Source organism: Aythya fuligula, chromosome Z, assembly GCF_009819795.1.
Source record: "Aythya fuligula isolate bAytFul2 chromosome Z, bAytFul2.pri, whole genome shotgun sequence".
In the NCBI taxonomy this organism is placed as follows: Eukaryota; Metazoa; Chordata; class Aves; order Anseriformes; family Anatidae; genus Aythya; species Aythya fuligula.
The window spans coordinates 63,431,545-63,492,492 of NC_045593.1; the positions used below are offsets into that span (position 1 = coordinate 63,431,545).

A 60,948-nucleotide genomic window follows, 5' to 3' on the forward strand; every position below is an offset into this window, starting at 1 on the left:
ATTTATTCCTTCCTACATGTGAATTTATCATCTTAGTGGGGTTCCATTATATACTTTGTTTTGGCAGCTTCCTGAACAATATAAATAAAACTAGGCTGAAACTCACAGGCTTAAAAGAATTTCTCAGGTCAATATTTTGTCTAAGAAATTTAGGACTTTGTCACATAACGTCTTTTCTACAGGTGTTTATAATTACATATATAGAGATGGATAAGTTTTATAAAACTTAAGATTCCAAGTTCATCTCTGATATTTTATCTAAGAAGCACATTCTTGATGCCTTGTGTGCATGACTATATTTAGATTTGCTTGCAGTTAGGAATAAATTAACTCCTCTTATTTTGGTTTCACAGAATCATAGAATCACGGAATGGTTGAGGCTGGCAGGGACCTCTGAAGGTCATCTTGTCTAAGCCCCCTCCTCAAGCAGGGACACCCAGAGCAGGTTGCCCAGGACCACATCCAGATGGCTTTTGTAGATCTCCAAAGAGAGAAACTTGAGAACTTCTCTAGGCAACCTGTGCCAGTTGCATGGGTTTACCATGCCTTCTTTATCTGCATGATTAAGCAATGTTCAGATGGAGTCCAGTTTGTTCTGATTGCCTCTTGTCCTCTTACAGGACACCACGGAAAAGATCTATCTTCTTTGCACCCTCCCTTCAGGTAGTTACACACACTGATGAGATTTCCCCTGAGTTTCCTTTTCTCCAGGCTGAACAGTCCCGCAGCTCTCAGCCTCTTCTCACAGGAGAGGTGCTCCAGTCCCTTGATCACCTTGGTGGCCCTCCACTGGACTCTTTCTAATATGTCTAGGTCTCCTTTATACTGGGGGGACCCAAAACTAGACCCAGTACTCCAGCTGCAGCCTCACCAATGCTAAGTACAGAAGAAGGGTCACCTCTCTTAACCTGCTGGTGCCTGATGCAGCCAAGAGTGCCATTAGCTTTCTTAACAGCAAGGGCACATTGCCGACTCTTGGTCAACTCAGTGTCCACCAGGTTCTTTTCTGCAGAGCTGTTTTCCAGCTGAGTGGCCCCCAGCGTGTCCTGGCACCTGGGGTTGTTCCTTCCCAGCTGCAGGACTTTGCCTCTCTTGCTAGTGTGGCTCTGTAGTTCGTAATTATGATACATGGTGTATGTTAAACCAGCTGACACTAGAAATTGAACTGGCAACCTTTATAAACTAACATTCAAGATACATCACACACACTGTCCAATAAATTAGGTAAGTGGATTTTCAGGGAATATGAACCAGTAAAAGCATATGTCATACACCTTCCAAATCTGTTCACTCTCTACAGTAAGCATTGCTGTGCAACTACTGGTGCCAATGAGAACTGATCAGAGGCTATCCTATCTGCATGCCGTGCAGTTTAGCCTCCAGCTCCTTTGAACTGCTGTCAAATTGTCTTCCTTTCTAGGTCTCAAAAGAATCCTTTTGCAACATGGTAGGTCTTGAGGAGCAGCCAGAATATGGTGAAATTCTCCTACAGATTCTCCGTGTTTCCGCATCAATAAACCTAAGCAAATTTAGAAAGAGTAATACATCCGCAAACAGAGTGCTGTCATCCAGACAGAAATGCCCAGGCCATGGGAGTCAGGAGCACAGAGCTATAGGGGTTGGAGGGCATCATCCCACATTAACACTGCCTTACTGAGCATGGAGTATGTTGTGGTATGTAGCTATATGACTGAATTCTTGAGATGAGTCTGCCCTGCTACTAGCCTAAAAAGTATGTCTCTGTAGTGCAACAGGGAAAGAATGGGACCTTGGGAATATCTCTCTCAGCAAAATGTTCGTGGCAATATAGAAATAAAATAAAGAACAACTGAACCTAAGGGAGCCTGGATCAACCCTTTCCGTTCCAAAATAATAAAGGCTGAAAATGAGGATGAGAAAGAGAAAAAGTGAAAAGACGTGAAATGCACTGCCACAGAGAACAACAGTTATATAAAACTTGCTTGGAGGTTAAAGAAATTTTCTGGTTGTGCGGTGCTGCTGACAGTATCCAATTACAGGCAGGAAAATGAAAATTTTGGAGCTTGAGGCAATAGTTGATTGCCATTACCCTTGCACCCTCTCCCAGGAATTTTCTTTTTAAGCTTAAGCATCAGATGAAGGGTATAGCAGATGTTCTGCAGCTGAATATAGCTGTACTCACCAGAATAGGCTGAATAACCTCTTTTTCGTAGTCTTTGTCCAACTCAAAAGGTAAGGAGAGCTTCCATCGCAGAACGACCGCTGCTGGACCTCCAAATGCAACTCTGTGCCTGCGGAAACTTACAAAATAAAGTTTCTAAAAATGGACCTGATTTTATACTTCACGTGCTCACGTTTCTAGAAATTTAATGCTCCCAGTTAAATTTTAACCTAAAGGGAAGAAAGTCACCTAATCAACAACATCATTTTTTAAAATCTTTTCTAAGGTTTTTCTTTTTTTTTTTTTTTTTGTGTCATTGGTTGTTGTTTTTGTTCATTTTTTTTTCTTTTTTCTTTTTTTCCCCTAGATGTTGCCCACAAGGACTCTTACTTAATGACAGTGTTTTAGACCACAGCTCAAATAGATGTGATCACCAAACACTTGTTTAACAAGCAGTAACTTCCATTCCCAAGACACAGCAGGCATTTTCTCCTCAGTTCTGTCTGCTGTCATTCCCTTGCCTTGTTGACCACCTCTGGTGGTCTTAAAAATTCTCTGTGGTTTCATTCTGTTAGCCACAAAAAAAAAAAAAAAAAAAAAAAAAAAAAAAAAAAAAAACTACCGATTAACTATTTTAACCATTTAAAAGGTCAGAATAGTGGATTCTCCTAGACATCAGCTTGAATAAATGGACTAAAGTGCCCTCTTGTGTTCCACAATGCTAAGAGAGGCTTAAAAACATTCTGATAGAATATAGAGTGTTGAGACAATTTTCTTAAGAAAATACTAAATAGCATATCAACTCTTAAAATATGAAAGAACACAGAGACATTCAGAAAATATTTTCAGGACCCAGATATTTAAGCTGCTGTCACATTTCACAGTGCAAAAAAATATGCTAAAATATCCCTAGGTTGATCACTTGTCCTGTACTTATCATGTATTGTACTGACTCCACACTGCAATATTTATATCAAAGTTACAGCATAAATCAAGAAAACATCAGTGGAACAGAGTTACAAAAATAAACCTGTATTGAAAAGCCCCTTACATTTTTGCTTTGGTTCATTTTCTGAAGTAGTAACTTCAGATGTGTAAGCTATACAGCAATTTTTTTATGTTTAAAAACAAACAAACAAGCAAACAAAAAACTTTAAGAAGTTGCAAATATTGGTGTTAAACTTGCTTCCTTTTTTTTTTTTTTTGTCAACTACATTTCTCTTGTAAGAAGGGATTGCCCCTGTGAATGAAGTCTGAGGTCTGAGGGGTTGGGTACTGAAAAGTTACTGTAGTTTGCTGTGCTTTCTCAGGATAATACTGTAGCACATTAGATTTTAGTGTTGGTGCTCAGATCCTGCTTCATCTGTTCATTTTATGGAGGAAACAGCATGAATGATAACAGTAATTTTATTGTTTATTTATGAAGGAGGAAAATATTTAAGCACCACATTTACTTTGGAAAAATTAGTCATAATTTGTATAAACACTCAAACCTTCATGTGTCTTTCCCTAGGAATATGCCTGCAACAGCCAGCTTGTCAAGAAGATAAAAATCAGGAGCTGTGCACAAAGCCCATGCATTAAATTCAGAGGATTGCAGCAGGAACGGGCACTCTAACAGCATCCACCAACTGTCCTTGGCTGGCAGAGGCACACGGCAGTGCTCATTGCCCAGGCTGTTCTGCTCGCAGCACAGCATCCCTCTTCAATTACTCCAGCTTTGCTCTGTCCCCACATTTTTGACAGGCAGCTCCCTGCAGATCTCTGTTTTAATATTTCACCGCTGAACTGGAGCAGTTGTTTAGGGAAGGAAATGGAGGTTTTAATATCTGGGAAATTTTTGCCTGGAGGCAAAAGGGACTTTCCCATTAAAGTGGTTGGCTTAGAAATAGTTGCAGAGATCTAAATGTTCATTTTTCAGGTTTCAGTTCTGACATATTGAGATGGATGTAGCACTTGACACCTTTCACTTGAATTGTTTCAGTTCTCGGGAGAGCCAGGAAGTTTGCCTTCAGCTCACGATTTTCCTTCAGATTTTCATATTCTTCACAACTATAAAGGCTCACTTTGAAATGAGAGAGTTCTGCTTCAAGAGACCTACACAATGCCCATCAAATTATAAGCTAGAAGAGTCTCTAACCACAAATGCAAAACTTGTTTACCTATAGCAGGCAATGGGATTGGGGGACTTCTCTATTTTTTTTTTTGGATCTACCAACATTCAGATCTTGGCATGTGTGCAGAACAGGGCTGTTAAAGCCTTTACACTTCAACATCTTTGCTGTTTTGTTTTGTTTGTTACATTTTGCTACCATTTCTTTCAGCTGTTGAAGAATTGTGCATGTCCTCTGGACAAAAACCTGTCTGAAAGTCCAGAAAGCATGAAAGAGCAATTCCTATCAGATAGCTTACCGGCATGATCTAGTAACCTGCTTTCTTTCTCCCAAAGTTGGACATGCATAATATTTTCTTGCTATACCCTCACTAAACACTTGACCCAAAGCCTTCTGACTTCATCAGAGCTGCTCCCAGTGATGTGTTGAATGAAACCTTGACATCCCTCTGAACTAACTGCCCAAGAGACCAGAACTGCCAGTTATGGCAGACTGGCATGTGTACATCCAAGGGAAGAGAACACAAGAGAAGTCATCCACAGTCACTCTTGCAGGTGAACGAGGATGAATCTTAAATATCTCTGCTGTCCCCTTCTCTTTATAAACACCATCACTGAAGTAAATAAATGGATATTATAACTATTCATGAAAAAAGGCTCAGATGTGAAATATGGTTTGAGCTATAAGATTATTATAATGAAGCTGTGCACTGTCCTGAATACCGTGAAAATAAACACATCTTGCAAGATTGAACAGTAAAAACATACGATGAACTTAAAAGCATACCATTTTATCTGCTTTGGATTAAAGTATTAGCAAAGTTTCTGATGATGTAATTATGAAGAATTTTCTAAACCTCAGTTTCTTTTTATTTAAAGAAATTACTAGATATCTTTTATATCTACTCAATATGGATAATAAAGTCAGACTGCAAGACTTGGCTATCTGTTGTCTTTTTGTTTGGTTGGCTTTGCTGCAATACATTAGATGACACGTAATAAAAAGAAATAAGAGATGTCAAACAGGTTTATTTCTTTTTCACTGAATGCATTTTACTATGGAGGCAATACCAGTAGAATTCTCATTGGCCCTAATTTGATTGTATGCTTCTATTGAGATAGGTTTTCACATGCATTTGCAATCAGCAAAACTTTTAGGCATGTGCTTAAATCTCACAGGCTTACAAGACATATTGAAACTTTACTTCAATTCCATATCTCTGCAGGAATCTCACTGGAATGCTTTAATTTTAATGCCCTAGATAAATGTTGCAAGTTACACTTCCAAAGGGATTATCCTTTCAACTGTTTTAATTTTGTGTATGTTTTTACTCCTCTGGCTGTGTCAAATGCTGGTCTTACAGAGCTGACAGAATATCTGACTGTGTTCATATATCTTTGTTTTTATTCTGTACTAAAGCACTAGGTATAGTCAAAGTAGCAGTGAAAAAAAAAGGCCTTGAGGTCTGGGGCCTGAAGAAAGGGTACATAATTTATTTCCCTTTTGTCATGTTGGGATTTGAGCATTGAATTACAGGGCACTATGACAAATGAATCTAGTCAGCCATGTTAAGAAACAGTAAGCAAAGAATTTACTGAAGTCAGAGGGAAGTCAAGAATTCTGTTTGTTCCCAAGAGATGCCATGTCTGCTTTGATAAAAAATTTCCATTTGATGCTCAATATAGTTACCAAAGATAAGTGAATTTCAAGTGCTTGCCTTACTTTGATTGACATTCTCATAAGCAAAATTAAACTGATGTTAATGAGTATAGCTCCAGCTAAGTCGATGGTACTAAATAAATCCTTAACAGCTGAGCATTTAGCATAGCATATATCCTAATATGATCTCAGATATTTTGGTCAAGAATCAGACCTGAGAAGACAAGTGCTTCTGTAATTAACGGTAGGTGCTTCCTGCGGTAGGTTTGATTGGCCCATAAGTGTACTAAATCCAAATCAGCACAAGCTACAGAATGAAACTGAGCACCTTCTGCCAGAAGCTAAGGAGTGGGGCCAATCTATATATATGGAGAAAGGCACCAGTCAATTGACATGAGCATCCCAAATGACTGACCATTTATCTTAGCCCTTGAGAGGACTGCTCAAAGTGTGCGTTTTCTGGTTATGACTTTTATGCTTTCTCACGATGATTTTGCTTACAGTTTATAAGAATAAAAAGAGAGATACAACACCCCAAATAAGCACTTTTGCAATATAAAATAGTGAGAGACCAAGCTGCTAAATCACCTGTAGTAGGACCATCAATCAGACTTGTAGTGTTTTCCCAACACTGCCACTAACATTCTTGTAGTGTTTCCCTAACTCCACACACATTTTCATAATTCATTTCAATTGGAAAGCCTCTAAACCCAGTTTAACCTAACTCACCAGAACAACTTACATGACTGCACCCACAGTCTCTAAGAAAAAAGAAAAAAATATATATGTTGACTACATAAAAAAAACAGCAACAACATCAAACACGTCTATGTTGCAGGCACATGAGCAATCACTGTGCTCCAAAGGGCAGCTCATTCTGTCTAGCTGAGGTTCTCAAAGAAAATGCGTGTGACCTACAGACAAGGCTCTTGGGTCAGCTGCATGTCCAAGGGACAGGCAGCTGCAACTAAAAGCCACAAAACTGAGGACAATGCCTAAAATCTACCCAAAATCCTAAAACAGAAAATGACCAAGGCTGTGGGAGCAATACTGTGGACTGGCATGTGTCCAAAAAAGGGGAGCCCAAGAAAACCATTATACTTTCACCATCCAAACCTGTGATCTCAAGCAATTAAATTAAGTACCTTTGACAAGACCTATTTTCTTTTAGGCCATATTGACTGACATTAATTATACTGCAATCTTTTAACCATTCCATTTTTTTTTTTTGGCCACAAATCAATGAAATATTGACCTAAAATTACTCACTTACCTTTCTAAAAATAATTTCATGACTTTCGCACTGCCTTAGTCTCTTGGAATGCACCCAGTGATAAATTTACAGAAGTTGTAGAGGTGGCCCAGAGATTTCTACTACAAACAATCCTTTTTCAGTCATCTTTGTACCATTGTTAGAGTTTAAAGGATATAAGAGACCAGAGAAAATTGGGCCTCCAAGTTACACATTTCCTTACCTGGGGGTGTTTGACAGCTCCAGATCAATGGCTGCAGGTGGCTGGAGCCATTAATCTCATTAATCCCTAATGCTCTCAGATGGCCCTCTTGGCCATTATCTTCTCAAAATCTTAATGAATATTAGGGTGCAGTCAGTCCTAACCTGAGAAATTTTTCCTCAGGCTTTTTAGTTGTCCCTATGAAGAAGGCCCTGGGTGTTGGGAAATCAGTGTGTCTGTATATCCAGGGGAGGGAAGAAGATCTGCCCTACAAAATGTGCTGCAGATTAGGGGGAATATGAGACCATTAAGTAAAACAGGCATGTCACCCTCCTTTTCGGCCCAACTCTGGATTATAAACTGCTTGAACTGTGCTCCTCTGCTGAACATGAATCTTAGCATTTTACAGCTTTGTCAGACCATTTATTCTTTGATTTACCCCTCTCCATACATCGTTCCTCTGACTGAAGTAGTTCTGCATTTCTGGCTTCTTATAAATTAATTTTTCTTTCAGGACCCTGGGTTTTATCTCCTTTTCATTCTGAACATCATCTCGTTGTTTTCAGAAGAGACTTTTTCGTGATTAATAACATAACAATCATACCCCTCACAACCCTTCTTTCTCCAGAGATGAACATGGTAGTGATGGTGATCATGATGATAACTATAATAATAAAAATCTAGTGTATTATAAAAGAGTAATAGGGAGGAGGGAATAGGCTGTAATAGTAGTTAGTGTCTATAAAATAATTAATCCTTATAGCAAAATGCTTGACAGACTGGTAGAAGAATTGAAAATCCCAATCATAAGAATTAAAGTGACTGAAGGTAAGAGGTATATCTTCAGATGAGTGTAGCTGTAGCTGCTTTATGCAGTGATTCTTCATGTAACAGCCTTATCTCTAACTTTCAGGACAATCCAGCAAACTAAGCATGTTACTAACATCTACAGAGGGAGTGTTCACAAGTCATACTTGCTTTGCTATGCAACATGAAAGCAAAAATGCACAGAGTCATGTAGCATTTCCAGTGAAGATATGCCAAGCAGTATATGAATCCCAACACTGAGATGGTCCTTGGCTAGAGGGAGAACAGTGAGGAGCATCTCAGGCACACTGAAGTCAGAGGTAAAGCTATTTGCAAGGCCAGTAAGAACCAGATTTCATGTTTATTTTGCCAGTATTTGATGACTGCAAATAAAATGCATTTTTTCTTCGTAAATCATCGACCATACAGCAAGGCTTGCTGTCTGTTCAGCACTTTCTCCCTCATGGTCCAGCATCTTAGCCAGTGGAAGCCATTGCAAGAAACATCTGGTTTAATGGGTTTATCATTATTTTGTTATCAATCGTTTTTTTAAAGACAAGAACTGTATTGACAATTCTGCACTAAATATGTACTTAAAAGTCATGTCAGATGTACCCTTTCAGACTGGGAACTGTCTCACTTGAAATACCCTGTAAAGTGCTTTTAGCTTGTTCCTTTAACTTGTCTACTAGACCACAAAATCCTTCATCCAGGCTGGATATCTGAATGCAAAAGAAGTGCAATGGTAGCCAGGTGTGCAGCAGGGCTGGGTATTGGAAGCACGTACGTTTTTATCTGACTTAAAAAAGATCTGTTTTCACTCTCCATCCAGATATAAGAGTAAGTCTAACAATACAAGGAGAACTGAAATCTAACAGTAGTGATGGTTTCTTTCTGTTTGCTGTGATCCTGGCTGGAGGAAGCCTTCTCCTTACTTTATTAATATTAATTCTTATGTTTCCAAACAGCAATAGAATGTATATTTCATTCTGTTTTCACAAAGACAACCAAAAGAATGAATTTCACTTATCCAGGCTGTGCAAGGAAGCAAACTAAGGAGCAAAATGATCCAAGTTGGTCAGGTTGGGTATTCAGATACACATCTTTATAGCAAGTTGTCTTTTCCACTTGAACTGTGGCAAGATGATCCAAGGAAAATGACGTGCTAATAATGGAGTGAGTGCCTGAATTAGGAAATGTGAGACATCAGCATAGTTTCACTTTACTTTAGGCAGAACTGGGAGTAAGAACAGAACTTTTTTTCTTTTTTCTTTTTATTTTTCCTGTACTTAAAAAGGAGTCTGAGAGTACTGCCAAATATAGAGAGAACATCAGCATCTGAACTGGGGATCTGTCATACAACAGGCACACAGTCATTAACGAAAGAGGGTCACGTTCACAGTTGATGTAAGTGGACACAGCATTTTGTATCTCAGTGAATCCTCATTTAATCAGCAGAGTAAAGTGATATTCTCAGTGTCAAGGACAAATACTCAGCTCACAAAATCACCATTACCTCCAGCACCCTTGTGTGTTAATTTTCAGAGTGTAATCAAAGTTAAGAAATCAGACAAGAAAGATGTTGCATGTCAGTGTGCCAAAAGGGGTCTGCCTCTTCTAATAGGAACTTTGACCCTATTGGGTCATTAAAAAAAAAATAAGAGGCAAGTTGGCCGTTCCATTACCAGCTGGGTTTCTGTTGGATGTTATGACTGGAGGAACCAAATCCAAGGCTCAATAAACATATTCCAAACTTCATAGAAATCACCTCCCTACACCTGCTGTCCACCCCTCTGTTGATGCAGCCCAGGATGCAGTTGGCCTTCTAGACTGCAAGCACACACTGCTGGATGATGTTGAGCTTTTCTTCCACCAGATGAAACCTATTTCCAGATAGATTGGAAACAACCAGTGTAAATGTCCTTTAGAAAAGGAACTTCATTAAATCTTCCTCTGAAGTAGTAATATAGGATGGAGTGAAGAGACTGAGCTTGGGATGCTTCATTGCAATTCAAAACAAAGAGCAAAGTGTCCTTACACAAAATTAAAACAAACGAACAAAAATATCTAATTTTGTTCTTCTTAATAGTTACCTTCACAAAGCAGTAACTATGATAACATCAAGTCCTTAAGCACAGAAATAAAGTAATATTTCTAATGTCTCCTTTGCCCAATATCTGAAATTAGAGAGAACTTTCTCATGTCAGCTGAATGATAAGAAAAAATAAATAAACAAATAAATAAATAAATATGTTAAATGAAGTATTTTATAAGCTAAGGGCCATTATTAGGGTATCTTTATAAACATCCAGGAAGAAACAGATCTTAGAGAATGCTTTCCCTAAATGATACTGTAAGTAAATCAGAAGTAATGCACAGGATTTGCTGGATTAAATTCTGCAGCCTAAATTAGTCTGTGTTCCAGGGTTAGATAATCAGAGTGATTTCTTCAGGAAAGGAAACAGTTTCTGTTATGGATTCATTTATTATTTTAAGAGGATGAAAGTACATTTTAATAAATTTTATTAAGTACTGCTGGGAAACACAGATAGAAGTTTAATCTCTTTAATTTTTCATGCAAGTTTTTATTAACAATGGTGTGTAACTGTGATACATATTTTTTCTAAGCTGATCTCTTTTATTAGTGGTATTTGAAACAGCACTGATTGAAATTTGTGTAGCTAACCAGTGAAATTGAGTAGGTCTAGGGTAAGTAAATGAAATATGAGTAATATTAGAACGTTTGCTTTTAAAACTCCTTTCTTTTTCTTCTTTTCTGGAAAACACACTTATACCAGCAAATTCTGAAAGAAAACAAAATTATTTTAAGACAACAAGAAGAGTATAAAGGCATATGAAATTGCTTTTTGATCTTCATTTGCCATATGTGATTAAATTAAACTATAAATTTTGGCATTGCAGTTAAGTAGACTAATTGTCCTGAACAGAACCTTTACTTCAAGTCACTGTCATCTTCTTGACATAATGTCTAATATTATGCACAAAATCAAAAGAAATGGGTTAACTGGAAAACAAAGAATAGTTTGTTAGGATGGTCAGGGAAGGATTATGACAAAATTGAGCAAATATCTCAAATACTCATATGCAATATTAATACACGTAGATAATAATTGTTACCCACATGTGAAAATACAATGGAATTGTATGATATATTGTGTCCTTTCAATAAATATATATATATTTTTTTTTTCTGTTCTTGTAAAAGCTGCAATGCTCTTGAAAAACAATATATCATTAACAAATGAGTGAGTTTTGTCTTTTGACCATCTCTCTGTCTGATAATCTGGTAATTTATCACTGAGGGGACAGTCAAGCACTGGAGTGTGCTCCCCAGAAAGGTGTCACAGCACCAAGCCTGCTGGAGTTGAAAAAGGTTTTGGACAGCACTCAGAGATATGGTTTGATTTTGGGGTGTTCCTGTGTGGAGCCAGGAGTTGGACTCAATGACCATCATGGGTCCCTTCCAACTCGGGATATTCTATGTTTCTATGATTTACATACAATCATCTGTGCAATTGTGTAGGCAAAGATGGGACGTGGCAAAGGTTTTGTTGTTTCCTGCTGTTACCTGGGTATAAGGTCCCACTCATGATTCAGGCTTGTGGGAGCTTGTAGAGTTTGTGTGCTATCTCGCCCTCCAGTCAGGATTACTTTAACTGTAGGGGCCAACATGAAAAAAACTCCTCTGTAGAGAAAATTCTCTGCTGCACCCTGATTCAGAAGCAGGCATAGGCCATAAAAACCTATCCATTATCTGATGAGCAAGCATCAGCAGATCAAAAGAGTAAGCCACCTAGTGATAAAACTCACTGCCAGAAGAGACTTTTAAAACATATCTGTAAAAACAACTCAGGAAGTAAAATCAATTGCCATTCTATTATGCAATATATAAATACATATTTTTTTAATCAAATGCTGGGCATTCATCCTGCTGGAGGAGACTGCTCTGGAGGTCAGGACTGATCACTAGTGCTCAGGCTCCCAATAAGCTGCTTAGTATGGCTATCAGAAAATTGCTTATCTTGTTAAATTACAGCGTAATCATGGGCAGAATCCCACAAACTTGGCAACATTTCTTACAGCTGATGCCAACCAGAAAATACTGAGGCTGAAATAAAACATGCAAGAGAAAATAAATGAGAAATAATATATCACTGTACGCCTCTATTGGTATTTGGATAGCTATAAAGCATCTAGCACATAATCATGCATTGCATTTACTTAATGTAGCTTCATTGCCAAAGAGGTTACCCTTTTCCCACTGCACATTGCTCATTCACATCCATGTAATATCAGCCAGCATCCCCTTAAAGAAATGGTCTGGAGGTGGGATGAAGGGTCAGCTGTTGGTGGCAGCATGGCCAGAAACATCTCACACCAGCTCTGGGGCTGAAACATTGCAATACGGGACTACATTGTTATTCTTTACAGCAAATGTGACTTAGCAGCCTTGACCTGAAACAGATCCCTTTTTCACTTAATCATGTCATAGTGCTGACAGCAGAGTCCTTAAATAAGACACAGATGCTCCAGAGAAATGAGCGTGCATGTGTCAGAAAGGAAGAGATGACTGCAACAATTTCTGAGTTAATTGTAGGGTAGACTTGTGATGCTCCTAATTGGGGCTAAGGAAATAAGCTACAGAAAAAGCAGAAAGACAGGAAAAGCAGGTAAAACACAGAGAGCAGGGGAAATACAGAGTCAGCATGTTGGATCACACGGATATGTGAATCATGCAGGACCAAGGGACACTGCAAAAGGAGGACCTGTCAAAAAAAAAACTCCTCTCCTTTCCTCCAGCTCTTCTCAAGCATGCAGTTTATGCAAGCAGGAGTATCAAACCCCGGATGCTGAGAGTCTGGCTTGGTAGTGCCAGGTGAAATAACAGTTCTCTTGTCAACTGCGTCAAGGACATCATTTTTTTAACTTTCATCTGTTCAACTACAAGGTTTCTGATTTGTCTCCAGAAAAGCAGTTTCCTTCTTAAATTAATATTTTTTCCTGCTTATGAAAAAAATATGTACATTTATTTTCTGAAATTTAGGTACAGGAAGTCATCAGGAGTATGGGCAAAAAGACATCAATAATTCAGAATGGATCATGTACAGTTGAAGCAGTTCTCTGCTCTCCCCAGCCCTGGATTCAGTTTGGGGGCTGTCCTTCCATAATAACAGGAGCTTCTTGAGAGGGTCTAGGGATGGGGGCTGGGGGAGCAACTGACATGATAGAAAACATGACTTTTGGAGACAAATTAAAGAAATTGGAGAGGGGGGCTGTACTTAAAAAAAAAAAAAAAAAAAAAAAAAAAAAAAAAGGAGACAAAGGAGGAAAGGATATAATAAGCATCTTAAAAAATCTCAGGGGACTCCTGAATAGGAAATAAAGTAGTTTTGCTCTTCACATCCACCATACATATGATCTAATCAAGAAAGCTGTGCTGTCCCAGGACAGGGAGATGCTCCAGGACTGCCCAGGAACCCACTGGCAACACCCACTGCTAAGGACATGTTAACTAGCTCTTTGTCAGGGCATAGTTATCAGTGGTGCCTCTTCACAGCATGGTTGTCACCCTTTTGGGTAAATTGTTGGAAAATTTAAGCCACTGTCATGAAGCAATCATTTACTGAGCTGATCATGAACAAAAATAAAAATAAAAATGTATCTTCTATGTGTTGAGAGAAAGAAAATAAAAAAATCACAGATATTCTTGCTGCTGTGCTTGTTGGCTGGCAGAGCCCGGCAGGTCTACTTTCCAAACCTGAGCAGTTGTGCTGCTTGAATAGGAGATTCAGCGAGACTCAGATACCCAAGGAGTTGCTTTAGCAGGCCACGGACGCCATCTAGGCAGCAAATGTAAAAGTTGTTCTCTCAGCTGCAGAGCCTGCAATGCAAATGAGTGCTGTGTCCCCTTTACACCCGTTTTTTTCCTTAGAGGGCTAAAAAAATGTCGGCGGGGCCTTTCCCAGGCCCCTGTGTTGCTGGTGAGCGTGTCCTGGGGGAGCAGCTGGCACCCTGGGCAGGACGCTGCTGCCCTGCCACGAGGGGTGCAGCAAGGAAGGAAGCTGGTACCAGTTCAACTCCCTGCTCTTAAGTGAAAAGAATGGAGTTTCAAAAGCACTGCTTGTAACTCAGCACTCCTACAGCACAGGGGCAACGCATGGGTGCTTTTTGGTCAGCTCATGTACCCACATGGGCACCCACTGACCTGCGGGGGGACAGGAAAAAATCTATTTTATTATCAACAGGCTTACTCCTCAGCAAGACCAAACGAGCACACGATTTTCCTCCATTAGTGTCCTTGCGGTGTATGTCCCATGTGCTTGCGTGCTGGCCAGCCTTTGAAATCTCTGCTAGCCAAATGAGACAAGGTACAGGAGCATTTTTTAACCACTGTAAGGATGTATGGTATATGTATCCTGTCTGGTACTTAATGTACAGCCAGTTTATGCACCCTGCAGGTGGTTCCCGTGCTCAGAACAGAGCATCTCAGCACCACCACAGCAGAACCGGACAGGGTGCAGGATCCGAGACCCCACACCTCCCGTCACACGGGTGAAGAAGCCCACCCAGCCTGGTCAGCAGACCTTCCCACGCCCGCAAGCAAAATTTGGGCAGCTTTTCGGCCATCAAAGGGGCGACTTTGCCCCTGCCGTGGTGTGCTGGCCGCCTGCCACCCCTCTTCCCCCCTCCCGGTCCCCCCGGTGCTGCCGGCGGAGCGGGGCTGCCACCTCCTGGCTGCGGAGCGCGGCGGGGTCGGGCCGGGAAGGCCACATTTCCAGCAGCATCCTCTGGATGTGGTGGGATTTCAGTGGGGGCACTCCCCACCGAAAGCCATTTTCGGCCACATCTATATGTGCTGGCTCCTATATGGGCGCCTTTCAAAGTCGTTGGAGGGTCACGTCCCTTAAAAAATCACCCACGTCGGATGGATGGCCAGGCACACCAAAGTCAAAGCACACCTCACACTCTGAAGAATCATTTTTTTTTAAATGTTTAGCACTGTGGGCGTTTGAGACCAGATACCCTTTGGAACAAACTATTCAGACTATTTCTGGCTTTCAATCTGCTAAGTATATTTGTTCATTTTTTCCTACTGGCATTTAGAAATATGCTGCCGTTATAGCAGCTAATTTATATTCGCTTTCAATTTCAAAAATATATCGGGACTGCTAGGGGGTTCCCTCCATCCATACATCACAAATTTATACACCAGCTTTAACATCTGCAGTAATTCAGCATGTGACTTTGAACAGTGCCGTGTATTGTGCATAGCTACAGACTTTATATTTAAACACATGTGCTTTTTTTAAACACATGTGCTTTTTTTAAACACATGTGCTTTTTTTTTTTTTTTTTTTTTTTGTGGCAGGGGGAGGCTCTAGGGTGACCTCATTGCAGCTTTTCAGTATCTAAAGAAGGCTTATAAAAAAGATGGAGAGCAACTCTACTTTTTCGGATAACGACAGGATAAGGGGGAATGGTTTTAAACTAAAAGAGTGGAGATTTATATTAGATGTTAGGAGGAAATACTTCACTCAGAGGGTGATGAGGCACTGGCACAGGCTGCCCAGAGAAGCTGTGGATGCCCCATCCCTGGAGGTGTTCAAGGTCAGGCTGGATGGGGCTTTGGGCAGCCTGGTGTGGTGGGAGGTGTCCCTGCCCATGGCAGGGGGTTTGGAACTGGGTGGTCTTTAAGGTCCCTTCCAATCCGAGACATTTCTATGAATTATTCTATGATTATTTTCCCAGTTCCCTTGTACCTGGTACTCCAAGTAGAAATTCATGTTCCTTAGTGGTTTACATGATGTAATTGTTTTGTTTTGTTTTCTTTATGGCATTATGCTCTATAATCAGATTTAACAGAAGGAAGACAAATCTAAACCTCTGTTGCTTGTCAGAATAAACTGACAGCCTTCTTGATCTCCAGTTGGCAGAGAAGCAGCACCCACTGCAATGCTGCCCCAGGGCTGGGATGCAGGCAGGTCCCTGATGGCACGCAAGGAGCCCTGCCTTGCCCCTGCCCTTCTTCTGGGAGAGGTCCTGCCATAGCCCCACCTAGTTTTTAATTTTTCCCTAATGATTTGCCCCAGGCTTCTGCCTCATGGACGCCCTTGGAGGGCAGCCAGTCTCATCCCCTCAGACCACGTGTGTCCAGCGTGCCCAGTCAGCTATTCCATGCACCACCACCACCACCATTGTCAGCAAAGCACTTAGCACTGCCCTCTGCTCACCTTCAGACTGGTATCAAAAAACAAACCAGGCCATGGACTGCAAATGTTGTGTGCAACACGTGATGGGCAAAGACACTGCCCAGTGGCCCAGAAAATGGGCTCTGGTGCATCAGGTGGATGTGCTTCATGCAGAATTTGCTTCTTGCTTCTCTTAAAGATAGATAAAAAGAAGGTCACTGACTAATACAGCTTTCCAGTATTTAAAGAAAATGTAATAGCTTTGAGGAATAAGAGACTGAATGCCTTACTTCGCTACAAATTCTGTTTAGGAAGAGTTCTCACTGCTTTGTACACACAGGCATTGCAATGGCCAGCTGCAGTTTAATGATGGCAACTTAAAGGGTCTGAGTTCATGATTTATCTCCAGATCTGACAATTATATTAATTATTTTATTAATTTTATTAATTGAATATATTAAATAACTATATTACTAAGACCTGGAGATAAGCATAGCTGCTTCTTCCTGCTATCCCAGCTGCAAGCCTGCCAATTTTCAAATTAGGGCCTGCACACTGGAAGACTGACAACTGCACAGTGTCACAAAAACCTGGCTTTTCAGCTGAAGAAATACTTATTTCAAACTGAATCTGAGCATTTGGGCAAAAACAGAGGCCACTATGCTAATTGCCCAAAGCAGGAGGTTGAAAGTCCAGCCACAAGCTTGAAACGCACCTGAAGTCCCTGCGTGTCACAAGTGTTATGCAATGAGAAGCAAAACACACCTAAGTGTGAAGAGGGGCACAGCAGAGAGTTGTGGAAAACACAGGAGTCTAAGACTTTATTTGCAAGATTCTAATGTGTTTTTTATTAATATGGGACAGATCGTGGCTGTTGTTAAGTAAAGGTCTTTGTAATTCAGCAATATCCATGTGGTCCAACATTCACATCCCTCCAGCAGAAAGTTAATCTGGAGTTGAAAGGAAAGTATTTTCCTCAGCTTCTTTCAAGGGTCTTTTCCAGAACTGATGAAACTCTGTGATGAGGGCTTGAACTAGTGCAAGCAAGATGCATTTAAATTACATTCTCAAACCTGGTTTTGTTCCATTTGCTCATCTTTGTCAGCCTTGTTGTATGGTACATGTGCTGCAAAAGCAAATGACAACTGGCTGTTCTGTCAGTGGAGTACACTTTCTTAAGCATAGGGAAGCTGAACTTTGCTGGATTAGCTATATTCCAAAATGAGAAAGATGATGTGAAATGTTCTGATTCAGACCCAAAACACATTTTCTTCCTCTTCTTTCTAATCCTACAATGAGTTTTATTAATTTGATGTGCAAAACTTAACAAAAAGCAAAGAGAACCTGAAGTTTGTTAATATTAATTTTGTCAAATGACAGCTATCCAAGGATCAAATCAGATCTTGTAAATGAAGGTGCAGAACAAGGTTTTGCTTCCTCTTGGATATGTAGTTTGATATCTTGTAATGTTTCCTATCTTATCGCTTTGATAAGATAGGAAACCCAGCTACTAAACCAAACAACCTAACATTGATTATCTGCAAATATTTTTTCCCATATTTATGTCAACTACACAGTATTTTGTGTGCATTTAGACCAAACCTACTATAAGAAGGAGAAGGGCAGAGAGATAAATGTTCTGGTCAGTAACTCAATTGTGGAAGAGGGAAGTAAAAATTGGCAGGCTCCTGTATGACAAGAGTATAACCTTCACTGAAATTTCTATAAAATTTATGGTAATATCCTTTTTTATCTTCCAGTTTCTTGAGAGCTGCTCTCCTCTGATTTCAGCACACCTTGGAACAAAGCCCACCTTGTGACTTCAGCCCATTTGGCTTGAACATGATTTGGCTTATTCACACATGATGTAAACCTGCGTGAAGGAAACCTAAGCACAATTTGTAAACTGGATAGATCCAGATCAGAACAATAACTATGCAGGGTTCAAGAGCATGGTTAAAATCCCATCTGCATTGAAAATGGTGAATAATTATACCTGGATGAGACATCTACTTTTTTAGTGATAGTTCAGGAAGGTGCAACCTAAAGGGTATTGAGGTTGCCCCTTAGTCTTTTGTCTTTTTTTTTTTTTTTTAGTGTATTTTAATATTGCTTTGAAAATAGAGAAAGTTGGGGGGTGAGGTAGTTCTTTTGGTTTGATTGATTAATTGATTAATTATTTGTTTGTTTTGCAATAAGACTTGCTTGTATTGTCACCAGGAATGACAGAGGCACAGGGAAAACACATTTTGTGCCTTTTTAAAAAAGAGAGCAGTAAATATAAGAAAATCGGTATCTTGCTTAAAGCATAAAAACAACAAATGTCAACAAATGAGTAAGAAGGGACTTTTTCTTACTGATAAAGAATATTTTTATTAAACCAGAGTTCATCTTAATGACAATTTATGAACTTACAGCAGATTTCTCAATAATCTGTGTAGAAGTTGGCAAAACCAAACCTAAATTTGTCATTGCAAACACATTCCAAATGTGAGCAGTACTGACCTCAGCCGTGAAACACGGTATAATCATTGACTCTGAGTAGCACTGGGGAAGTGCAAGCTTTTGACTTAATTTCCAGCAAGTCGGTCCCCGCAGACCTACTCTCTTTCAACAGGCTAAGTATTCCCTAGCATAAAAGATGTTGAAAGTAAGAATGTGTTTTCTCTGGTCCTTTGCTTCTCAAAGCCTTTTGATTGTCACTCTCCAACATTCATTTGCATTGCATGTGTCATATCAAAAGGAATGGCAGCCGGAGGAGAAGTGGCTTCTCCACCAGGTTTGCATTTCAAAGAAGAACCATTTCCCAGATTAACTTCAAAGCTGCCAGCCCTTGTGCCTTCGCATTCATAAATGCTCCACGGAGGATAACCCGATGCTACCAGCGGTGTCGGAAAACACATTAAAACCCAGGCTGGTCCCATGTCAAAGAGCACCTCACGCGGTCTTAAATCCTGTGCCTCTCCCTTGAGAAGCAAATAGGTGTTTGTGAAACTGCGGACTGTACAAAGCAAAGCACGCATTGACTATACATGAGCTTCACAAAGCAGGCCGGGCCTGTCTCCCAGGAAATGCTGCCAATGGCTGCTGAGGAACCACACAGCCCATCTCCCCTCATTATTTTAATGCCTACTTCTCAGTCAATATTCCTCGATTATGGGCGCTTTAAAACATCTCCTCGCTTCCTCCTGCTGCCCTGGTGCACGGTCCAGCCTCACAAACACGTGCAACCAGCCCTGTTGGGGTGCACCCACAACAAGAACTCCCAGGAGTACAGATCTCCCCAAAAGTGCCCGGGGGTGAGCTGGGAGAAGCACAGCGCTGCAGCAAGGCCACAGGAACCAGGGCTGAGCGCTGGGGTAACGCTGGGTGCCATCAGCCCCTCTTTGGAAAGGAAATTGGCACGGTTAACAGCTGGACTGGAACTAAAGTCAGAGTGAAGAAATCAGGATTTCTTAAGCATACAGACAACAATTTAAAAAGGTAGTGATAGGCCTTTAAATTTGAAAAGAAAAAATAAAAAAAGCTAGGTTTAAGTCTTTTTTATTCTTTCCTTGAGTAGCTGTAAATAATGAAATACTAAAACGGGCAATAAGTAAGCAACTAAATATGTAGGCTTTTCTCCTTACCATATGTATCACTCTACAAATGGTTATGTGATCTCCAAGGGCATGTTCTTTGCACTGCCTCTCTAAAAACATCCTTCTGCTTGCATTAACATTAGAAATCTAGCTACTAACTAGATAAGAAAACCTGGGGAGAAGGAAAAAATAAATAAAGGGGGAGATGCTTGGAAGTCAGTGAAAGCAAAGCCTGCCTGCATGGTCAGGGTCTGCCCTCTCAGCACCAAAACCACTGCCATGGACCCAACACAAATGATGGGATGGCCCCAAGGAAGAGCCCCCTGGGCCCATGCATGCTGGCATACCGGCTGCTCCCACGACAACTTAAAAGAGGGGTGCAGGAAGATAAACTCATGTTTAAATGCCATTTGATGTATTTACACCACAAATCTGCATGCTGTGTGCTACTGCCCTTTGATTGAGCAGCAGCAGCAAGCCAGGCTGAGCACGGCGCTGCCAGGCGCTGGCTGCGCACCGGGAAGTGGAGGGGGCAAGTGTAAGGGCACGATGCTAGGAACATCTCTGAACGGGCAGGCGAATTGGGGTATTTAAAGGAGAATTAGGATCTGCAGAGAGAAGTCTGACCAGTACATCCTGTCCTCGCTAGTGTCTTGACAATGCTCTTTCTGTAAGGTTTTGTGTCTAGAAGAAACAAAGTGCTCTGGAATGAAATTAAAATGGTGCCAATGTGGTATTATAACTTTTTCTCGTAACAAGTCCCTCTTCATCCCTACTTTTATATCTGATTAGCACTCCGAAATGGACTCCATTGTCCCTGAAAAGAAAAAGCAACAAAATTTTGAGCCGGATTCACTTTGTCTAACCATTTGCCTGTTCCCCTGTCAGGCAGGAAAAAGTTTTCCTAACACCTGGAGCAAGACTGAATTCACACCTGCATGAATACCCTGAAACTTCAGAAGGTACCTGACAGTGCAGGTGCCTGACAGGTGGGGAAATCCTGAAGAAAACTATCCTGTTGGCTCTGCCGAGGTGTGCTGTCACACCTCCACATCCCCTCTGGCTTAGAGCTCGTGGGTACCAGAGAAGTTGCACCACCAGCACCGCCCGAGGTCCTCGTGCCTCTAGGGCAAACAGCCCCCTCACCAAACACACCCCCAGGAGCACCCGAAAAGGATGCTTCTCTGCCACCTTGCATATTCCAAATAACCAGGTGCAGGGTGTGTGCTCGGCCCAACAATGTGCGACACCACAAACAAGAGGGCCCTCAGAGCTGCCAGCATCGCTTGAATGTCAGCGTTTCCTAACAATTTATCAATGAGTAGCTTAGTTCCAGAAACAAAGGGACATGTGCAAACATGTAAATGCATATATCCATATGGCTACGTACAGGCAGGTTCAGTGATAAATGAAATGAAGTGCTTCCAGTTTTCCTTAGCCAAATGGCTGGCTCAGAGCCTTGCAATTGTCTCATGAAATGATTTCTCAAATGAATTCTTCATCCTAATTTATCACTTAATTTGGTTTTGAAGGAGTATTTATGAGGCTACATCTTAAAGGAACTTTTTTTTTTTAATTATTCTACTGGTTTAGTTACGATGCCTTGTGGCATAATGTAACTAAAAACAAGGATGACGACCCATTTATATTGTATTAATATAAATAAGCTCATACTGCAGTTCTTGTTTAATACAGGATGGAGAGAGATCTGTGCAGTGATTCAGGTAAGTTTTTCATTGTATGTGGGCATTGTGGGCTGCCCAGAGAAGCTGTAGGTTGCTCAGGGAAGTTCTGGATGCCCCATCCTTGGCAGTGTTCAAGACCAGGTTGGACGGGGCTTTGAGCAACCTGGCCTAACTGGGGGTTGGATCTAGGTGGTCTTGAAGGTCTCTTCTGCCCCATACCATGCTATGATTCTGTGATCTTCAGCTGGCCAAATATAATCGTTTTACATTACGACATTTATGACATTAGCCTACCAGGTCACAGCAGGTTCCCAACCCCAGAAATAACCATTTCTGACCAATGTGCCTGTGGGCTGTATGTTTTCAGCAGCACTGGGCAAGAACCTCACCTGCCTGCTCTGTTCAGCCACCCACACAAAATGGTCAGTCACAACCCCTGGGGAAGAAAATAGCCATTTTCTGTCTCCTCTGAAACCTTCTATTGGATGAAAGCTAAGTGTCTACCTGCACTTTCTCTCCATTTCCCTCAGCAAGGTTTAAGGACAACCGTATTTTCCCTCCTTCCCACATTAGTTACATTGCATGGAGTAGCAGAAGACACGGCTGCTGCTGCTGTTTCCAGGTCTGAGAGCACATAGCAGAAAATGCAGTAACTGCATCACAGCCAAGTTGATGTGGTTGTAATGGAGCAGGAGAAAGAGATGGGCAGAACTTAATTGATGGGCAGGAAAAGAACTGATTTAGAAAAAAAATGCTATTTTCAACTGTTCCAGCCTCCCATTTCTTCTTCACCAATGTCTTACAGGAAGCAAGAGGCAGGAGAAATGCAAGGGTTAAGAACAAGGACTAAGCCTGTCAAACCAGGCAGGCTAGCTAAAACAAACAGATCCTTTCATGCCAAGTTGGATTTCCCAGTGCAATGTTTATAGTTGGGCAATAAATACACAAAAAGCCTTATTATTTCGGCAAGGAGCTAGAAATATCCTCCAGGCCAAGTCAAAGCCATTTCTTTCTAATTTGAGACTCCCGTGCAAACTGAAGCTCTCTCTCATGCCGTTGTGCAGTTTGTTTCTCTGAACCTTAAAATAAGCTTTCAGAAAACTGGCGCTGATTAAGAGCTGAGCCAAAGACCACTCACTCAACACCTTAGCCTGCCCCTCAGGGCAAACATTTCAGGAAGTGTCAGTAAACTCCTTATTCATGTGCTGATGTGCCTCCAAGAATATTCTTCAGCCTGAGTCTTTTTTCAAGCTTCCTTAGCCACCCTTCTAGTCTTTATGGTGTCAGTTTTACTCAAAGAGATAAACAAACCTGTCATTTTTACCTTTGAACAGCGTACTTGAGAATGGCTGTTGTATCAGAAAGTTGGGAATTTTCAGCAGCACATTGCCTTTCTTTTTCAGTGCTCCTGCTTTCCCAGCAGTGTGAGCCCTTTTCTCATAAAAAAGCATGGACACACACACCGTAGCTGTGTTTTAACTACATTAACATTGCTCACAAGACACTCACTGCAAACAGCCTCCAGCTGCACACACAACACACCCAAAGGCAGGAACCAACAGAAGCTGTAACTTACAACACCCTGGAATCAGTAACATCTTACCGTGCAAACACTGAATGAACATTCAGAGATGCAGGTTTGAGCACTGGCACCAGTTTTCAGAATTGCAGACCAAATCAAGCACGGTGCTGGATCCACCCAACCTCACTGAAGTTGCTTGTCTGGGCTGCTCACACTGAACAGCCTTTCTTTCCTGATACTTTTCCCCTCCACTAACTGAAGAGGGAGTCTTGGGCACCCACATTCTTGACATCTAAGGAACCTGATGTGGCAGCTGGTCCTACCTACACTCCTTCCTTCAGCAGCTGAAGAACAGAGGTACCGGGTAGGTGTAGGTGCAGACTTGAAAACCACAAGCACTGCTTTCTTCCCCCAAGTCACTTGTTTTCATCTACTCCCAGAAATGTTACTTCAGCTGAGGTACTTCAGAGATGGATATAATAATATGAACAGCCAAACTACTGTATTTTCAGCTTTTATTTAAAAAAAAAAAAAAAAAAAGGAAAAAGACAACACATTTACATTTCAGAATATTTTTAAATAAGGCCTTTTTGTTAAAGCTTTAGATATTTAAAAAGAGTCTACATTATTCACACCTGCATGGAGCTTTGCAAATCACACAGTAGTCACCAACAGCTATATTGCACAAAGATCCACACAATATCACACCATTCTTAGCTTAGTCTACATCGTAAAGTGCTGTTTTGTATGAAGAAACTTGTTTTGGAAAAATAAGTATCTGTATAGGCAAGTACCACTGAATTGTATTTCTGAAAGGTGACGTTCCCACTGGAGAGGAAAAACATCATTTGCCTCTGACATTAATAATTTGCCTCTGACATTTAATAAGCTGGAGCAAGCACCGTGTAGTACTGCAATGAACACATCCAAAGGATTCAACACCAGAAGTGTTATCAATTTTTAAACTCAGAATGAGATAAATACAAACAGACATATCAAAAGGCAGATAAATGTTAAAAGTAGCATCAGTTTGTGTCCAGTAAAATAAGTAATTGCATAGCAGGGCACACCTTAAATGAATGTAAGGTAAGGCTACAGCAGAAAACAACCCGGAATTCTTCTTCCCTTACTTCTGTATTCTCAAACCAGTACTTTTTTTTTTTTTTTTTTTTTTATGTAAGTGAGCCTTAGGGACAGTCTCTATGTATCTAAGATGATGTGCATAGTTTATGAATATTTTCAAGAAGTAACAAAATGCTAAAGCCTGGTGATATTGGTCCAGATGCTTCCAAAGAATCCAAATGTGGAATTGTGGAGAGCTAACAAACATAAAACCTGTAATGTAGACCAATTTCTGAAACAGAATAATAATAATTAATGACATATTTGTCTGTAGAAAGAGATTTGATCTAGGGGCAAGATTGGGAAATCCAATCCTATAATCTGTAGCCTTAAACTGATACTAGATTCGGCAGATAAATGTAAAAATGACAATTATGCATTGGGACAAGTCACAGCTACTGAAAAGAGAATCTTGTCTCCTGAGTCTCTTTGACTTACTGAGCTCACAAGAACATGGATCTTTGAGTCAGAGCATACTAAAATGTAAGGGTTTTCAATAGCTGAGTAATTAACTACGGTTTAATAAATGGAAGGAATGGTACATGTTTAACAGAGGGGAAGAGAATTGATGTCCCATTACAATATAAATTGTTACAAGATCTGGAAAAGGAAGCAAACAAAATGGACTGCAGTTGTGTGCCCTATAAAATTTCTCCAAACAATCAAGACTAGAAGTGACTGGAGAATCACCCTTGGTACTTGCAGTACTTGCAGTATGAAGTGACTAGGTAAGCTGGCAGATGAAACTCAACCTTAAATGCAAGCTAGTGCATCAGGTGGAGAAGCCCTGCATGTGCACATCTTGTTCACAGCTAACCATAAGGATTGTGTGGAAAACACTGCAGAAGTAAATCCATGCACATCAGCTTAATACTTGGCCAAATATTAATATTGGCCAAAAAAAGGCAAATACAGTTTTAGGACTACAGAAAGAAGCAAATCCCAGGACTTTTGTCATTCTTCACAGAAGGAAGTGTCTGTACAGAGTCAGTCTCAGAAGGCAAGAGAAGGAGAGGGCAGCAGGATGCTCACATGGACAGAATTGCTTCTATTTAGTGAGAAACTACACAGGCTACAAAACACGAAGGGATGGGTACAACAGGAGAGAAAGGCTATGACAGTTATTACAAAAGGAAAAGACTTACAGAGTAACAGCTAAGGGACAATTTGCCATTTCTCCTTCAAGAGAAAGTTCCACGAGACACCTGCTGCTTCAGCACTGCTGCCTGAGGTATCAAAGTGTTTCTCTCATCAGCAGGCAAAAAGCTCTAGAATTTGCTTCTACACGGCATTAATAAGGCAGAAAATGTTTGTGGTGAGACACACACAAGAGGTTGCCCTTGCTGAGCCTTTCTAGCCCCCAAAGAGCTGTCGTGCTCACCTCCCACCAGTTTTCCCTTCTGACATTTTTTTCTGACAGTGGTCACTGGATGGAGGCTTAGGAGAGAGGACACTTAGCGGGGCAGACTCGTCAGCACAGCAGTTCAGACAGCAAAGCAGAGCTAAGGTTTTGCACTACGACTTACATTCATTTAAGTGTACTGTGATTTTCAGGTCCCAGTTCATTGCTCTACAGCTATATACAGGTACTTAGTAAGCATACTTCACACACATTCATCAAGATGCGACGTGATATCCCCAATTCAGAAAGCACCAAGTGTGTATTAGAAACATCCTTCACTTTAGATGTTATTTTTCCACAATGCAAATTAACAGTGCAAGTACTCAACTGTTTGGTTTTTGTTTACATAGATTACTTCCAAACAGATGCAAGCACTACTTCATGATACAGTTTTTAAACATAAGAACAGAAATTTGAACAGAAACATCCTTTAAGGCAGAAATTGAGTCTCAAAACTTAATCAGTGCATTTTTATCGTTATTACTAAAAACAAGCCATTACTAGATTAAAAATTTAACTTAAAAACACGTTAACAGAAGTACCTGAATTTTTAAAAGTTTGCATGTTATTAGTCATGTTCTTTGCTTTTGTCCTAAATACCAGGTTACTATTACTCACACATGCAAATACTTCTGATTTTGGACTCTAAAGTCTGTTTAAGGTCAAATTGCACTTTATATATTTTATGTAGCCTACACTAAAAACCTGGAAGAGTACAGAAACTTACCATTATACCACCAACTATACAACAGGTGTCAGAACTAGAGTTTCAGCTTACAGTCACATTAAACATATACGAAATACAGTTTCTAATGTAATCTCCTCCTTCCAAAAACAGCCTAAATGTTCCACTGCAATTCTCATTTCTCACTGCTTTGTATTGTATTTGTGCAAGAGTTGTAGAGTGCTCACAGAACCACCTCCAGGGTACTCATTGTTTAGTCAGAAACCATTGCACCCCTCAGAGGCTTCACGCAGATTTCTTAAAAGAATAATGGCAATCACACATTGTCAGCTTTGACTTTATTAAATGCAAAGCTGACTGTGTAAGGATTTAAGTTACATAAAAGGCAGATTTTCACCCCGACAAGTGATTTTGGTTGCTAGCTGAGCTTCCTCCCCACCTCCCCCTGGGAGGAAAGTCTGTGGAGATCAGCATTGCACAGGTCATAAGGAAGGCAGGAGAGCTCCTGGAAGAACATTTCCTACTGGTGGAAGTGTCTGGATCATTTGCTTGAAAAAAAAAAAAAAAAGAGCACGAAAAAGAAAAAAAAAAAAAAACACAAAAACATGACCCAAAGGCTTGTGTGCAGCACTTAGGTATAATGTAATTAATCAGGACTGAAAACTAGGGTAGGACACCTCTGCTCTCATTTTCCATCTCAAAACAGCCACAGGAGGAGATCACCACCCTATAGGTCATCCTGGTACTCCAAGTACTTTGTTGCGATGGCTTCCTCGAGGTGAATTGCTGCGCTACCCATTAAGGCAAACGCTGGGTACATTATGCCCGAGCAGTCCACCTCGCACTCATAGAGGCATTTCATGCGGCCAGCGTCGTAGAAACCCACCTTGCCGCTGTCACAGTCAAGGCAGATCCCCAGGCACGAGGGCAGGGGGAGGACTCTGCTCGCTGCGTCCTTGGGGTCAGCAGCGGCCTTGGGGATGAAGAACTTCTTCATGCCCAAAGTGACCAGCGTGAAAGGCTGTGATGAGTCAAAGCAGGCATCCTCACTCCCGCTGTCATGGCCACTGTCTTGTTCGTACCTGGAACGGAAAAAACAACCATTTGCTTGTCAGGTTTGGGCAGCACTTGTTCACATTGCCAGCACTGTGAACCAGAGAAAACATTTCTGTTAGGCAGCTAACAACCCATGATCACTAACAAAACCTCACGGGGCAAAAATACACCTATGCTGGAAGGGAAGATGCATTTCATAGGGGAGCACTCACTTGGGCCACTTGAAACACCTAATAAGAGCTGAACGCTAATTGGAATGAGACCACAGAAGGCTTTACTAAGGAACCATTAAGTTGCAGATTTATCTGACTGTATCTACGCTAGGTAATCATTAAAGAGCCTATAGGTATAGCAAATTAGTTAACTTGGGAAGTAATTTAGCAAATATGACTCACCACTACAGGCAGGATAGGTTTAACTTTATTCACACTATGTTAAACAACATCAATAAATACATTTAACGTCAATGTTGTCTGGTGAGTTTTTCATGCTGCTGCCGTACTTTATTGCCTTCACAACACAACAATTAATATTTTAAGTTTTAAAGAAAATCACACTCTGCCTGGAGGCTTCCCTGAACACCTGTGTCCCAGCAGGTAGCTGGGGGAAATCTGTAGCCAGATCTGCTCAGTCTACACGTTTTCCTCCAGCCTCTGTCACCAGATAAAGATAGACCAGAGAAGCACAAGAGCAAATATTCTTCTATGCAGACAAGTCCTATGTAGATTTGCATTTTTGGTGGTGATTTATTTATCTTTATGGATGACCAATAGCTGAAGGTTTCCAGATATTCTTGTGACTAAGGAAGAAAAAAAAAAAACGGAAATCTAATTTCTCACTTTGCAGAAAGGCTCCATCTGACTAAACAACTCGAGACACTGGCATTTTTTCAGGTTCAGTATGTTGTATAGGAGAAAGCAAATACATCTGTTAGATTAAAAGTTAGAGTCCCCACGCAATACTCTCCCAGCCTTCAGCTCCTACATACATCCAAGCTTACTACAGATGTAACCGAGAGCTGGAAACCTTTGTGTTGGCTTGCCCTCTGTACTTTGGCTTGTGCTCAGTAGCACTTCCAGTGCTATATGTAAGCGTATAGCCTGGGAGAAACCAGTGGCTTGGAATGCATCGTGAGTGACGCAAGCTACAGCGAAGATACACAGATACGCGCGGTGAACATTGCACCTCTGAATGGCTGCCAAATCCAGCATGCTGAGGGAATTAAGCCTAGTGACAATTAAGCACTGCTTCAGCCTTGCAACTGATGGATTTTACCCCCATTTAGCTTTAACTAACACATCTTGACATCTGTACAAACCTGACTTCTTTCCAAAAAAGAAAGACAAAAGGAACCTGGGTAACCAGAACACTTTTCTACTAATGGCAGGGAGCAGGGAGAGGAACAGCACAACCAGCACACACCATATTGCTTCAAGCTATTTTCCACTGTTTTGGTTCATGTTGGTTATTAACTGAGACTAGATTTGCTCTTTAAAATAATTCTTTTAAAAGTCATCTCCTTATATAAAACATATAATGCACAAGCCTGCAATTTACCTTGGGCTGGTCACATCATGGGTATTATGGAACAATTTCTGTATCTTGGCGCTAGAAACGACTCCCACTTTCACCAGGTAGGAATAGGCTTCCACACGAAAGGCCCAGAAGTGCTTCCCTTTGGCAATCCCAGTGTCACCAATGATGTAATCCAGGGTTGTGTAGCATCCAACCTGTATGCGTTCAGCTCCTAGCAGTAGAGGAAATCCAGCTCTACTTTCCACAGCAGTTCTTCTTGGGTTGAGCAGTAGACGTTCACTGTTGTACCCACACTTGTCATCAAAAAGAAAGCTAAAAACTGAAAAAACAATATTCCAAGAATTTCTTGTTAGTTATATATTTCTTTCCTTCTCCCCTTATAAACTACATTTTAACACATTAGCATTAGAAATTCTCATTTCTTAAAGCTACCAGGAATGTCATGCACGCTAATAGTTTCGGTATGCAAATTAACCTGTTTATTAACAGTGCTTATACACATGTATGCAACCAATAATGAAACAGAAGTCTGGGAGCTACTGTAAATCACCTAACAGCTCTTAGTACCTACAGATTCAGCACCTTGTGGATATAAGAAAACGCAATACCTGGAGCGGGAGGTGTATGCAAAATAACTTCTTTGCTCCAAGGGCTACAGATGGACCCTTTATATCCTCGAACTCTAAAAGCATAGCTGCTGTCGTCATCAAGATCAGATATGACTTTGCTCTTGCTGCAAACTTCGATCTCCTGCCACATTACATTCTCTTCTTCTCTATTACACTTACGATACTCAAGAACATAGATATCAGCTGCGTCTGTCTTCCCAGGGGACTCCCAATTAATCACAGCTTTGTTGTATATTCTGCTCTGCTCCTCATTGATTTCTGGTATTTCCAGACCTGGAATGCCAAACATTAAGGAGAAAATTCCTGAAGTTTAAATACTTAGATATACATTATTTTAGAATTTCCACACAAGCCTTTGTTCAGCAGCTTAGCACAGTGGAGAAAAAAATAATCTGGAACACACAGGTAAAGAGTGTAATTTACCATTGGAATAGAAGGACAAGTCGCTAAGGATCTGTTCTTGCTTGGCAGTGTCCACCACAAAGTCTTCAAAAGAAGATTCAGCTGCTGGTCTGAAGCTCTTCAGAGATTCAGTAGCTTTTTGGATTCTGAAAGTACAGGAATGGAAGGGCAGAAGGAGAGAAAAGGGAGTTTGTGTGCGTTTTTAAAAATAGAATTGCTAGGTTTTGCTTAAAAATTGTTCTGTTTTCATGTACTTACTGAAGTCTCCCAGGAATCTGCCTCACTAGACAGAATTTAAATTCAAAATTTAAAAGCCTTTTGTATACACATGTGAAGATAACAAACAGATGGCAGAGTATTTTTGACTGTTTGGGGCATTATGTTCAAAGAACAAAGTAGATGTGAAGTGCTAATGGAGAACAACTACTAAGATCAAAAGTTTAAAGCCAGAAGAGACCTGTTTGATTAACTTGCAAATAACTGATATAATCACTGAACAAAGGAATGTGTCAGTGAGCTGAACGGACCACCTTCCCATTGCAGTTTTACTAAGCAGGGCTGGATGTTGCAGAAGGATAAAACCCATTCAGCGCACACTGTAATGCGGTAATTTCTTCTGAGCTGTACCTGGACCGGTCACAGGGCTCTGCAATACAAGGTGCTGCACTCAGAACCTTGCTAGCAGGTGTCAAGAGAATGTTTGACCAGACATCCTACAACAGAACGTGCATCTAAACCAGGAGATAATTGAGGTACCTGACATGAAGTTGTTTTGCTGTTTGAACAAAACAGGACTGATCTGTTTCTTTAAGTACTTCTTGAGCATATCCAACGAGGCCATTATTTTCCAGAAGACCTTGATATTCTTCTGCCTGGGTTCTCAATTTGTCCAGTCTTAAATTCTTAGATGCTTCAATTGCCCGAAGAGCTGCAGATTTCTTCTCCTCCAGAACATGAATTAACTTCTCAAAACTCTGAGATGCCTCTTCTTTAGCTCTTTCCCCGTTGCACTAGGAGGGAACAAAATACATTTCAGACTGATTCCACAGGACTGTGGCTTTGTATAGAAACATACCTAAGGTTTCTCAAGCTATCACAGCAATCTAGTCATCTGTTTGAGTGACAAGACTTAAGAGCTCTGTTAAGCACTGAAAATGCAAGCAACAGTGCACCCAAACTAGTAAGCATTTATCATCTTAACACAGCCAACGAAGGGGAGAAAAATATTCCTCTGATTACGTCTTGAATTATGCAGGACATTCCTCTGCCTAAACAGCTCATGGAAAAGCACTATAAAAGCAGGTCAGCCTCTGAAGTCTCCTTGCCCAAGAGGCTGGTGCTCTTCCATCTTCCCTTATCATCTTGCATCAGGAGCCTGCACCCATTTCCCTCGCATGCCCTTACAGCAATAGGCCCACCCCACAACTACTAAAAAAGAACTATAAAGCACAGGTATGGTCTGCACTAAGACATGGGCTGGGACATGACCTCCTGCAATTTCTGTCACAGAGTTGTGCAGCTTGTATGCAGAGAATGTCCCCAGCTCTGACTCTCCTGTGGGGATTTTTTGTCCTTAATTCTGACTTTATTGCAACATCCTCAAGAGAAATAGAAAGCAGGAATCGTGCACTGCCATTAATACACAGACCTTGAAGTTTAACCCAGCTTTCCTTGGGTAAGGTATCAAATAAGCTTTATTTCAATTAGATTTTCACTAGCACCTAAAACTTGCTTTCCCTCTGTATGTTGTCTAAATTCTTTACTGTAGAAAAAGTGTGGTTCAGGACTAACACAAACTGTACAGAAATTGTTTGTATTTTCAGTTAGCTAATAAAAAGCTGTGCTAGGAACAGCTCCAATCCCCGCTGCATGCCTTCAAGGACCATCCCCTAACAACCAACAAATCATTCTTACCTCTGTTTCTTTCAGCAGCAGACCCAGCTGTGAGATGTGAGCTTTCACCTGGCTCTCCTTACTGATGAGGTACTCTATATCTTTTGAAAGCTTTTCCTGTCAAAATAAAATGGCAAAATGGCAGAACAAAAAGGATTTCCCACCCAAACTGACCACCAGCACAGGTGGTCACCCTGCAAGCATTCGGTTTATCTTGTTACAGGGCTGACAGCCTGCCAACAGTTACAGAAGGCAACACTGCAGAGAACTGCTAGATAAATAAGGATGAGCAAGGAGGGAGACCAGGTGACTTTTCTGAGCAAAACAGGGAGCACATGCAAGATACAGTGACCTAAGTTGGCTCACTCCTTCCCAAACTTCAGGAGCCTGAAGGACATTACTACAACTTACAAAGAAGCCTTGCTATTGATTAATTCATTTTTCATAACATTTGCTAGAGAAATTAGAGGTATGGAGCACTATCTTATGCACTTCCCCATTTGAAAGAGTTCTAATCAGTATAGGAGCAGCCTTGCAAACAGGCAAGGAGGACAAAGAGCACAAGGCAGGAAGGTTTGGTCGTCCCCCCAACTCCATCCTCTCTCTTCCTTTTCTTTCCCCTCTGTCCTCTCTCATCCTTTCTTCCACTTTCTTTTTTGTTTCTTCCATTTTCTTTTTTGTGAACAAGGGGAAAAAGAAAAGGAAGAAGAGAAGGTAGCTGAAATCATTCGCTAATAACAAGATATTGCTTGCAAGTCTTTCTTGTTGTACTAGGCTTAGGGAATCAACAGCTATACAGCTTCAGAAACACACCATGTCCCAACAGATACTTCAGTTTCATATTTTACCAGGGTGCCTTTAAGGTGTCAGTTCACCCAACACACAAGGAAACCAACCTGAAAACACTGAGTGGCGTGAGCTAGGCTGTAAAGCACTAACATCTTAAACTCTCTGAAAGGGTCAGCGCTGCTGCACAGATGGCTAAATTAAGGTGGAGGCCCTTTGAAGTGGTTTATGCTTCAGCCACCATAGAATATACAATTGCTTTCTCAGGCATGTGCCATGTCATGTTAATAGGCACATTAACAGACGTTGCACAACAGCATGCCTCACGACTAGCTCAGTGTCCCCCAAGCACATGTCCAGGCTCCCTGCCAGAGGCAGTTTGTCCTCACAACAGAAGCTCAGTGCTCTTCCTATTCTTAAGGCTGGGTCAAACAACATTTACTTTTACCTTCAGTGTTTTATAGGCAGTGCTCATCGTTGTTACCCTGTGGTTTGCGTGAGATCCACCCAGTTTACAAAGATGACAGACAGGCCTTCTGCAGATTTCACAGTACATGTTTACTCTTTCCATTTCATGTTCTGGGCACATCAAAATCTGAAAAAAAAAAAAAAAAAAATAGAAAGCAAAGAATGAAGGTGTGTTTCCAAAAGCAAAGCATTAAAACAAACAGCAATCCCACAGCATCTGACTGCCACAATGGATTTTTATTTTTATGTTCACTTTACTTGCTGTCTTTTTATATTTGTTCATCCAGGAGATGAAACACAGTTTCAGAGAGGTCTACAGTAAGTAAATATGTAGCAATGACGATGTACACATCCCATAGCCTCCATACTGCAATTAACCCTCTTGCTAATCCCTGAAGTGGTTTGCATGCCTTAAGCTCCCTGTACTCACATTCAGGGCTTTAAATGCAATATACAACACACCCCACCCTCTCAAATTTAACCATGTCCAGGCCAGCACCTCAGTTCTGTCTTGAAACTGACGTGATCCCTTTCTTAAAGTAAAGAGTTGCTCTAAGACTGTGATGATTTACATCTAAACTAGACTCGGCTCAGCCACAGGGCCACTGGTCTTGGAGCAATGAGTGAAATACAACCTCCGCCACCAGTCCCTGTCTGTTTAAAGACAAAAGGCTCCAGTGTTTCATTTATTTTTTCTGACTCCAATTACAGGTTGTTCGTGCCAAGTTCTACTCCACGTATCAGCTTTAGCAGTAGCCTGAAAAATCTGGTGCTCACGAAATCATCTTTCAAAAACTGAGCATATATGTTGGAATAACTACTCAACGAGGGGAGGGGAAGTGCAACTCAACTCCAAGCTCAAACAACAGATACACACACCTAAAAGGGGGGAAGAGATTAAGAAAATCCTTTTGCCTCATTCCAAAGCACTGCGAGACAACATCTGGGTCACAGGAACAGAAAGGACAAGACATCATGGCCAGCAGCTGAGCCACTAAAAATATCATCTCTTAATTTTAACATTAAAAAAAAAAAAACAAGGGAGGGGAAAAAAATTGCCAGTGGCACAAACCTGGACACACTAAACTAAACCGCAGACCATCCGTGAAACCAACTCTCAAACCCCAAATGTTATCTTAGACTATGGGGAAGAAGCCAGAGACACCAGTCTCACTAGCACCTTGGTTCATCAGGCAATCATTAAGCAGAACACAATAAGCCATCCCACACATGATAAGGCATCTATCTCATTGTTTAGTCAATTTAAAAAAAGAAAAAAAAAATAAAAAAGAAAACTGTTGGGAAAATCAACTGTGCCAGCAGGTTATCTCTAAGGAACTGCATTCATCTCTTAGTCCATGGAAGTCATTTTTCCACAGCAGCGTCCAGCCACGCTCAATAGGAACCACACATTTTTATTCACCTCTTGGGTAAATCTAGCTTACAGCCTGCAAGCTGCAAGAGGTAGAAGAGGTGGATGATCCCCTCACGCCCCCAGTGTTGCAATTTGCTCTGCAATCTAGTTTTAAGTTGTGACTGGGAACATTGCTTAGGAGACTAACAAACACTCCGCATACTGAGTTTGGTCTTGACAATGGACTGTAACGAAAAATGCACTTTACTTAGAATAAAATCAAACACTCCTCAAAAAAAGTGAAGTTAATTTGCTGCTGCTAGGACATTCATTTTTACACAACATAAATGTACTTTTGTATCTACAATTTTATTTTTTTACAAAATACTTCTGTTTCCACCCATAATTTTAAAGAGCTACATCAAGCGTTTCTGTGATTTATCATGGATAAATCCTGATAAATTCTGTGATTTATCATGGCCATGGATATCATAACTATTTCTTCCCCTTTTGCCCTCCTTCAGCAGAATTCAGAATTCAGCTGCTGATTTTTAAACCTAGTTTTAATCTAGATGTAGTTTAACAGCACGTGGTACCTGCAGGAGTACACAGAGACCATCAGATGGCTTTGGCATTTTGAGTAGAAATACTGCTGCAGTGAGGGCTGAGATACCACAGAAGCGAAGTTTAGGTGTGGTACAGCATTTCACATCAACAGGTAGAAGATAGCAGACAAACTCTTAATTTCCAAGTTTCACTTTTACCCAATAAAGTGGCGTTTCACAAAATTAACCACCTTCTAGCCCATTTCAAAGCATTTCAAGCACAGGCTTGCTGTTAACTGGAACGGATATGTTAGAAAGAACTGCACAATTCCAGATATCCACCATCTCCAAGCTCGCTACTTCTTGAGTTGCAAATTCTTCCAGCCTCAGAAGACAGAGCACCAGTAAAGAGCTTCTTACACCACCCACAACATTGAATTTAATGAAGTGAATCAGCACTCCCTGAACACGGTGGGACCTTCAGGGACACAGGGGCACCTGGGCCAATGCACACTGTGCATCAGACCCTACTCTCCTCATCACCTGGGTCAGCCTGCTTGCAGGGCATGCAATCCTTCCCCCCCTCAGGATAGACCCTGGGAGCACCTGGAATGTTTGCCTGGAGTAAAGGTATGTTAGCTTCACCTTAAATGCCTCTCCTTATGCTACATCCCTCCTAAATTAGGGACAGGAGCAATATGCTAGAAACTAGCTCATTACTGGGGCTACTTTTAATTGTTCTTGCCCCTATGCCCTGCCCCAAAATGTACAAGTAGAGCTATGCACCACGACACCACCTGCATGGGACCAAGACCCAGCAAGCTGTGAGCACAGCTGGTCTGCTCCAGCAAGTGCTAGCCCTGAGCACCACTGCCACGAGGAAATCCATGAAAATCAGCCCACCGCACTCTCCTCATCACCAGCCACAGGTATGCAGCAAATGCTGGGACACCAAGGTCTGCTGTGGTCTTTTGCCAGAGGGATGGCAGACGTGACAATTCCTCTTATCACACAACTCAAATGCACCAGGGCACAGCCTTGTTCTGCATCACACTTTGCAGGAGAAACAACACATCAATTTGCAGGCACTCTTTTGTCTGAACGCAGCAGCAGTGTGTGAAGTAGAAATTTTGCCATTACATCAGTCTCTCTTACTATAGCTAGAGAATTGCACGGTGTAATTTCAACTGAGACCTGAACTCCCATCCTCAGCCACTGCTAGATGCAAGAAGAAAGGCCAGAAAAAGATGTTTGTGTTGGATCAAGTTCAGGCTCAAAACATCCAAAGGGACCTCAGACACTCCTCACATGCCTGGCATACCCTTCACAATCTTTGCTGCCCTCCTTAGGACATTCTCTGATAGTTTTACACCCCTATACTGTGATGCCCAAAACTGCACTGAAGGTGAGGCCACACCAGCACAGAGCAGAGCAGGACTATCCCTTCCCTTGACCAGCTGGCAGTGCTGTGCCTGATGCACCAAATCCCACACAAGCTCAGAGCCAGCTGGGAGTCTGTCATTCTCACAGTCACGCTCCTCTGAATTAAGGCTCCTGAGATCCCAGGGTCCATCTTCGGTGTTAAAAACAATGGGAAGAAGGCATTAAACATCCCTGTTTTACTGGCATCCCCATCTGTGAGGTGCCCAACCTGCTCCTGCACTCTGAAGAGGTGGTACTTAAAAAGTGACCAGCACTGATGGACCCCAGTGCCTTCAAAAGCAGCTCCCAAGGGACCTTACCAACTCGTCCCCTGAGCAGTCGCAAGTCTGCTCTCCCCACACCCAGGACTGAAGTTTTAGTGGCAGTTTTTCTCCTGTCACCAAAGCCTTCAAGCTCAGCTACTTCACGGTGGCTGTGGCCAAGATGTGACCAATCACTACTTCACCCACGAGATCTCTCTGTTCACAAGCAACAAATCCAGGGGGCACCTCTCCTGGTCGGCTCCCTTATTGCAATTCTAGATATTCAACATCATTAAGTCTTGAAAAAAAAAAAAAAAAGGCAGAAAAAGCATCTCAAATGACAATTAACACAATCCATTACCAAAGTAAAATAAAATAAAATAAAATTCCAAACGCTTATTTTTAGGGTTGCCTTTAAGTGTGTTCTCAATGTATGTTTCAACAGCAACTACTTTAAAAAAACAAAAGCTTACGATTCACTCCAGAAATGACCGCAGGACTCAATAAAGCAACGCTGGTCCTTGAAAGGCCCTGCCGCAGCACAAACTCGTCAGAAGCAATACCTGAATACAGCAATCTGAATTCCAAAAGGTACAGTGTACTCACCTTGGGTCTGAAATTGGTGGTTGGTCCGACATACTCGTGCTGGGCTTTGAGGGTTCCCCAGGGGTGGTGTACTTTGAAACACTCGTTGCAATAGCTTGCACTGCAGTCCATGCAGCTCTTTGTGGATTCTTGAGGTGGAGGTTTGCAGAAGTCACACATGATAGCTATGGCTGCCCTGGCTGCCTGCCTGTGCCTTTCCACAATGGTTTCCAACGTAAAATTGCGAAACAAGCCATTGATGCCACGTTCTCCAAGGTCAATATCGTGCTGACAGCCAGGACAAGGGAACAGAGTTGTTCTAGGAGTCAGTGAATTGCGCTTTCTGCCTGTGTAGACAGCAAATCCTGATTTAGAAGGAGCACAAACAGAAGAGTTTTAGGTTTTAAAGGTAGAAGCGCGGGAGCTTATGAACCAATTCCAAACTACGGTAGCACATCATCCAGACCAGTACGATCAATACCAACTCATACACACTCTGCCAAGCCAAAGAGGGTAAGCTTGCCATGAGAAGGTACTGTCACGTTTGAGTCCAGGGGACGCTACAAACTACTCTAAAACTTAATCCTATGTGAAGGCAGATTTAACTGTTCCACTTCTACCTTCTGCTTCCTGCAGCTTTGTTTCTTGCAGTGCCAGAACAGTGACACCACCTTCTTCTTCAGAGCAAGCACTGCACTGCCAGGCACGAGTGCAGACAGGTCCTTTCCTGCTCAGAGCTCATCCTTGGTGGAGGGGACTGCCTCAGCTTGTGGCCTTGACCGGCCAGAGACTTTGCACAGCAGTAAATCTATGCCTTCCCAAACCTAAGGAACATTTATGTTAGCTACACACAGCACAGGGACTAGCCCTTCCCTGGATGAAAGGCCATGATAAAGGAGGACTGCTAAATAAGCCCCAAATACCAAGGGAGACACTGAGATGAAGAAGTTGGAGAGTTTCCTCCACCCTGAATTAGGGAACCATAACTACGGACAAATAACTACAGACAATTTTCTCCTCCTCTCTCAAATAAAGCGACTGAAGGCTTGAGTCAAGCTGCAAGCTGAAAGGAGCCTCTGGAGCCTCACGCAGACCTGAAAGCTATTTACAGCAAGCACAATGCTCTTAAAGCTACCTGAACCCAAGGGGAATGACGATCAAAAAGCAGTCACTTAAGGATTTCTGAAACAGGCTAAGCCAGCATATAGGCCTAGTGTGTACCTTCTCTGCTTCCCCTTGTAAAGAAGCAAAAAACTCATCCTCTGCAGCTGGACCATGGTTTTTAAATCCCTTTGAGAGGAATGCATGCTGCTGTAACTAACAAGTTCATGAATGGAGGTGACAAACCTGAATTCTTAGTCTTGAAATGGGTTCTTCTTCAGAAAGGGAAATTTGTTCTTATCTAAACTTAGTCATTACCTTCCCTTCAGAAATGTTGATGCCTTATTTCTTTTTGAAGCATCCTTTGACACCAGACAAAAAGACACTTGCTTTGCACTGCTCTTCTGCCGCTGCTTCACCCAGCACTTCACAACTCCCTTTCCTATCGTGCCCTTTCAAGTCTCTCTAATAAGAAAAAAGAAAACCAACACGCACAAAACCCAACAACGCTCCCACAAGGAACTAGCTCCTTTGAATGCCTTTGAAATGTGCCCCATGATAGTTATGTGTGATCGTCAGCTTAGAAACCACATCCAGAAGCATGAATAAGAGCGCACAAGCTGGCAGTCTCACACCTCAGCTGGTCCCACACCTTCCTGCAGGTTCTGAGCAGAACCACCCGACCACGTCTACAGGACACCATACACATGACCCAAGTCACCATGCACAACTCTCTGGCTAAGGGAAGCAGAGGATTGGTGGGTTTAAGTTTTTTAATTTAATTTTTTTTTTTTCTGGTACTTACTTGCAGTGTATTAATTACCCAAACTGCATGTCCTGCAATACCTGTAACTTGGCATACACAGCAACACACACATGCAATGCACAGAACAGCAGTGAAACACAAACTGGGTCTTGAACGTATGCTCCAAGCGAGCACTGTGCACAGAAACGCAGAGACCTTCTACACAGACTTGTACAATGGCCTCAACAAAAGGATGATTTTGCATGCAGTGCCATGCAGTCAATCGCTATAGAAAGGGATTCAGAGCACTTACATTTGCTAAAGCTAAGAAAATAATGGCACGGTGTTGTATGTACAGGGACTGCCTACAAGCAGTTTACTACAGCAGAGAGCAAGCAATGACAAAGCAAGAAAACAAGGGGAAAAAACAAAACAACATGGTGCAGTGGTCAAGTTTAAGAATACAATCCGAAATTCTTCTCCAGGAGCATGCTTTGGAAGCCTGGCCCAGGCGGCTCACGCGTGGGACTGGTGTTTGTCAACGCAAAGGTGAGCTCAGCTGCAGTCCAATTGAGGCCTTTCATTCTGCCAGTCATGGGACAAAACCGGACTGTCGTCACGAGCCATGCTCGGCAGCAGCTGGTGACACTCTTCTGCACAGGGAAGCCCCACACAAGTCTTAAGATGTCTCATCCCTTTTCTCTGAGAGCCAGTTTTGCTGCTTCCTGCTCTAAAACCTGAGAGCGTGCTTCCTCGGCTCTCCTGCGTGCCCGGCCAGTTCTGCAGTTCACAGTAGGGAAACATCCTTTTTTTTTTTTTTGCCTCCAACAGGTGCTAATGCTTACATGCAGCATGAGGTAGCCTGCTTTCTCCAAGCATATGAGGTTCATATGCTTGTATGTTAAAAAGAAAGCGCTGATGAAGTGATAAATTACTTGGAGCATACCCCTCCTATCTGCCTTGCATTCAGTTTCCTGAAACGGAGCTGCAAGCACTTCACACAGCAAGAAACTGGAGTTTTCTACTCAAGATGTGTGGCTCAGAGAAACTCAGATCCATCCCATATTGTCTTTTACATTTTGCCAATCCAGTTTCCAACAAGTATGTATTTTTTTACAAATATTAGGAAGCACCACAAGAAATCTCCCATTGCGGTTTGTCAACAAACCACTTCACTTGCAATGAGTAACTCTATGAGCAACCTAAAAAATAAGCACAGCATGTGCTCAGACTTAGACTCCAAACCCACAAATACTAGAATATGAAGACTCGAGTCAAAGAGCAACCTTGCATATGCCTTACGCTTAAACTTCCTCTTACCAAGCAGAGGTGCCAACACTTCAAAGGCAGAGAAGCCCAACCTGAACCTCAGGGTTTGCAAAGGGATAAGACATCTTAACGATAAAATTGTGTTTTCCAAGTGAACAGTATCACCAGCATTTCATGATAATGGAAGACATGAAAGTTAAATGTGTGAGTTAAAAAAAAAAAAAAGGAATATTTTAAAAGTCAACTGGATTTTTCATAAAACCTTTTAAAAATGCAAATGTCTATGGCCACCCCAAACTCAATTAATGCTTTTGGATGGATGCTTAGGAAGGAATAAATAAAAAAAAAAAAAAAGAAAGATACTAAGTCAGTAGCTGCAAATCATCATTTTCAGATACTTTAATCTTCCCCATATCCACGGTGCTTTCTCCAAAAAAAAGGTAATTTAGGACAGCTTTCTCAGAACTGTCCGTGTCCTGTGTTACCTTTGGTTTATGACACTTCCAGTCTTCACCTGAGGCAAACGAATGCCCACGTCCTACTAGCCCTGTTGCTGTTCACACTAAGTATGAAATTTGGATTTGTGTTTAGTTCTGTTCATTCCTTTCTCAAAGGACACAGTACCTTTAACAATTGCTCATGTGTCTGCCATTATTATGGTAACATGAAGCTTTTTTTTTTTTTGACACCAAAGAAAAAATATTTACGATAGTAAGCCCAAACAGTGTCTGAGATGCTCAGACTAGCTCAATTTCAGTAACTAGATATATTTCAAACCAAGAGACACTGGCTATTCCTTCAACCTGACTGTGTCACTAAGCACACCAAACACTACAAGGGTATCAGTTTGAAATATTTAGTTTTCCTCATGCATTCAGGCCTTGTACTGAATTGCCAGATCCAGAACTACCTACTCAGATTAACAAGGTGTAAATTTCAGTCTGCTTCTTTATCAGAGGCAATTAAAGAGAGCTCAGATACAGTGAAGAACTGGTTTTACCTTCCACTTAGAAGTGACAGCAAACCATGACCTCTTAATAGTTAACAATCAATAAAATATGTACACTTCACTACTAGAAAGATACTGAAACTTGAGTGTGTAAATTCCTGCATTTTTGTTTTAAGGGGAAGAGAGAACCTTTGTTACTTGCACCTATCAAAGTATGTTTAGCCATGCATACACACACGAAAAAAAACAACCCTTAATTGAATTTCAGTCCAGTTGACCTTTAAGTCAGCGCTAAACAGAATGAAAAGCTTTCCTAATAGAAGTCTGTTGCTTTACCTTTGCTCACTGCAAAAGCCATTTTGTGGACTTGACCACTGACAGAAAGCTATATGCTAACCAACAATATTTAACTCTAGAGTTAAACACTAAACTATCTAGAGCCAATACAAGAATTGAAGCGTTTCTACCTCTCCACCCAAAAGACCTCCTCTGTGAGGCTGCGAACAATGAACAGAAAGCTGTTAAGAAATTGGAAAAAAAAAAAAAAGAGATATACCATTGGTTTACAATGGCTTAAATGAAGAGCATCAACTGTTTTCCCTCCTGGAGCTGATAAAACACTGCAGGGCTGAAATGAAAGAGTGTTTAATTTCCTAGAACGACGACACAGCTGTAGCATTTAGGCAGAAAAGAAACAGGGAGAAAGAAGAGACGGGAGAGGAAAAAAGATCTATTTCAAACATTCAATTTCTGCATCGCCCATCAATTCTGCACAAGTGTCAACATAACCACATCACATGCTTTATTCTAACTACACCAACATTTTAATTACACTAACATTACGACAGATTAGCAGTATGAAATACCCTTTATTTTCTTTTCGTATACAGCAATTTCTTGTCAAAATTATTTTATATACAGCACGTTGTTTTTTTTAACCAGCACATTAGATTTTAAGAACACGCACTCCATTTCAACTACGAGTTGTGGCCTTTTTAAGATAAATTGTATTTGTAAATGCAAGTTGTGTGTGCACAAGAACCACAGAACATGGACCAGTTCCTTCTGGGACTCAAGCATTTAAATGCCAAAATCATTTTTAATAGATTGTACTCCTCATGAAGTTAGTAAGGATTTCTTATGTGAAAAAAGAAAAGAAAGAAAAAAACACAACAGGAGGAAGATGTCACACGTTGTCAAATGCAATGACTTGACAGTGACATGCCCTGCACACCCCTATGAGACATTCTTGTGGTTTTTGGTATACATTTGAAGCCCCACTTTGGATGTTGCCTTGTGTCTCTGTGCTCTTATGAAACTGTTCCATTATCAATCCCACTGAGGATCACAGAACAAATTAAGCGAGGGGATGTAGTTTCTTCAGACGCAGGACGTGAGTGGTACAAATGTAAGCTGCAAGCTGGATGGATGTTATCGGTACCAAACCTGTGAGGGCAGAGCTCACACTCCACAGAGTGAAAGAGCTATAATACCTGTAACATCAGAAGCAAAGACAGCATAACCTGAATGTCCAAACGTGTTCTTTAAAGCTCCCATTTCCATATGCTTTTCATTTTGCAAATCTGAACTGTCTAGGATGGTAATTCTCCTATGATGTGCCTCTGCCCAATGCTCTTTGGGGGAACGGGGTGAAGCCCATTATTTCGAGGGACCAGCACTCTCCTGCTGCTCATCAAATGGGGACAAAGATGTTAGCAAAGCATTTCTCTCCCTCAGCTAACAGGTCAGTTCAGGAGATACCACACATTACTGCCTATCAGTTTGCTGGGATGGTGGCCGACAGCTGTGGATTTGAGGAGGACAATGCCTGCAATAAACTGATTGCATAGATCTCAGGGGGCAGGAGCACCAAATATGGGTCTTTCCTGCCCTGCTGTTAAGGATGTAATAAAGCAGTAACACAAAACCTCATGAAAAAGGCTGTCAACAACTACTGCAGAACTGCAAACTCTATTCTTCAAACCCTAATTCTCAAGTCTCTGAGATTCCTCGCTCCTCCCTTCTACTACAGCCACACACAGGAGGATGCGACAACATTTGGTTCCTTGCAGTAATTCAGTGTCAGCTTCTCAGCTGAGCCTCTGCCTCCTTCAGTGCGCAGGGTGTGGGCTGTGCCATGCACCATGGAAGGACCGCAGCGTGTCAGGTCCTCACTGCTACTGGCTGATGGGGAGCAAGGACTACCTCCCAGGCTGCCAGGAGGCCCTTCAGTCAAAGCTTGCGTCAAGCCGCAGCTACAAAGGCTGGGTGGACTGCGTGTGGTGGCCACATCAACCACAGGGCTACCCATCCCACTCCCTGAAAACAGGGCTGGAATGGGGATAACTGCCCACCCCATCTGGGGATTCCTTCACGTTGTATAAGCACCAGTCAGCCAAGCAATGGCAGACGCAGCGTTCGCTTCTTAGACTAATTTGAAAGAGTATCTGTATAAATGAGTTAGGTGTTGTTTAAGACAAGACAGTGATTTTGAACTTTGAGAATTGGGAAGGGGAAGATGATTTTTTGTGATCTATGAAGTGCAAGATACAGATTTAGGGCGTGTCTTGCGAGTGACTTCCCAGAGCACTGCAGTGTGGTTTTATAGCAGATGATTTTTTCAGCATGAAGCCTAAAAGCCAAGGTGAGGTTTCTGTTAAGCATAGCACACACAAAGTACTTCCAGTATATGTGTAAGAGCCGATCATATTACTGACAGATTAGAGAGCTGAGCAGAGTCAAAATCTGTATATTGTGATACCACAAAGAGCATTATGAATTCTTCATTATGAAGTGTTCCTTAAAGGCTCAGGCAGACCACGCTGAAACAAACTGTTAGCACTTTCTTCTCACAGTCAAGTCTTCCAGTTCTTCAACCACACAATGATCACCATCTGTGGAAAACAACTTACTGCAAATATCAAGAAATGGGTAGGGAACACTATCATTTGTAAAGTCTGCAAAGCCTCAGAGGCAGGTCCAAACTGCAGAATTTGGGCTGGCCGAAATCTGGGAGAACAGCCTGCACAGTGCTACTGACAAAATTGCTGAAATCTACAACTTGATGCTCGACAGAAATTGAAATAAAGGAATAAACAAACACAGTGACTACAAGCATTTACGAGATGCCACAAAGACAAATGTATTCTGTATGAAATGGAGTGCATTGTCCTTAAAATTAAAACATTCCCATTGTTCTTTCCACAGAATGCACAAGACCTGCACTATCCCCAAGTCATCTATTCAACTGTGTCAGGAGCAGTGAGAAGAGATTTTACCAATGCAGATACCATTCATCTCGAGTCAGCCTAACACACAAAATAGGAAAAATGTGCAAAATCCAGATACATACCTGATCTACTAATCCTGTCAATCCTATCCATGCTGGGAGAAGAGATTCGAATTCGAGGGCTGCTCTGATTAGAGGATTCAGACCCCCCATCAGCGAAAGAGTCCTCAAGTGTGAAGAGTATTTCTTTCACGCATTTGTGACAGACGTTGTGCTGACACGGCAGGATCAGCGGGTGGGTGAACAGCTCCTTGCATGCTGGGCAGATGAGCTCTCTTTCAATACTCTTTGTGGCAACCTTCATGACAGAAAGAGGGGAAAAACAGGCGTGAGTGGTGAAGGCGTGAGCCGCTGGGGCTTGGTGCGTGTCGCGCCCGTGCATGCCACCAAACCCCAGCTCTGCCGAGCGATGGTTTCAGGTGTTGCGAGGTGTTGCGAGGTGCTGCCCTGGTTATCGCCGCCAGCAAAGCTTTATTTAACATTGATGAACGCAGTGGCAGCACTCCTTCCAGGCGACGCGCACAGGCGGCTACCCTGCGCGGTTCATCTCTGGGTCACGTCTGCATTGCAGGGGGAGGCAAGCCGAGGCGGGGAGCAGCCCGGGTGGCCACCTGGGGACCTGCTGAGATGCAAGCCACCGTGTCGCCCCGCAGCAGCAGCCCCACTCGCCCAGCCGGCAGCCCGAGCCCTGCACACCTGAGCCCCGATGCCCGCAGCTCCCCCGGGTGGCACCACGGGGGCCACCTGCTCTCGCTCGTCCCTCGAAGCCACCAAAAGTAAATAAATAAGTAAATAGATAAACAAACAAACAAACAAACACGTAAAAGCCCCAACCGCACGGGACGAGACGGGGCGGAGGGGATGGGGATGGAGGGGGGGCACGGTGGCGACATGGCGACAACGCCGCCCCCCCCCACTCACACTCACCTCGGGCTCCAGCCCGTCGCCCTCCATTGCCGGCGCCTCCCTGTGCGGCTGTCGGGGCGTCGGTGGAGGGCGGAGGCCGGGAAGAGAAGGAGACAGGAGAAGAGAAGGGAAGGAGGGAGGGAAGGAGGGCGGCGGAGGGACAGAGGCCGCCCGCCCACTGCCGCCGAGCGGGGCGCGGCGGCGCACAATGGCGGGCGGGAGGCGGCGGCACCTGGAGCCGCGGGGGGCGGCCACGCCCGGCGGCAGCGGCCCGGCAGGGGGCAGGCGCGGCTTGGCTGGGCTCGGCCCCCTCCACACGACCCCTGCCGTGTGGACACACGGCCGCGGCAGCCCGATATTTGCCCGTTCACCTCGGGGTACAGCGCCCAGGGACCCCCCAACCTCGGCGGCAGAGCCCCCCGGGAGCGTGGCGCCCTGTCCCGTCCCGTCCCGTCCCCACAGCCTGCCTCTCGCCTCAGCGGCACCCCGAGTGCACCCCTTGCACCCACAGCTGGGGCAAACAGGGCTCTGTGGTCCCCTCAACCGCCTTGTCGAGGCTATTTCTGAGGCTCCAAGCTGAGGCATGTGGTGTCCTTGCCCTACACAAGCGGAGGTTTAGTCCATGAGAACAGGTGGACAGTGGCAATCCCGAGACGCTGACCACGCAGCAAGCCCTAAAACTGACCTACGCGTTACTGCATAGCCTGCCTGAGAGGCCAGAAGCAAGGATAAGAAGTTCACTTCTGCTCTCAGAGTTGTACTTTGTGTCAGTCAATAAAACAGGCTTGAAATCAGGATTGCTTGGGTTCTGGTCGTTACATGGCAGCTTCAGCAGCCTGGCCGTGAGGTCTGAACGGAAAATTTCACTCTGGAGTTACGAAGCCAGAGGAAGATCAGAGGAAGATCAGAGGTGATTACGAAGCCAGAGCACTACAAAGAACATTATTTAGAGAACACACGTTAAAAAAAAAATGATTTCACGTTTAGTTTAGAACCAGACTCATCAAAGTAGATGGGTGCTCTCGCAATGAGGCTGCCAATGCCAGTGACGGGCAGTGTGTTTATTCAGGCCGAAACACGCCACCTAACCAGCGAGGGGGCAGAACAGGCTGGCAGGGATGTGCTGGGCTGTCCGCCTCCCCACCAGGTTTTGTGCAGCCACCTGTGAGCTTGTGAGTAAAAATGTCAACCCCAAATCTCCGCTATTATCCCCAAATGTTACAGGCAGGCTTTAAAGGATGTTGCTTTTAAGAAGCCCTTTACTGCATTAGCGCATTGCTCATTGCCGACACTGGACGTGGTCAACTTGGGTCCAAATGAGCAAATTCTCATCCGCAGACCAGAATGAAGCCAGTTTGGCTCTGCTGCTGCCTTCAGTAGTGTCAAGGACTTTGCCTTGGGCCAGGAAAACCGCCCTGCTCCACATGCCGGTGGTGTGATGCCAGCAAAGGCTGACATTAGGGCAGGCAGACCTGGGGCACGCGTTGGCTCCAGTCTCCCCGCAGCCCCGCAGGGGCATCCCTGTGCCAGCTGCTTTTACGGTCAGGACATGTGGGTGACTCTTCAATCCCCTGATAGATCGTTAAGGCATTAACTTGCTTGTGTCTGTTTGCTCTGGCTTCAGGGTACTTTAGAGCAGGATTTTAATTACCACCTCCTCCTACTCCACCACCATGTTAAGACATGTGCCAAAAGCTGCATTAGCACTGAGTTGCTGAGAGAAAAGAACAGTTAGGGATCACTGGTAAGTTAAAGAAGTGCGAGCAGAAGCCACGGCCAGAAGGGGCTCCTGCTCTTGGCCTCTGTGGAAGGGAATGGTAAGACCAGCGTGGCCACAGGTGTCGGCCCTACCCGTCTGCTTTGCTTCCAGAGAGACACGCATTCATCAGCTGGACACCTCTTGTGCTAGCAAGGGGTTTCTTTTACACCAAGGAGTCCCTGTAAAGTAGTGAAGGTGGCTCAGCCCACCCTGCAGAGCTCACTCCCACCCTCAGCCGGGGGGCCTGGCTGGGAGCTGCAGATGAAACTGGAGGGGAGCAGGGGCTGTCACCCCTGTTCTGCCACCTCCCTGAGGTTGAACGCACTCGTTCATTTAACCAGGACTACCCAGCATTCTCCCATGCACTCATCTGCATTAATTATCAGTGCAATTCAAAGATAAGCAAAGTTTTCAATTAGCTGGAAAAATCCTGCACTTCTCTGACAGTATTTGGGCTGTGATCAGGGTCCTGCACTTTTAAGCAGTACAGCCCTGACCCAAAGAGCTCAGGACATCCTGGCAATGCCTTCACTGCCTTCAGCAGCCATGCTCAAAGTCACTACCAAATTTTCCAAGACAATTTTGTTTGCACTACTTTTGCATCCTGCACTCGTCTCCTGAACCGAACCACTGTCTGGCTGGCAGGAGAGTCACACCACAGCACCGCCAATGTGTACACAGCAGAAACAAACAGGATGCCGTGTGAGACCTGTTCCTGAGCTCACACGATAGTACAGGCACAGTCCTGGGGACTGAGCTACCGGACAGACACCTTCCTTTCCGTGCAATGGTAAGTATTTTCTGCCAGGATGGAAGCTGTGGGGTTTTAGACCATATTTACATGTCTCTGTAAATTGTCACTGGTGAAATCTGCTTCTCTACTTAGCCTTGAGAAGTTCAGCCTTGAAGATTGCTGTTTTCCGCAGGACTTACTCAGTCCTGCAGGCTGAAAGACACATGGTTAGCTCAGCAATAAGGCTGGACTTTATGCTTCCTGAGACAAATGTGTCCATTTTGGCTTAGGAATACAGGCTCATCGTTGTCTTCCTGACAGCTACCATTCAGCTGCGTCATCCCAAACAGCCAGCAAGAGCCCACAGACCTCGGGTGTTTGAAAATAAAATTATAATCTCTTGAGGATTTCTGGGCATAAATTTAAAACTATCAAGCCCTAATCCTTTGGTTCTGGTTGTTTATCTGCCCTGCAGAGAAGTGCTACGTGCCCACAGCCTTCATGGTCGGACGGGTTTCCTAACGAATCCCATAACCTGATCAGCTGGACCGAACAAGTTTGGAAGGTCACATTAGCTGCTGCTGCTGCACACAGAGTGCTCAGCCAATAAAGACTGTGCTCATCAAACTGCCAGCATTTTAGGACTGTGCTCGGGTTTGGAAAGGATTTGTGTTGGATCAGTATATCTTGGCTTTTCCACCTTGTGCAGTGTGTACAGTATTCTGTTTCACGTCCAGGACGTGTGGCGAGCAACAGAATCAGGGGATCCAAGGAGCAGCCACAGGCAACAGTCTGCACAGAAGACACTGCTGTTTCCCTTCCTTACTTGTAATTACTTGCTGAGAAAATGAAAGAATTACAACTGAAAGGCTTCCTAAAAGAATACAGAATTCAGACTGAAATACCTTCTAGCTCTGTCTTACGGGATTCTGGAAGAGAAGCATACCTGTGAATAAATACTACTGTTTAACAGAAATGAAATATAGGACTTATTTTTAAAAGGATTTAGAACTTTATGTATAAGAAATCCAAATTACCGGAAGCTCACCCATGGGCTCGGTTTCTGATGTTATATAAGATATGGTGTGAAAAGCACGAAAAATACAGACGTGGCAGAGGGTGGGCTGCTGTTCTGCCCTGCTGCCTTCCCTCCTTCACTTCTGGTGGCTGCTTTCCCCACCACCATCGCACAGGGGCAGCCCACTCTTGCCCCCTCACATCCCCTGCTCTTGTCAGCTCCTCAGAGAACCACTGCCAAAACAGTGAGGGCAGGCCCGCAAACACACCTTCCACACACAGGCTGACTAGCCCAGATAAGTAATTCAGATTAAAAGCTGCAAAGACAGGCAAATTGGATTTTAGTTCCTCTTAGCCACTGGATTTCAAACTCAGGCTCCTCTACAATACCTGGCTTAAGCTGTTACCTGAAACTGAACTCCATGTTACCTTTACAGCTCTTTTAACCCAAGTCTTTCAACCCAAGTCACCTTCCTGCATAAGCACTCCTCTCAAAACAGACATAATCAAACACTCATCTTGATGCTCTCTGAGCAGGAGTAAAATTCATCTTAAAGCAAAGCGTCTTCATGGGGACTCAAAATGTAGACAAGTTCTTTTCTGCTCATCAGGAGATATGAGAAGCTTTTCTTCTGAAGGATGAGGGGTTCATCAGGTTCACGTGAGTCAGGCTGCTCAGAGCAAACCTCCAAGTCCCTGCAGCAGTAATCTCTGCTTATTTCCTTTTTGCAGCTCCTCATGTGATTCATTTTTGTACCACTGCCCAGCTCTATCCCTTACCCCCACCTGGGGAAAGAAGAAATGCCATCACAAGAGAGCTGTGTATCAGTCACTATATAAAACCAGGCAGAAGACAGGGACAGAAACTGGTGTCACCTGCAGGGTCCTGGTGGAGAACATGCAGAATTTCAAATGCTTTTAAAACTATTCTCAGAAAGTTCTCATGTTCATATCATTTGGGATTTGGGGCTTGTTTCTAGTACTGTCCATTTCTCTAAATGCTTCTTCTGGAGAAATGTTATTTATTCCATTCCTCATAAATGACAAGTTCTTGATTTCTGCAAACCATACTGAGAGCAGGAATACATCTTAGAGCAGAGCAAAAGAATGAGATAAAAACAGAGAAGAGTAGGGATTTGATTAAAAACCAGAGTATACCGAGATCCTTATTTCAACAAAATCAATAGCTGTTGCACAAGGACAGTGCCAGTATTGCTGTCCTCTCTCTGAAATTCACACTATTTTATATTGGTTTACTGATTTTTATTCCACTTGCAGGAAAATGCCTGAAATGGCTCTAAAGAAGGGACGAGTATTATTATCAATCAGACCATCAGACACAAATATTTATTCACAGCATCTAAAAATACTTTGAAGTTAAAGCTACAAGAGACACAGATGAATTCCAATGAAGGAAACATAGGGCTGTGCAAGTAAAACAATTCTGAGTAGACTGAGGGTGAATAACTGCAGGGGTGTTCATGTGGCTGACTGCTGCAAGAGGAAACTTACACACAGTGAGAAGTAAAGAGAAGGAAAGAAGGTTGAAACCCTTTCTATAATATTATGGCACTTTTATGACAGTCCTTTCCTGTGATTTGAACTGGGATTTAAGAGTCCTGAAAGAAAGTCATACAATCTCCTAATGCCTTAGTGCCTCTGCTATAAAATGCACTTGATTGTTAATCTATCTCACAGGGATATTTGGGAGTGCTCAGATGCTACTGTGACGTTTGTGACAGGTGCCTTGGGGGCCTAGGATATCTCACAGAGCATTGTACTGAGCCTAAGCAGATGTCGTGGGTGTATGGATTACACGAGGGCTGCCTTCTTGGGGCTAGAAGTGTTACCCGCATCTCTGTGTCCCAGGTATAATGTGCAACTTGTGAAACAGAGTCACAGGGGAATAATCAGTACAAATCATTAGGAAAGATAACAAGTTGGCAAAGTGATGTTCCCCTGGGGGACAGCAATATGCAATCATTTGCCCTGGTGTGAGGGTTGACAAGCTAAGTGGAAAAACATTGTGACTGCCAAAAGAGATAACGTGCCCAGGGTGCAGGCACTGGTGTGCAGGGAGGGAATTAATACCTGTTGGGATGTCACACCGCAGAGACAGGAGCGTGCGGGAATAAGGAATTGGTGATATATCCTCTTTCCCTAACAGGAGCTCTTTGTTTGGAGAAAACCAGATGCTTAGCAGTTAATGCAGAGTACGCTAACGCTCCCCGGCTTTGTTGCAACAGCTTTATTGATGCGAGAGGTTTGGAAAGGCAAAACTGGGGTAATGGGATCTGTAAGCAATAATACCCTGCTCCTAAGCACGTACAGTTTACCACACAGAAGCATCCTTTTGCTAGCATGATTTATGTCACCCGAGAAAGAAGCTTCATTATCGCAGCAGAATATCTCTCAGCTCCTGGATAACATCAATAAATTACAAAGGGGCTGTAATCTAAACCCCGGGCTGGAGGTAAGGACATGCAAGCGGAAAACACAGAAAGCAGGAGGCCTCCGAGGTGGCCCCTGGAGAGCTGGGGGCAGAGTGACCGCCACTATGGAAAGTCTGTAAAGGTCACAGGACAGCTACTGCTCCGCTTTCCTTCACACACGTCAAGCATCCCTGGGGCTGGGACTTGGCAATGCGATGCTCTGCGTACAAGGAACAGCACTGTTTGCAGTAAACATGCACATTTCACTCCAACGTGCGAACTCGGCTGTCTATCGAGGCATATGCTCTCGTGGAGGGAAGTCTGATCCAAGCTACCAGCACAGGCGGCACAGGCTGTCACCCTCTTGCAGGGAAATCATGGGCAAAAAGGGGTTTCTTGACTGAAACCCTTCATGATTTTGTGTATCATGTAAAATGGATGGGACAGGAACAAGACCCGGCCATCCAAATTGACCCAGGCGCCCTCGGCATGGCTCCTGCTGGGCCTTAAGCAGGAGATGACTGGGGCAGGCCCTCTCTCAACCAGGCCCAAGGGGTCTGCACTTGGAAGAGGGGAGGGGGACGGGGAGTTTGTGGTGGGCACAAACAGCAGTGTGCAAAGGCACCTCTGGAGCTGACACAGGACACATGCAGAACACGCAGACTCTTCCAAATAACCCCTTTGTTTATCACTCTTGGGTTTAAGGCTAAAAATGCAGCGCTTGCTTTGTGTTTCCTAAACCTGTCAGAGCGGAGTCTCTGAGGGGAGGGGAGAAGAAGCTCCTTCTGCTTTGTATATGCACCAGCAGCTCACAAACATGAGAAGCTGGATTTATGACCCCCTTCTTGTGAGAAATGCACTGGCTACTTTCCCTCAAAATATTTTCAAGCCCTGAATCATTTCCTGCGGGTGCCACTTCCCACTCCGGCGCTGCCCGCAGCCAGCCCAACCGTGGGTGACAGGAAAAGCACCCAGCACCCTGCCAGCCCACGTGCGGCCCCGTTGGAGCCCCATGTCCACAGGTCAGCTCAGGGACGGGCCGCACGAGTGCCAGACGCTGAGCTGATGGGCCCAGCAGTGCCCCGCACAGCTGGGGTTTTGTTGGGCCTCCATCCGGCAGCCGCAGGAGTGTGCTGCGGGTGCGAAGCGGGCATACATAATGCATCGCGCTCAGAGGCACGTCAATAAACAAGCAAAATAAATAAATAAATAAACAAACAATCAAACAATGATGATGGTTATAATAATATAGGATGGTATAGTAAATAATAATGCATTATTATTTATAATGCACGTATATTATTTATAACAATGAAATAGCACAAAACATAAAGAAATCATATACATAAAACAAAAATAAAAAATAAAATTATATAAAATAAAATGAAATAATACGAAGTATAATGTAATGAATGAAATAATATACATAAAATAAAATGAATAAAAATTAAAAAATGATAAAATGAAATGATACAAAATAAAATATGATGAAATGATATAAATAAAATAAAAATAAAATAACAATGAAATAAGATGAGATGAGATAAAATAGAATAAATAAAATTAAAAATGATAATTTTAATGAGATGAGATGTGAGATGAGATAAAAAATAAAATAAAATAAAATAAAATAAAATAAAATAAAATAAAATAAAATAAAATAAAATAAAATAAAATAAAATAACGTAGGATAAGGTGAGATAAAGGCGGAGGGGACGTGGGAAACGCCGGGAGGAGGAGGAGGAGGAGGCGGAGGCGGCACCGCCCGCCCCATCCCAGCCCGGCGGCACCCCGGGGGCGCGCCCCTCGCCCCGTCCCCGGCCGCAGGGGGGTCCCGGCGCGGCCCCCCGCGCCCCCCTCTCCTCCATCCCTTACCTTCCCTCGCTCCAGCAGCTCCGCGATGTAGCCGAAGCGGCCGCCCTCGGCCGCCCCCGCCATGCCGCAGCCGCCGGGGGCGTTGCGGGAGCGGCGGCGGCCGGGCGGCAGCGCCCCGGCCGGCGGGGGGGAGCGGGGGGCACGGCGGGGTGCGGGCGGCTGGGGGCGGCGTGGGGAGGTGGGCGAGGGGCTGTGCAGGGGGCTGCTGCTGCTGGCATGCGGTGCAGAGCGGTGCCCGGCCGGCTGCATGGCTGCGGGGGGCGTCAGGCAGGGTGGGACTGGGTCTGCATGTGCTGCCTGCCGTGCTGCCGCCCGGGCGGGGGGGATGCGGCGTGCCTGGAGGCTGCCGAGGCACAGGGAGGGGTGCCGGCACCCTGCTGCTTGGGGAGGAGATCCTCGGGGTCTGATGAGGCGTTCAGCGGGGCAGCTAGCAGGAGGGACTCTGTAAAACGCCGTCCAGAAGAGCTGGGCAAGGGCACCCCGTGGGGTGGCCGGCGATGGGTGCTTGAGGCACGGCAGGTGTCGCAGCCCTGCTCCGTGAGGGCCTCCGCTCTCCACAGCTGGAATCACCTGCTAGTGATGGTGGGAGCAGGATGGGTCACTTCAGATGACTTCTTACTCCCCTGGTCCCTCGCGAGCTCTCCCCCGGACCAAAGGGTGGAAGGGGACAAACCGCGCTTACCCTTCGGATATCGGGTGGCCCATGGGGCACATCACCCCGGCGTGGTGAACGCATAGCGAAGGGTGTTTTATAACGGGATAACATATCCCTTCGGAGGCTGTATTTCCTAAGCTTGTTGATACAGTAGTAATGCTACACCGTATGCTCTCGGCAGGTTACTCACAGAAACAATATACCTTTCTTTCTCAGGAAATGGGACTCATGAATAGCCACCGGACTTTTCTGTTACTAGATACTGTAGAATTACATATATCAGATGACTCATTAATCAAATAGCCTGTTATTGGGGTATAGGGAAGCTTTCAGCATTCCCCGTATTGCTTTTGTGCAAGTAGCAAAGAGTTTATCGGAATAAACGATGGGCAGTGGCACGGTGGACAGTCAGTTGTCATCGCCCACGCAGCTGAGAAGCCTGTGATATATAATTTAACTCCAACCGAGATATTTTGCTCCTCTGATCTAATTCCAGCTCAACAAGTGGCAGCCATGTGGGGAAGCTTTGATGCTGTGGTTTTGGAGGGTATGAGCACGGCCAGGGGCTGGGTATGAGGGCTGTGCAGCTCCTCACCTGGCTGCACCCAGGCTCCCTGCCAGCCGCAGCACCCCGGCATCAGGGAGGGTTGCACCGTGGCATCGGCATCAACCTCTGAACGATAACCGGAGCCCAGCAGCAAACATACCTTTGACCGTGCTGGTCAGTAATGACGAGCCATGCAAAAAGCTGAGGAATTTACAGCCCTTCCTGCTCTATATAGGAAATGATGGCTCCTCACTGCTGCCTTCAGCTGGAGGTGTGTCTGCACCCACACCTCGTGGCAGGGCTGTCACGTTCGTGATAATCGATGCCCTGCGTCCTGCGAGGCCGTGCTCTGACGTGGCATGCGTCTGTCCAGCGTCCTTCGGCCATGAATCACACTGGTATTTTGACCTAGCTGCTGCTTACAAAAGAGATGTAAATGTAGCCCAAGTCATGAAGGGCAAAGAAGATACAGGAGAAGAAGGACAAAGATGGTGGTTCTTTCATGCCATCTATTTGGAGTGGTTTTGTTTCAGCACTAGCTCTGTTAGCATCCTGGGCTCGGGTGGCTGTCAGTGACAGGCAAGCAGGACAAGGTCACTGCCTGCTTTTGCATTGATCTTACATCTTTGGCAGTGGCATCCTCCCAGGTGGCTCTTTGTGGAAAGATCCCTGTACAACAGCCCTGTGTGCCATCAGCCCTGCAGAAGGGGGTATTCCCGCAGACTGTTGCAAGGCTTGGGGGCCTCATGGATGGGTCGGAATCACTCACATGAGCTATCCCCACAGATCTAGACTGGCCAGGGGTTTGGGACTGCTCCCTGCAGCAGATATTGATTCCCTTGGCTATCCCAAGGGGTCCTATCTACCTCCCCTGGGACAGAGGAAAGTTTGCACCAGCCTTTATCTCAAGCGGCTGCGGGCTGACAGAGGAATGTGTGCTTGGAAGGCCAGGGACAGGTGGAGAAGCCTCATGTTGTTGCAGCTGGTGGCCCAGGGGCTTTAGCCACACTTGGTATCTGGTTGCTGTGTTTCACGCAACCTTTGCAAGGTAGGCTGTATGGCAGAAATAGTGGGGAATGCCTCACCTGCTCCACATAAATCGCTGGTATGAATTTGCTTTCTCTGCTATTCCTCCCCCAGTTTTCTGTCTCAGGTTGGTTCCTTTCTATGGAACATCGACACCCAAAAATGCATCCAAAACTTTGGTGATCAGGAAATTATCAACGTCAGAACACGTCATGTTTTCTTGAAATTAATCAGTAGAATGATTCAATTTCCTTCATATCACTTAGACTGGAAGTGTCTCCAAAAAAGCAAGGATTCTTGGCCCAATTATGCACTAATTGTTTTATACCAGTGGAAAATCTGGTCCTGCATTCTTATCCTGAAATGTTACACGGCACAATGCTTTGCCTTGACACGCTAATGCAGAAAATAAATTGTAAAGGAAATTTATGTTTCCTGACCTGTGAATTACATTGATTCTCCCAGGACAGCAGTGACAGCTCTAGATTTTCTGGTTGATGTCCTCCATCTAAGTTTCTAATTCCTAACTAAATCTGCACAGTGAAGCCTGACACTGTATTCTTTTTGCTCCCCCAGGATTGTAAAGTGTTTTCCCATTTACACAGTACAGATGATACACTCAAACATACACCTGTGGTAGCAGTCCAGCATCACCCTCAGCAGGGGCCTTGCCCCACTGCATGCCACATGTGAAGTTGTTGGCCATCGTGACCTGAGGAAATCTACTCAAAGGCAGGTTTGTAACCAGCTGCAGGTGGCCATACAGAAGGGGCTAATACAAATATTTCAGTACTAAGGAGATACAAAGTGCTATGCTTCTATTTTACGGTATTCATGGAGGAAATGGATCTGTGTAGGTGCACTGCCATCTCAGAGGACTCAGATGTCACCAGCAGTTTCAACATCAGAGATGGCAAGAAAGATGATGCAATAGGTAGTGGAAAAGTGTGCTGACATTCACTAGGACCTACCTCAGTGTTAAAGTGTACATTTGGGCAAACATTTGAAATCATGAAAAAACAAAACACAAAACATGCATATCCAGGGATGTCTGCCTGTGGTAAGGACTATGGCGTGCATTAATTCTCCTAACAATTTTTAGAGGCCTACATCCGAATTGAGCAATAATGAAGAGATTTTCTGTAAATAGTTTATGAATTTTATGTAAACTGTTTCGTTCCATGGGGAGTAATGTTGACGGGAACTGTCACGAAGAAGAAGAAAAATTGTCTTGAAACAGATGAGACCTGATGATTGGAAAGATTTTGCAAGCAGGACAAATGTGACCAAACTGTATTTCAAAGCTTGCAGTACCTGCATGCAGATCTAAAGCTCTCTCTGCAACAAAACCCATCCCTACTAGTTCTTTTTGGGACCACAGGGTTGTTTCCATTCCCACCTTCATTGCTCTGGGGATAAACCCCATATAAGCCTTTTAGTAAGCAGTCAGGGAGCTGTCTACTTCTGCATCCATTCTATGTTCAGCTGAGGTTCCACCAAAGCCACCCCAAGAAGACAAACTCCTGCCCCACTCTCTGACACTGGTGTTAATAGCCCCTGTACTGGGTCTGGAGTGAGTCTGTGATTCCTGGGAATCCCCAGATCCCTTTCCACACTACAGCTGACTATTCACATCCTTGCTTCATGTTGGGGAATGTGATTTTGCCTCCTCCACGTCTCCAGTCTAGACTTCCTTAGCGATCTGATTTTTATTCCCCACCAACACAGTCTGAAACAGAGTTTTACTGAGTTTTGCATACCTCATTCTGATAGATACTGGCAAACCCCAAAAGATCACTAAACATGTAGCACGGAATATAGCACAGTTCTGCAGCTGCTCTGAGGCTAAGTGTGATGTTGTCCATCATTGATGGCCAGAAGAAACAGTCTCACCTTCAGCCTGTACCTCACATTTCCTTTATTTCTGGCTGCAAGTCCTCTGGCTAAGGCAAATTTAGTAAAATTAAAAGGTGAATTTCAAATCCACGATGTTTTGGAGCCAGATGTTTTGTTCTGCTATGTTCAACAGAGGGCAGCTGCAACTTGTGTTCAGACTTTTTGTCACCTTTAGGTATCTACAGGTATAAATCTGTATCAGATATATATCTCTCTACATCTATCTATACAGATATCTAGATACAGGTACAGGTAGGTATCTCCTTCTAGGCTCTAAATGGCAATGCTCCATTTAGAGAGCTCCATTCAAATACCATGAATATCTCTACCCAATACTTTTCAGGTATAAACACACAAATAAAGCACAGAGCTAAAAATGCATCCATGCCACATGAAAATTTATTTTTATGTATGATTTCGTCTAGACTTTCCCATATGACTCTAACACAATATCACACACCCCTGGGAAAAAGCTTATTTAAGAAATATGGGTTAAGTATGTAGATTATTATTAATATTTAATGTATTGAGTATGTTATTATATATTTATAAGGAATCAGCTAAAGTACATAATGATACATACCATGAATATATAATGCAATTGCCATTTTTTGCTACAACTACAGTTAATCAAGTTTGACAATGTAAAGAGAATTTCGTGTATATGTGGAGTTTTAACAAATACTGAGTAAAACAGCAGGCTTGAGCCTACTAATTTACTAAGCCTATTGATTTACTTAAAAGAATTTGTCTAATTAAATCAGAGACATGGAAATTGGGTGAAGATATGGGAAAGATGAGCCCTACCGATCTCTGCATACGAATGCAGTGATGCATATTTCAGTAATTTTGCATGTGATACAGAGGGGACATGTCTGAAACAGTGCAGGCACTGAGGAGGGGGGCAGAGCCCTGAAAGCTTTTTAGACTCAGCTGGCCTTCAGAGAATATCACATCTCTTTGCAGAGCTTGTCCAATTGTGTGTCCAGGGTTTGAAGGCAGCAGCTGTGCTCCGACACTTAACTATGCCAGGGTTGGGTTGGACTAACTTTCCTTTCACAGAGTAGCGTGCCCTGTGTTCATTCAATGACTCTGCCCTGTGCTTTTACCAATCTTTAATCCCTCCTGACAGTGTGTTCAGTTTCACTGTGGAGTGGCTTTGCACATCTGTGCAGGCCCTGAGGCCTGCTGGACACCTGCTGCCCGTCCCCACTTTGCACCAGGCCAGGGTTGCCGTGTCCCTTTCCTTGCCTGTCCCACAGGCACCTGAGGTCCTCCTGGCCAGGCCCTGCCACCTGCTTACAGCACCAGCGTAGTTTGCTCATGTGTATAAAGGGATGGGCAGCGCTGAGCTAAAGGCCTAAAATGCCACTGGCGGGAGGTTGTCTGAAGTCACAGCAAGGCAAAATGTTCCAGTTGTATTGACAGAAAGCCAAGGGTCAGCACTGAAGAGCAGTCACTCTCCTGCTCCCTGGTCCTGCTGTGAGGAGCACACAGGGGACGGGGTAGAGCAGCTCCAGCCCCAGCTGTGAGATGGATGCCAGGGCTGGGCAGGGACTGTGTGAGGCCAAGCCTCCCACTTCTGGCTTGTGCAAGTGCAAGCAGAGCACCACGACAAGCTGAGACCATGCAATAAGATAGCTCGGCAGTTCCTCTGGAGGATGTTCTGCAGGGCAGAGCGAGGCACCACAAACCTGGTCACCACAGAAAGGTCCTGTCACACAGATCTGCAGAAGCACAGCCCCTCCTGGTGGGACTGTGGGTCCAACCGTGGGCAGACAGCTGCTTAATGTGCTACCCTATAGCTCCTAAAGGTTCGTTCCTTTGACTTGATGTCTTCAGCAGTTCTCCATGGCATGTTTAAAGAGGCCTCTGTACTACAGCAGCCTGACAGAGGGGAGTGGGTTTCCCTCTGGTTCAGCTGTAAGGCACAACTTACACGTTGCCCCACTTGCTTTGCCTTGCTGTGAATAGAGGAAAGTCAAAAGCACATTGCTCTGCCAGGGGTGGCTCCTCCCAGAGTCCTCCCCAGACAGCGCCCAGCCCAGGATTTCAAAATGGTTAAAGACCAGAAAAACCTTTCTCCCACTAGTTAGAAATATTGCCTTATTTGTTACCTTTTTACTGTTTTCATGTAGAGCCGTGACAGGCAAAATAAACTATGTTGGTGAAAAGGACATCTTTGTCTGGTGTGATTCCCGCTCCCCCTGTTTAAATTAATCAAGAATAATCTGCTCCTGATTGAGGTCTTCCCTTACTAGTGCAGTGCACAGACTTCCACCAGTGGCTGACATCAGAGCATTTATTTCTGACAGGCTAAAATAAAATAAAATAAAATAAAATAAAATAAAATAAAATAAAATAAAATAAATAAAATTAAATTAAATTAAATTAAATTAAATTAAAATATAAAATAAAATAAAAGACTTCCTTCACTGTGTTCCTGCTCACTCCAAATCTAGCTGGCATCAAAACTCACCTCAAGGCTCAGCTTATTCGGAGGCAGAAGCAGGCCCATGGGTAGCTGCAGCAGGCTGGCCAGCCAGGAAGGGGACAGGAGGGGGGTCCGGCCCAGACGGGCTACCAGATCAGCAGCTGCTGCAGAATTTAATATCCTTTTATAGCAAGGAGATCGTGGGAACGCTTGCTCCTCATAGCCCATGGAGTCCTTGGCTTAAAAAGCTGCCCTCCCTGGGGACTATATGCCACGTAATATCCCAAACGCCAGCCTGTGCGTCTGCTTAGGTTTCTGCCACAGCCAAAATCAGCGTGTTTTCCTTTGCTTTGCACGGGGACCTGTAAACACCCCCCTGTTCTGGAGCTTGGGAACTGTGACTTGGAGTCACACAAGGTGTGTGAAAGCCTGCAATAGCGAGGGCTACAGCCCTCAGGCCTGATGCAGGACAAGGGGCGCCCAGAACAGAGGGAGAAGCGTGGTAAGAGTGCACACCACAGGGCATGGAGCAGGCTCTGGTGCTTGCTGGGGTCACCACCTACACAGCAGCCTTCCTACCAAGAGATGGTTTATGTCTGCTGTCACAGGCCCTACTACTACCAGCAGTGCCAGATTCTGCAAGAGGAAGTTGGTCAAGGCTGGGGCTATGTACAGTGAAAACAAAAGTCAAGGCACGGAGCCATCAGAAAAGTTTGGTAGCAGTAACAGTACTGGAAACAACCAGTAAGGTTGTTTCCACAGCCTGCGTATGAAGCTATCTATAGCATCTGGGGAGCCACAGAGGGCATTTTTTATCAACACTGAAGGATGTGTGCTGCCTGGCCATACACTTCAAGCCATATAGAGAGACATACACAAAAATAAAGAAAAGTCCAGTGATCATGTTGGAAAACCTCATCCAGACACATCTCTATCAGGATCTTGCCCTTGGCTGCACCATCAGAAGGATGCTGGGCAGGCAGCACTGCCCGGGG

General features: G+C 43.6%; 1 protein-coding gene across 4 annotated transcripts; it reads right to left on the minus strand.

Moving 5' to 3' along the window:
- Positions 1–26,957: 26,957 nt before the first annotated feature.
- On the minus strand, positions 26,958–45,707 carry TRIM36 (tripartite motif containing 36). 4 transcript variants are annotated; one of them, XM_032205864.1, is made up of 11 exons: positions 45,601–45,707; positions 44,737–44,971; positions 41,852–41,881; positions 37,342–37,667; positions 33,132–33,278; positions 31,919–32,014; positions 30,761–31,014; positions 30,026–30,150; positions 29,582–29,875; positions 28,995–29,292; positions 26,958–27,463 (listed from the first exon to the last, which is right to left on the minus strand). In XM_032205864.1, the coding sequence occupies exons 1-11, from the start codon at positions 45,625–45,627 to the stop codon at positions 27,109–27,111; spliced, it is 2,187 nt and encodes a 728-aa protein (XP_032061755.1). In that variant the 5' UTR covers positions 45,628–45,707; the 3' UTR covers positions 26,958–27,108. The 4 variants fall into 4 exon arrangements, with proteins under 4 accessions (XP_032061755.1, XP_032061754.1, XP_032061757.1 ...); XM_032205863.1 differs by having other exon boundaries at positions 37,342–37,685; XM_032205866.1 differs by lacking the exon at positions 41,852–41,881.
- Positions 45,708–60,948: the final 15,241 nt, after the last annotated feature.

What these genes read in the sequence shown, in the direction of transcription:
- TRIM36 (XM_032205863.1), bottom strand. Translation starts at nt 45,627, where the DNA reads ATGGAGGGCGACGGGCTGGAGCCCGAG. An exon ending in TGACAGGATTAGTAGATCAG is followed by an intron (nt 41,882 to 44,736) that starts GTATGTATCTGG and finishes CATTGTTCGCAG; the next exon opens with CCTCACAGAGGAGGTCTTTT. An exon ending in GCATACACCTCCCGCTCCAG is followed by an intron (nt 29,293 to 29,581) that starts GTATTGCGTTTT and finishes TTGTTTTTTCAG; the next exon opens with TTTTTAGCTTTCTTTTTGAT.